The 50856-nt window shown below is 44.5% G+C and overlaps 1 long non-coding RNA gene and 1 pseudogene across 1 annotated transcript; one reads left to right on the plus strand and one right to left on the minus strand.

Moving 5' to 3' along the window:
- The first annotated feature begins 1113 nt into the window (after window positions 1-1113).
- On the plus strand, window positions 1114-26508 carry LOC108580798 (annotated as a pseudogene).
- A 3747-nt stretch (window positions 26509-30255) lies between these two features.
- Window positions 30256-34538, minus strand: LOC103887908. The gene is made up of 2 exons (XR_652171.4): window positions 34371-34538; window positions 30256-33838 (listed from the first exon to the last, which is right to left on the minus strand). It is a non-coding gene; the product is annotated as an uncharacterized LOC103887908 (long non-coding RNA).
- Between the last annotated feature and the right edge of the window lie 16318 nt (window positions 34539-50856).

Here is a 50856-nt window from a genome sequence, read left to right on the forward strand (position 1 = left end):
GGACTACAGGCGCCCGCCACCTCGCCCGGCTAGTTTTTTGTATTTTTAGTAGAGACGGGGTTTCACCGTGTTAGCCAGGATGGTCTCGATCTCCTGACCTCGTGATCCGCCCGTCTCGGCCTCCCAAAGTGCTGGGATTACAGGCTTGAGCCACCGCGCCCGGCCGCCCTGGATGTTTTTCATATGAATTTGTGCTTAGGTTAAGATTTATTCCCCAAAGAATTGCTTATGGAAAACCAGAGGATGTATATTAGAGTTCTGGGAGTCTAGTGTCTCTTTTCCTCATCCTCAGAGTATGTGACCTTGAGCCAAAACTTGACCTCCTCAGGCTCCAACTTCCCTAACTGCCACTTTTGCAAGCTGAGTTTATACACATGAGTTGAGATAATGCCTGTGGAATGTCTGGCACATAGTGGGTGCTTCATACCCATTATCAAGCTTCTGTTATCTTTTAATTGTATTAAAACAAATAACAGAGACCCAGGGTTTTATGTTCATGCCTGTTAAATTTCTTTCTTATTTCAGTTCATCTTTCATCTTTCATTTTCATTTTTTTTTTTTTTTTGAGTTGGGATCTTGCTCGGTCACCCAGGCTGGAGTGCAGTGGCATGATCTCGGCTCACTGCAGCCTCCGCCTCCCAGGTTCAAGTGATTCTCCCACCTCAGCCTCTCGAGTAGTTGGGATTACAGGGGCACACGACCACACCTGGCTAATTTTTGCGTTTTTAGTAGAGATGGGGTTTCACCATGTTGGTCAGGCTGGCCTCAAACTCCTGACCTCAGCTGACCCACCGACCTCCACCTCCCAAAGTGCTGGGATTACAGGTATGAACCACTGTGCCCGGCCTCAGTTCATCTTTCAATGGTAAAAATCCTTCTGAATCTTGATTTATTCTGTCAAAGGATGAGTGTTCCCTTCTAGCCCTGGGCTACCTCTAACTTGAATTTTCATTTTTCTGAGCCTTCATCCTAGTTCAACATTCACAGTCAAGTGGACCTCCGAGGTACAAAACCAGGCATTCTCCTTCCAGGTTGATAGCAACTGACACTTTTTGGGGGAAGCCTGCCATGAGTGATACCTTGGGGAAGCCAAGGTCAAGGGCAAAGAAGGCAATGACCATCACTGGGGATGCTCACCGGGTCCTGGGCCTGAAGTCCACTCTCCCCAGGTCCTCCTGCTTTCCTGTTGGATGCCAGTCACACCCTGGTCATTTGGTGGCCCCTGGTGTCTTCCCACTTTGCGAAGCCTTTGGTGGCTTGGTTCTGAGATGCATGTGTCCTCATTGCCTCAAATAGTGAAGAGGGACCCGTGTCGTCCATCTTTTGTCTGTGTCTGTTCTCCCCATTTCTCTGGGTGTACCATATCCAGCACTGAGGATTGGTTTTCTTCCTAACAGTCAAAACATTTGTCTCAGTCTGCCTTGGACAATCTGACTTCATAGTGCTCACAGAGCTTCATCATTTGCCTCACAGTAGATGGAGTTTTAAAGTCTTTTTTTTTTTTTTTACTTCTTTTTACCAAGTTACTGACAACAAATTCCCAGGGCCTGGCTCAGAGGGCATTTAAAGGGTGCCACCTAGGGCCACAACAGTTGCCATTTAAATCACAACCTAGATGCATGGTCAGTGCTGAGGAACATAGAACTTTCCGAGCTCAGGGGAAGTGGCTTGTCTTGTGAGTTTCACAGACAGGGGAAGAAGCTGGGGAATCTGGTCCCAAGGGTCTGTGAGTCTTCAATGTTCCTCTTACTATTTCTCCCAAGAGGCCTTGTGGGTCCTCAGGCAAACATAGCTATTGATGACCTGATCTGGCAGCTCATACCCTTGTGGAGCTGGGCTCCAAAAGAGATTCCCAATGCATCAATGCACGGTCCTTAATGTATTGCTGGGGGCAGCACAATACATTTTAGAAATACCTCTACCAATGAATTAATTTTCCCCTTAAACAGTTATTATTAAAGTGAAATTCACACAACAAAAAATAACCATTTTAAAGTGAACAATTCAGTGACATTTAGTACATGCGCAATGTTGTGCAAACACTGCTCTTTCTGGTTTCACATATTCATTACCCCCAAAGGAAACTCCAGACCAATAAAAAATTACCCCTCATTCCTCCTCCTTCCAGGTGGAAACTACTAATGTACATCCTGTCTCTATGGATTTATCCATTCTGAATATTTCATATAAATAAAATTGAACAACACGTGACATTTTGTGTCTGGCTTGTTCCACTTAGTTATAGCCTGTGTCAGTGGTTCATTCCTTTTTATGACTGATCACTATTCCATTGTATGCACATATCACAATTTATGGTCATCAGTTGATGGACATTTGGGTTGTTTGCACCTTTTGGCTATTGTGAATACTGTTGATATGAACATTCACATACAAGTTTTTGTTTGAATACCTGTTTTCAACCATTTTGGCTGTATACCTAAGACTGTAATTGCTGAGTCATATGACAACTCTATGTTTAACTTATTGAAGAAGGATTAATTTTTGTGCATTTTAAAATTGTTCGTATTTTTGTTGTTGAGTTGTAAGAGTACTTTATATATTCTGGATACTAGATCCTTATCAAATATATGACTTGAAAACATTTTTTTTCATGGATTGTCTCTTCACTGTTCTGACAATGTCATAATTACTTTTTTCCTTTTTTAAAAGTCAGGTTTGGCTGGGCACGGGGGCTCACGCCTGTAATCCCAGCACTTTGAGAGGCCGAGGTGGGCAGATCACAAGGTCAGGAGATTGAGACCATCCTGGCTAACACGGTGAAACCCTGTCTCTACTAAAAATACAAAAAATTAGCCGGGCATGGTGGAGGGCGCCTGTAGTCCCAGCTACTCGGGAGGCTGAGGCAGGAGAATGGCGTGAACCCGGGAGGCGGAGCTTGCAGTGAGCTGGGATGGCGCCACTACACTCCAGCCTGGGCAACAGAGCGAGACTCCGTCTCAAAAAAAAAAAAAAAAAAAAAGTTAGGTTTATTGAGGTATAATTTACATATAATAGCATTTACCCTTTCAGAGTATTCAGCTGCATGACTTTTGGCAAATGTATATAGACATGCAGCCGCCAGAGTCAAGATGTAACATTTGCACCATCACTAAAAGGTTCTCTTGAGCCCTTTTGAAGTTAATTCCCTCCCAGTGCTAATTACTTGTTTTGTTATTAAACTAAATTTTAATTTTCTGAAATAATTAACTACTGTGGAACACCTAACTAACAAATACTAGATCAATGATGCACCATTGTAGTATTTGTGCTGACCCTGTGCAACTTGCAGAGTATTGACATTTTATAGTTTGAATTTCCTCTTTCCTGGGACCCAGCTGCAAAGGTAACACTTGTTTCAGCTGTACAGGCTTGGAGTGCCAGCAGGAAGCACTGAAGACGCTCTTCTCTCCTGATGATTCTCCAAGAAGACTCACTCTGGTAGGAATGCAGAGGCAGATTCCACTGTAAAATACATTCCATCAAATTGTTCCACGTGCAGTCTTCATACATCTAGGGCATAGGCAGAACTATTTCTTTCACGCTGTTTTTTTCTAAAGATGAAACAGGACTAATGATTTTTCAGGTGTTTCAACAGACAAAGGAGGCTAGGTGTGGTGGCTCACACCTGTAATCCCAGCACTTTGGGAGGCTGAGGCAAGAGGATCACTTGAGCCCAGGATTTCAAGACCAGCCTGGGCCACATGGAGAGACCCCATCTCTACAAAAAATAAAAAATTAGCCGAGTGTGGTGGCTATGGTCCCAGATACTCGGGAGGCTGAGGTGGGAGGACGGCTTGAGCTCAGGAGGCAGATGCTACAGTGAGCCCCGATAGTGCCACTGCACTCCAGCCTGGGTGACAGAGTCAGACTCTGTCTCAAAACAAACAAACAACCAAAAAACCCAAAACAAACAAACAAACAAACAAAAGAGACAAAGGAAACTGAAATTTGACTTTGCTCTGCCTGCCTGCCCCTGCTTAATGAACATCTACTCTCCACTCCAAAGTTCCATGTTCTGCCATGGAGTTGCTAGTTTCTCGCTGAAACCAGATGTTCTTGTGCTGCCCCCATCCTGCAGAGGGGGTTTAGGCATTATTTGAACCCTTTATTTGAGCTAGGTTGAATTGGTCTAGATTTCTAAAACTCGGAAGAGCCTGATCCGTAGAACTGATACATGGAGGGAGGTTTCACACAATAGGCCTCAAGAAGAAATGTGGGATTCTTACAAGATTATCAGGACACAGTCAGTAGGTGACAGAGAGAATAGCCTCCAAATCTCACACTGAGACATTTGTGATCTGTGTTGGCAAAACAGTATATAGAAACAACACCTTGAAGCTCAAGTCAGGTGCTTTTAAGTCTTTCTGAGTGTACAGGATAAAAAAATTGGCAGCGTGCGATGCTTCCTCATGCAGATGGGTCTTGGTGTTCATGTCATTTACCACATCACATTGAAATGATCTGTTTACATGTCTGTCGTCCACACTAGATTGCCATCTCTTCAGGAGCTGGGCCAGTTTTATTTGACCTTGTTTTCACAGGGTCTCTGTCATGTCTCAACAGGGGGGACACTCAGCGCCTGTTTCCAAGGACCCAGGCTGCATCACCTTCTGCACTCAAAATGGTTCACAAACACTATATCCTCAGTTACCTTTTGTGGGCTGTTTCTGTCTCCCCCGCCTCTCCTTAGTATCTCTGCTACCTCTGAAGGTAATTTAAATTACATTCTTAGTATCTTTGAAGTAGGCAAGTAGATACTTAATGCTGAACTCCAATACATTCAGGTTAATAATGGAAAAGATAGCTATTGCTGAACAACTAAATGTAAGGCATGATATTAGATACCGATCCAGAAAAATAATTGCTATAAAGGACATTGTTGAGTCCACTGGTGAAGCTGGAATACGGAGCAACCCTACATGCATTATTCATCTGCCTTCCCATTCATTCTATTATTTTTTTCCTCCTGGTTCTAACTGTAGATAAGAGTTTTATGTCAAGGTAAAATTTCCTGAATTTGATAACGGTATTGTTATATTAGAAACCGTCCTTTTCCTTGGGAAATGCACACTGAGCTACTTAAGGATAAAGAGACATGATGTATGCAATTTAATCTCAGATGGCCCAGACAGAGAGAGAATTTATGATAAAGTGAATGTGGCAGAATGCTAGCCATCGGTGAATTTGGGTAAAGAGTTTTGGGAACCTTTTGCACTATTCTTGCAACTTTTATGTAAGCTAAACATTATTTCTAAATAAAGTGAATAAAAAGTTATTTCCAAGATTAAACCTTTTATTTGACATTGATACTCTGTGAATAAAGAGCACAAGCAACAGTTAGCCAGGATGGACAGGTGGAAGCAATACGTCCTTATTTATCCATTCCTCTAGTCCTCTTCATTTTTGCCCCTGATTCTAACTCCCTCCTCTTATTGTCTAAGTGTGGACATGCCCCAGGGCCCCTTTGCTTGCAGTCTTTCCCTCCACACTTCCTTGGTGCTCTTGATTCCGCTCGTGGCTGCTGTCACCCAAGTATATTGCACACTATTGTGTTCAGGGTGCTAGGGCAGGTTGCAGAGGTTTGATTTATGGTTGTGTAGATAAAGCAGGTGCACAGAGGTGCTTATGACCTGGATTTTCACGAAATCATGGACTTTAAATGAAATTGGAAATCTTCAAGTCCTCACTGCCTACTCATCATCCCTGCTCCTGTTTCAAGAGACTAAGGAGGCTGGGGATGGTGGCTCACACCTGTAATCCCAGTACTTTGGGAGGCTGAAGCAAGAGGACAGCAGTTCAAGACTAGCCTGGGCAACAAGGAGAGATCAGAGCAGACTGGTTTTGACTTTCATCACTATTCAAAGCAAACTACGCATGTGGTTGAGCTCTGGATATGTGGTTCCTTCAAATTGAGATGTGCTTTAAGAGTAAAGTATACACTGGTTTGAAGATTTAATACACAGAAAAAAAAATCCTGATAATTTGAAAATATTTTGGATATAGTAGGTTCAATAAGATGCATCATTAAAATTAATTTTGCATTTTATTTTTTACCTTTAAAAATACATTCGCTAACAAATTTAAAGTTACAAACGTAATTTCACGTTTTTAACATACATTTTTTACTTAATTTTATGTACTTACATTGAATTTCTATTGTTCCATGTTGGCCTAGGCACTAGAGAGTTAGCTTGAAGCCTAGAGCTTCCACTGGGAAAAAGCATTAGGCCCGGGGCCCTGCTCAGCTGCAGATGGGAGAAAATAGAGACAGCCTTGTAACAGGATCCCAAGGACCTGCACAATTGCCAGCACATTCACACACCTGACCCTCTAAGCCAGGGAATTGAGGGCCGCAGACGTGAAAGGTTGCCGTGGACTTTTCCATTTTCAGCATAATTGCTTCAAACTGTGGCTGAGCAGGCAGGCCCCATGCACCACCTGTCATCAAACACTCAGAGGGGTGAAGGGCCCTAGCATTGGCCACCTCCATGCTGGGAAAAGGCTTCAGCTGGCCTCACCGGAGGTCTCGCCCCTCACCCTGAGGCCCCGCCTCGTTACTCTCACTGCGCCTGCTCAGCTGTTGGTCCAAGTAGATTTTTTTTCTGGTCACTTTGCTGTTTCTGGGTTACTCGTAACGCTTCTGGGAACATTGATTTCTTAAGCTCTTCAAAACATACCTGATAACCTAATGGTTTATTCTCTTCTCCCTGGGCTGAGGGGTAGAGGAAAAGCGTAGAAACTCGCACATTTGCTGCAGTCTCTTCCTGAAGCATCTCCACCTGGCTGTGCCCTGTAAACTCGTAAGTCCAATCTCTCCAAAACTGTTCTCACGCCCAGTCCACATAATGTTTCTCTCTTGTGTGCTGGTCTCAGTAAATTCTCCACCACCCTGGGCCATACCCCAGACATCATCTCAACCTCTCCTTCTCCTTCAGTCTGCTGGCCAATCAATCACCAAGTTGTGTGGGTTGTGCCTTCTAAGTATAGCTGGAACCTTTCCTGTGGTCTGTCTCCCATCATGGTCTAGGCCATCACCGACTGTCACCTGCACGACAGCAGGGACTCAATTTCTGGCTTTCCTAATTTGCAATTTGACCTGCACACCCCCAACCAAACACCACGCACTAGTGCGTGTCTTCCTAAAGCTGCATCTGGTGGTATTCTGTGAATGCTGCTGTGAAGTCCAAGGTCCTACAGATGATTTCCCACCAGGCCTTTTATCAGGTCTTGATTCTTCAGCCTCTTTACTCACTCTTCTCCCCCTCTCACTTTACAGTCTAGTCATCTAAGTCTTCTTCCTTTGTGTGTGTGTGTGCCTGAAATCTATCAACCCAGCCCTCTCCTAATACCACCTCTGTGCCTCCTACTCCCATCCTCACCCCAAAATTTTGCCTGCCAAGTTTACTCTTCCTTAAGGTCTCAGTTAGCCACCTCTTACTCTGGGAAAGCATCCTCTTCCTTTCTACCTCACCCCCTAAGAGCACTTTGCATTCTGCTTTATAGACTGATTTAAGCATGGACTACTCCGGATTCCCATCTGTGGCTCAGCACTAGCAAAGTGCCAGGGCCACAGTAGTTGTCCAATAAACACTTGTTACATAAATGAAAGAATTCCCACAACTGACTGTTGCTAGAGGGCAACCTACCTCTGGGTCAAAAACACATTAAAGCCTAAACAGATACTGACAGTCAAGCCAGTATGATTTCCAACTTATAAAAAGCGAAACGTCCAGGATCAAAGGCAATACCTCTCTACAACCCAAACTTCCTCCTTCTTGACCAGCTGATGAAATGTTCACCTTTCCGGGGCCCACAGTCACTGCCTGCTCTCCTTTTCAGTTATTATTATTATTAATATTGTTTAAGGGTGACCAGTATAAGAGTGAGCCAGTGAAGGTGAGACTGGGGCAAAGTTGGGTAGAAATGATTTCTGTTAGCTTTGGAGAGTGAAGTAACTTTTCACAATTGCTAACTGCTTGGTACTTTTCTTTCTTTTTCTTATCTTTTTTATATTTTTTTTGAGATGAAGTCTCGTTCTGTCACCCAGGATGGAGTGCAATGGCACAATCTCTGCTCACTGCAACCTCCGCTTCCCAGGCTCAAGCTGTTCTCCTGCCTCAGCCTCCCAAATAGCTGGGATTATAGGCACACGTCACCATGCCCAGCCAATTTTTGTGTTTTTAGTAGAGACCGGGTTTCGCCATGTTGGCCAGGCTGGTCTTGAACTCCTGACCTCAGGTAATCCGCCTGCCTCAGCCTCCCAAAGTGCTGGGATTACAAGCATGGGCCATTGCGCCCGGCCCACTACTTGGTACTTTTCATCAGCTTACTCTTTTCAAGCATTATTCCCAGATTAAATTTGAGTCATTTTGGAAGCCCAAAATATCCTCTGAATTATTGGATGTGGCTGTAAAATGTGATCTCAAGGAGCCCCTTGTAAATTTCCATGAGCGGCTGTTATCCTAAGTCATATGAAGGCAGTAATCCATCAGAGTTACCCTATGTGCACAAGGAAGGACTGTCTAGAATCTAATTTTATCTCTAACTCTATAAACAGCCAAGTGGCACCATTTATTATTTTACATAAATCAGCCCTGAGACCAAATTCTCCTTTAAATGTGTCCTTTATTCTTTTCCAATACAGTACTGCTTAAAAATCCTCAGTAGCTTGAAACAGTTCTACGGCCTTTGCATTTGGGGAGGGGGAGAGGTTCCGGAGGAATGAGAGGATAGGAGAGAGCCCTGAGAGGGAAAAGGAAACTCCTGTTCAGCACATCAGTCCAATGAGGCTTTGGGCTTGCAAGCCAGAACATCTAGATGAAAAGCAAAGAAGCAAGTCAATGGAGGGTCTATTCTCAAGTTGGCTGGATGCCTTTTTCTATTCTCATTTAACATGTCTTTTGGAAAATAAGAAATTGTAGGTCTGCATTAGTCACTGTTAGGAAAACTTGTACAGGAATTTACTTTCTAGTGACTTGACTTGGAGAGCGGCTGGTATCCACGGGTCCTTAATAAAAGCTAGTGAAAGAACAGGATGCTGATGAAGACTGATGCTAAATGGACCGTGTGCTTCCTGTGGCTCTAATGGAAATCATGGCATGTTTAGCTTAATGGCAATATGGAAAATCCACTTCCTTCTCTCAGCCATTTTTTTAACTAATATAATATTATAATACGATTCTCTCTTGTTTATCCCCTTATTTTTTATAGTTAAAAGTTTAATTTGGAGTTTAAATGTAATTTGAATACTGCCTAGGGCTCTCCAGAGACAAGGTGTGATATCAATTCCACAAAATGAAATAATTCTAATTTTCACATGGTGTTGGATGGCAACTAGGGACTACCATGCCTCATGACTGGGTACCTCTAAGCTTCTACCACCAACCTCAGAAACACAATCACGAGCAAAACAGAAACTGATAAAAAATCAATGTTTCTCTCCTTCCAGAGTCAGTTACCAGAGTGGAAAATCAACTTGTTATCTCTCCTTGCCATACCTTATAGGATGAAAATCTGGTCTTTAAAAAATATTTAGGAGTAAATAGCCCAGTTTCTTCTTTCTATTCAGCTATGGGCTGAATTTCTGGGCAGGTAAGTCAACTGTAAAACGTAATCCTTTCCTGTGTGATTTTGGCTGCAGTGCGTGGGGACAGATTATATTCTTGTTGTTGTTTTTGCTTGTTTGTCATTCTCAGTCCAGTGACTTCTCCTCTCTAACTTCCATCCACGGTTAATTTACATTCCCAGTATTTGACGTCCTTGGATGAGATCAGAAATGGCAAACAACTTTGAAAACTTTGTGCTCATACGGCTATTAATGTTTGCCTGTTGGATGTTCTTGGTTTTGGTTCATTTATAAGCTGTATTGGCTTTTTAAAAATTTTTTTAAAGAAGTAGACTTTATTTTTTACAGCAGTTTCAGGTTTATAGCAAAATTGAGCAGAAAGTACAGAGACTTCCCATATACCTCTGGCTCCACACATGCACAGCTTCCCCCACTGTCAACATTCTCCAACAGAGTGATACATTAGTTACAATTGATGAAGCTACCTTGACACATCATTATCACCCAAGGTCCATGGTTTAAATTTGGGTCTATTCTTGGTGGACATCCTGTGGATTTGGACAAATTCATAGTGACATGTATCCACCATTACGGTATTATACAGAGTAGTTTCACTGTCCTAAAAGTCCTGTGCTCCACCTATTCCTCCCTCTCCCCCTGCTAATTCTTGGCAACCACTGATCTTTTTACTGTCTCCATAGTTTGCCTTTTCCAGAACGTTATATAGTTGGAATCATGCAGTATGTAGCCTTTCAGATTGGCTTCTTTCACTTAGCAATATACATTTAAGTTTCTTCCATGTCTTTTCACGGCTTGGTAGCTCGTTTCTTTCTAGCACTGAATAATATTTCATTGTCTGAATGTATCACAGTTTATCCATTCACCTACTGAAGGACATCTCGGTTACTTCCAAGTTTTTGCAATTAAGCTGCTGTAAACATCCGTGAGCAGGTTTTGTGTGGACATAGGTTTTCAACTCTTGGGTGAATACCAAGGAGCACAATTGCCGTATTGTATGGTAAGAGTATGTTTAGTTTTGTAAGAAACTGCCAAACTGTCTTCCAAAGTGCCTGTGCCGTTTTGCTTCCCACCAGGAGTGAATGAGAGTTTCTGTCTATATCCTCACCAGCATTTGGCATTGTCAGTGTTCTGGATTTTGGCCATTCTCAGAAGCGGGTAGTGGTATCTTATTACTGTTTTAATTTGTATTTCCCTAATGACATTTGGTGTGGATCATCCTTTCATGTGTTTATTTGTCATCTGTAGAACTTCAGTGAGGTATCTGATAAGGTCTTTAGCCTATTGTTTAATCAGGATGTTTGTTTTCTTACTGTTGAGTTTTTTTTTTGAGGAGTCTCGCTCCGTTGCCCGGGCTGGAGTGTAGTGGCGGGATCTTGGCTCGCTGCAACCTCCGCCTCCCAGGTTCAAGCAATTCTCCTGTTTTAGCCTCTGAGTAGCTGGAACTATAGGCGCCCGCCACCACACCCAGCTAATTTTTGTATTTTTAGTAGAGACAGGGTTTCACCTTGTTGGTAAGGCTGGTCTGGAACTCCTGACCTCAGGTGATCCACCCGCCTTGGCCTCCCAAAGTGTAAGATGACAGGCATGAGCCACTGTGCCCAGCCACTGTTGAGTTTTAAGAGTTCTCTGTTTATCTATATTTTTTCATTTTAAACTTTATTGACAAATGAAAAATTGTACAGATTTATGGCATACAATGTATTGTTTGATATATGTATGCATCATGCAATGATTAAATCAAGATAACACATTCATCACCTCACATGTTTGTCACTTTTTATGGTGAGAACATTTAAGACCTGCTCTCTCAGCAATTTTTGAATATATGTTGCATTACTATCGACTATCGTCATCATGCTGTACAACAGATCTCCAGAACTGATTCCTCCTGTCTTATAAAAAATTTGTACCCCTTGAGCAACATCTCCCTGTTTAACTTTTATTTTAATTTCAGGGGTACATGTGCAAGTTTGTTGTATAGGTGAACTTGTGTCATGGGGGTCTGTTGTACAGATTATTTCATCACCCAGGTATTAAGCCTAGTACTCACTATTTTTCCTGATCCTCTCCCTCCTTCCTCCACCTTCTGATGGACCCCAGTGTGTGTCTTTTTCCTCTGTGTGTCCATGTGTTCTCATCATTTGACTCCCACTTACAAGTGAGAACATGTGGTATTTGGTTTTCTGTTCTTGCATTAGTTTGCTAAGGATAATGGCTTTCAGCTGCATCCATGTCTCTGCGGAGGACACGATCTCCTTCTTTTCCATGGCTGCATAGTATTATATGGTGCATCTGTACATTTTCTTAATCCAGTCTATCATTGATGAGCATTTAGGTTGATTCCATATCTTTGCTGTTGTGAATAGTGTGCAATGAACATACACATGCATGTGTCTTTATAATAGAATGATTTTATATTCCTTTAGGGACATACCCAGTAACGGGATTGCTGGGTCGAATGGGTAGTTCTGCTTCTATGTCTTTGAGAAATCACCACACCGTTTTCCACAATGGTTGAACCTAATTTACACTCCCACCAACAGTGTTATAAGCATTTCTTTTTTCCCCACAACCTTGCCAGCATCTGTTTATTTTATTTTATTTTATTTTATTTTATTTTATTTTATTTTATTTTATTTTATTTTATTTTTTGAGACGGAGTTTTGCTGTTGCCCAGGCTGGAGTGCAGTGGCGTGATCTCGGCTCACTGCAACCTCTGCCTCCCAGGTTCAAGTGATTTTTGTGCCTCAGTCTCCTGAGTAGCTGGGCCTACAGGTGCACACCACTACGCCTGGCTAATTTTTGTATTCTTAGTAGACACGATGTTTCACCATGTTGGCCGGGCTGTCTCAAACTCCTGACCTCAGGTGGTCCACTTGCCTCAGCTTCCCAAAGTGCTGGAATTACAAGCGTGAGCCAGAGCGCCTGGCCCATCTGTTATTTTTTGACTTTTTGATAATTGGATGTTACTTTTAATGTGATTTTTTTTCTTGATTTATTTTTCAGATAGTTCGTTGTTGGTGTATAGATATGCCACTACTTTTTGCATGTTAATTTTGTATCCTGTAATTCTACTGAATTTCTTTATTATTTCTAACAGACTTTTTATGACATCTTTAGGATTTTCTATATATAAGATCATGTCATGTACAAAGAAAGACAGTTTAACTTCCTTTCCAATTTGGATGCTTTTGTGTATCTGTTATAGGTTTTTCCTTTATGGTTATCATGAGGCTATCTTGCTGATATCACTGTTTTTGTATATTTTGGATAAGAGACATTTATGAAGTATATTTTTCTGCAAGTATTTTCTCCTAGTCTGTGCCTCCATGTCTTTTCATTTTCTTGACAGTGTCTTTTGCAGAACAGAAAATTTAATTTTAATGGAGTCCAGCGAATCAGATTTTTTTGCCTGGCTTTGTGGGGAAAGACCCTACCTTTGTTTCTTTCATGAAAAGGGACTTTGGTATTGTATAAAAGTCATCTAGATTTTCTCCTATGTTATCTTCTAGGAGTTTTATAGTTTTGCATTTTACACTTATGTCTGTGATCCATTTTGAGTTAATTTTTGTGAAGGGCATAAGATCTGTGTCTGACATTAATTTAGGAAAATTCTCAGTCATTATTGCTTCCAATATTTCTTCTGCTCCTTTCTGTCATTATTCGTTTTCTGATGTTCCCATTATGTACACTTTATACCTTTTGTAGTTGTCCCACAGTTTTCAGATATTTTGTTGTGTTTATTTTCAGTCCTTTTTTTCTCTTTGCTTTTCAGTTTTTGCAGTTTCTATTGTAATACTCTCAAGCTCAGAGATTCTTTCCTCAGCTGTGTCCAGTTTACTGATAAGCCTATCTAAGGTATTCTTTCTTTCTATTACAGTGTTTTTTATCTTTCGCATTTGTTTTGATTATTTCATAGAATTTCCATCTCTCTGCTTACATTACACACTTGTTCTTGCAGGCTGTCTACTTCATCCATTAAAATTCTTAGCATATTAATCATAGTTGTTTTCCATTCCCAGTATAACTCTAAGATCCCTGACATATCCGAGTTTGCTTTTGATGCTTGCTCTGCCTCTTTACATTGTGTGTGTGTGGTTTTTTTTTTTTTTTTTGCCTTTTAGTATGCCTTGTAATTTTTCTTGATAGCTGGACGTGATGTACTGAGTAAAAGGCAGTGCTATAAATAGGCCTTAGTACTGTGGTGGTAAGCTACAGGGGAGGGGAAGCCTTCTATACTTTTCTGATTAGGCCATAGTCTTCTAGTGAGCCTGTGCCCCGGACTGTGAGCTTCTCAAGTGTTTCTTGTTTTTTTTTTTTTTGTCTCCCTTATATGGGACAGGATGGCTAGAATGTGCTGGAGTTGGGTATTTCCCTTTCTCCCTGTGGGGACTAGAGTCAGTTGGAGTTGGGTATTTCCCTTCTTCTCCCACATGGAAGGCTAGAGTTGGCTGGAGTTGGGTATATCCCTTCCCACAGGTCAGCTAGGCTGATAAAACCCTAGCTTGTTAGGCTCTGGTTAAATAGTTTCTCTTGAGGGCAGACCTTGTTAAGAAGAACATAATGCTCTAGAGTATTTTAAATGTTCACTTTTTTTCTTCCCCTGCTGGAAGCATAAGGGGATTTTTCTCCACTATTGACTGTGAGAACCGGGTCCAGCTATTAGAGGTAAAACTCATACAATTTGGGTCCTTCTGGAGTTTTTTTTTTTTTTTTTTTTTTTGAGACGGAGTCTCGCTCTGTCGCCCAGGCTGGAGTGCAGTGGCATGATCTCGGCTCACTGCAAGCTCTGCCTCCCGGGTTCACGCCATTCTCCTGCCTCAGCCTCCCGAGCAGCTGGGACTACAGGCACCCGCTACCACACCTGGCTAATTTTTTTTGTATTTTTAGTAGAGACGGAGTGTCACCCTGTTAGCCAGGATGGTCTCGATCTCCTGAGCTTGTGATCCGCTCGCCTCGGCCTCCCAAAGTGCCAGGATTACAGGCGTGAGCCACCGCGCCTGGCCCTTCTGGAGTTCTTTACTCTCAGACTTGTCGACACTGAGTCTTCAGCAATTCGTCAGTTACAGTTCAGGATTTCCTACATTAGTATTGGTTCCCAAGGTAGAGGTTTCTGCTTATAGGTATCTTCTCCAATAGGTTGACATTTCCGTATCTGCCTGTCTGACTCCCCACTTTGGAGGGCAGCACTTTGCTCTTTCACCTCACTTCTCTTATAGATCTAAGAGTTTGATTTTTCAGTTTGTCCAGCTTTGTATTTGTTGTTAGGTTGGAGTGACAACTTTCAAGCTCTTTACATCTTCTGCAATAAGGCTACACAGTGAAGTAACACAATGCTCCTTCCTGCTGGGAGTTTCCTGTTGTGTAAAGAACCCAAAGAAGTCAACCGTGATTACCCTGCAGTACAATATTGACCATGGCCAGTGTGTGGAAAACCAGTTGCCTCCGTTGGTACCAGAGCCTGATTCTGTAGGTTCAAATCCTTGTTGTACCACTTAATGTCTTTGTGGTCTTGGTCATGTGATTTAACCTGTCTGAGCTGTGGTTTCCTCCTCTGTAAAATGGGGATATTCATAGTTCCAATTTCCTTGTGGGGATTACATCAGTTATCAAATGTAATGTGCTTAGCTCAGTGCTTCATGAATCATCACTACTCGAAAAACCTTGATGGTGCTGTTGTTATCAGTATACTCACGGTGTTAGGGAGAAAGAGAAGGGTACACCTAACTCTGAAGTTTTATACAGGAGGTGATGTCTGAGAAGTGTTTTGAAGAATGAGTGGAATTTACCAGGAGGGTAAGGAAGAGAGTTTCTGGGCAGAGGAAATGTTCCTGTGATTGGCATACTCATGGAAAGCAGACTGTCATGTTTGGGAGCTATAGTCTAATAGGATTCAACATTGAATGAATATCACTTCTGTGCCAGGCATGCTTCTAGATACTCAGATACAGCGGGGGAAACAGGCCTGGTGTCTGCTGACACTGCACTTACATTTTAGTGAAGAGACAGTCAATGAACACAAGATACTTAGAATTTTAGGTAGTGATACATACTCTTTGCATATATTTCCTCCGGAAGCCCGTTTTAATAAAATAGGGAGGTGGAGAGCTTATCAAGTAAAATAACTCCCTAAATATTCTCTTGTCCAAAGGGAAGGGTGTGTGTGGTAGAGGATAGCAGTAGCAGTGAAGGAGCAGTGACGGGTGATGAAATCAGGGAGGAAGGAAGGCATCTCTCATAGGCATGAAGAACGTTTCATAGGCAAAGACGTTTTCACTCTTAACTGTAGGCCAATGATCCCCAAGTTTCTGTCTTTCATACATTTTTATCCATAGTTGCAGAAATTAAGAGCTTCCCATTCAATTATTTATTTAAAATTTCTATTTAAATTCACCTTTTAGCATTTAGAAAATAAATGCATTTATTTTCAGAAGGAAGTGTTGTAGTACAGCTGTGAATGGAAGACCAGGTTTACCTGCCATGAAAGTAGCAATTGGAAAATTTAAAATTAAAAATGTTTGTCTGTGCACCACCCAAAACCATCTTGAGTAGCACCTTTGGTGCACTCCTTGCATGCTTGGTCAATGATGAGGTGCTGGGGAGTCACAGAAAATGTTGAATAGAGAAGCAACATGACTTTTGTTAGCCAATGGAGTCAGGGTGGAGAGGAGTTAGCAAGACATCAGGGATGCTGTCGCAGGTGGTGCCCCCAACTAAGGAAGTGTCAGGAGACAAAGCAAGACAGACAGATACAAAACATGCCTTGAAGTAGAATGGGATGGGCTGGAGGGATGATGGAGAGGAACGAACCAAAGAAAATGTCTAGATTTTTGGCTTTGGTATTATGAAGAAGCAAGTGTTTTCACGTTTCTGTGTCATTTGAACTGTCTGAGGCAACATTCATCAGCCAACACCTGGGCTGATGAACAAACTTTGGAAGTTAAAGGGTGTTAGACCTGGAGCCGTGGGCTTCCATTCCAGGAGTGAGCCAAATATATTCATCCTGGGATAGGGCCCTCCCACTTCTCCTTCCTAAAGGAATTAGTTATGTTCCAAAGGGCTTAAGACATTGGGGAGCAAAGGGTTCTCTGTCTCTCTGTCTCTCAGGATGGGAGAGGTCCATAAAGCTGTCATGTATAAGCTTCTAGATTCATAATTTTGGGGTTCTTCTCCTGCTATACAGATCCTGTCCATGAAGGGTGACAGCTGGCTCAGTGGGTCCTTGTGGGACACAGGGCACGGGAAATCACGGTTACTGCTGTGAGTAATCACTTTGAGCTCTGCTTTAGGAACCCAAGTTTGCACTTAGGATAAAATGAGTAACTATAGATATTAAACACTTTTCAGGTAGCAAGTGACAACCTCTATGATACAGAACTTCAGAGGTTTAAAAGCGATTTCCCATGATGACCTCATTTGACCTCGAAAGTTCAGAGCCAGCTGGGCAGACATGGGGCTCTTTTCAGATGGGGAACTTGACGCTGAGAGGGGAAGGGATTTGCAAAAGGTTAGGCTGCTTGTACATAACAGAGCTGCCTTCTTCTAGGTCAGTGGTCCTCCACGGGGCTGATTCTGCCCTCCAGGGCACATCTGGCAATGTCTAGGGACATTTTTGGTTGTCACAGTTTTGGAGAGGATGTCACAGGCATTCAGGGAATGAAGGTCAGGGATGCTGCTGAACTCCCTGCAATGCACAGGATGGCCCCACAACAAATGTCTCACTTTGCCAAGGTCAAGAGACAGTTTCAGAGACTTCCCGCCCTAGTCTTGTGCCTTTCTGTTACAGGGCAGCAGCCTCCTCCTTTCTGCAGCATCCACTTGGTTTTGATGAAAAACGAAACCAACCTGCCAATCATGTCTTACCGAAGTTACCTGCGGTGGTGAATATAATAATTTTGAAGTTTTCTTTAGCATATAAATAATCCCTGCCTTATTATAATATTCTACAGGATAACGTCTAACTCAGTCCTAACCGAGAGCATTATATATGTATGTGTTTTCTTCAGGAGGCTATTATAATGAAATAAAAAGGCAGCGAAGCTCATTGGGAAAACAGCAGGCTGGGGCTGCCCTTGGGTTGGAAAGTGCTTAGGGGAGGGAAGGTTCATTCTTCTCTCACCAGCCTCCCGCTGCCCTTCCCAGGGGACTCTCTGATGTGGAAAGTCATAGAGTTCTCCAGCATTCTTCCCTGGGGCATCATGGCTCTGGCCATTCCTGTGACCCTGTCCTCCCATGCACAGCTCTTGGCAGCCCTCTTGACTTAGCCATGTGATCCCAACTGGGTGAAGATAGATGTCCTTTGGCCCACACTTGTGGCTGCCAGGCTATAGGTTTGGTGCAGAGACTTAATTTTTGGAGAGGTGAGAACTCAAAACTGGTGGATGGACATGGCTTCTTGGATGGCTGGCTGTTTATGATTTGTTAAGGGCTTTTACTCTCTTCTGGCCTCAGCTTCTCTCTGGGTCTTATCACAAACCCGTTACAGTTTCATTTGATTTGTTTCTTGGTTTATTTTTTTTTCCTCCCTTTTTGGTTATTGTTATTTTCCTGGGGTTTTGAGGATCAGATTGAGTGGGGTGAGGGAGCCAAGTTACCGCTTGTAAACCTCAGAGACAGCAAGATCAGATTTCAGGTCTAAGGTGAATTTTCTGTGGCCCAAAATATTCACTGTCTGTCTAGCAGCTCGTTCCCTCATTGCCCTAATTGCAGTGAGCTTCTTTTTATCTCCAGGTCAACAGGGATACCTCAGTGATACATTTAACTTCTTAGGAGGTAAGATCAGCAACCCCCCACCCCCATCCCTTATTCTGAAGAGGAGGATGTTTTCCTTAAGTTCAAACCCTAGAGCCACATTCTACATCATAATTCCTTCTACACCATAATTCAACTCAGTTCACAAAACATGGATCCAGCTTCTACTTTGAAAGTGCCCATGCTTACTATTAAGGTCAAAACCACAATGGGCAACTGTGGAATCTTGGTTCTGGATTCTCCCTGCCCTGGGGTGAAGAAAGGCATGGCGGTTGGCTGGGGTGCACTGAGCCTCCCAGTTGAAGAGATAGGGTCCCACCAGTGACTATCCCGCCCTCCCCTGTCTGATCCTTGCTGTCCTCTCTGGCTCTCGTCCCTCTTCAATATCTCTTTTCCATCCTGTGCCACAATCTGAACGCCTTGGCCGAATGCACCAGGCTACTCTCTGAATCTGGGACTCTGCACACGCAGCATCTTCTGCCCAAGACATGTTCTCTTCTCTGGTCTTTGACTTGACTCTTACTCATCTGTTGGCTGGGTGTCTATTAGGGATTCAGCTGATTGCATGTCACAGAAGATCCAAATGGGAGAAACTTCAGCAAGATAGGGGTTGACTTTTTTTGTCTTGCAACAAGAAGCCTGAGGGTAGACAGTTGAGGATGGTGTGTAGACACCTGGTCCAAGGGCTTTGCAACACTCCCGACCTTTCCCCGTTCTGTGTTGCAGGATGTCCACTGCGGCTCCAACCATCAAGTTTTGGACTCAGACAGGAAGAAGAGGAAAGGTAGGGGGCAAACCTGCAAGGACCACAAGCATCTTTTTTTTTTTTTTGAGACGGAGTCTCGCCCTGCCGCCCAGGCTGAAGTACAGTGGCGCAATCTCGGCTCACTGCAAGCTCCACCTCCCGGGTTCTTGTGATTCTCCTGCCTTAGCCTCCCGAGTAGCTGGGACTACAGGTGCCTGCCACCACGCCCGGCTAATTTGTTTTGTATTTTTTTTAGTAGAGATGGAGTTTCACTGTGTTAGCCAGGATGGTCTCGATCTCCTGACCTCATGATCCGCCCGCCTTGGCCTCCCAAAGTGCTGGGATTACAGGCGTGAGCCACCGCGCCCAGCCCACAGGCATCTTTTAAGGAGGTTACCTTGAGGTCCACCTGGCCACTGCTGCTTACCTCTCATCAGCCAGAACTGTGGCACAACTCTGCAGGGAGAGCTGGAAAATGTAGTTTTTCCTTTTTCAGCTGAGCGTATAGTCCTTTCTTCCTCCCACTGCTCTAAATATGGTTCTGCAAAGTATATTCAGAGAAGTGGAGCTTCTCATGTCCCATCCATGGCATTTTGTAAAATAGATTTTTATTACTTTATTACCTTTTAAAAAATAAATGGAGCATATCCTTTTCTCCATCTTGCTTGTCTTTGCCTAACAATATACCCAGAAGAGTTCTCCCAACATGGTTGTGTTATTTTACATCCCCACCAGCAACATCTGGGAGGTGCACTTGGCCCACATCTTAGCCAGTATTTACTGCTGTCAATTTTTTTTTTTTTTTGAGACAGAGTCTTGCTCTGTTGCCCAGACAGGAGTGCAGTGGCACAATCTTGGCTCACTACAACCTCTGCCTCCCAGGTTCAAGTGATTCTCCCGCTTTAGCCTCCTGAGTAGCTGCGATTTTAGGCGTGCGCCCCCATGCCTGGCTAATTTGTGTATTTTTAGTAGAGATGGGGTTTCATCATGTTGGTCAGGCTGGTCTCGAACTCATGACCTCACGCGATCCCCCTGACTTGGCCTCTCAAAGTACTGGGATTACAGGCATGAGCCACCATGCCTCGCCAGTGCTGTCAGTTTTTAAAATTGTATTCACTCTAGTGACTATAAAATTGTATAACACTGTGGTATTAAGTTTTATCTTCCTGTAACCCAATGATGTTGAGCACATTTTGATGTACTTTTTGACCATTCATATACTTCCTTTTGTGAAGGATCTGTTCAAGACATTCACCTATTTTTGTTGGGCTGTCTTTTTATTACAGATTCATAATAATCCCTTAGTTATTCCTGAATCAGTCAGGTGTAGTGTAGATATTTTCTATGAGTCTTTGACTTGCCTATTCATTTTCGTACTGATGTGTTTTGAAAGACTGATATTTTAAATTATGATTAAATGTATCAGTTTTTCTTTAAAAAAATGTGGTCTGTTAAAGAAGGAGCTGTATTCATTTCCCAGGGCATCCCTAACAAATGACCACAAACTGGGAGGCTTAGAACAACAGAAATGGATTCTCTTGCAGTTCTGCAGTATGGAAGTCTGAATTCAAGGTGTAGGCAGGGCTGTACTCCCTCTGAAGGCTGCGGAGAAGGGTCTGCTCCAGACCTGTCTCCCAGTTGCTGGAGGCTGCCAGCAACACCTGCTGCTCCTGGGCTTACGGCTGTGCCACTCCAGTCTCTGCCTCCATTGGCACCTGACCCTCTCCCCTGTGTGTCTTGTATCTTCTCTTCTGACAAGGACGCAAATCATATTAGATTAGGGCCTCCCCTACTTCTATGTAACCTTAACTAATTACATCTGCAGTAACCCTCTTTCCAAATAAGGTCACATTCTGAGGTTCCAGGAAGAACATGAATTTTGGAGGGGCATTACCCAACCAAACATAGATATCAAGGCGATTGGCTAGGAAATTAATTGTCTATAAGGTTTCAGCTTAGCTTGTGAGCACTGAAAGCATCCCCTCCTTCCCAGCATAGCAGCTAAATGGTAGTTGCCCACTTCCTCATCTGAATTCCTCATGTGTCAGAGGGCAGGGAACTCTATTTTGTTCCTCTCCCTGACCCCTGACTTTAAGTAACAGAAATCCTTAAATTGGCTAAAATTATAAGGGAATTTATTTTATTCGCCAACAGGAAGTCCACAGGTGGGTCAGCTCCAGGCTCCAGAGCTAGGGCTTTAGCTTTGCTCATGCCCTCCAGGATGTGTTAGCTTCAACTGCGGTCAAGAAGCAAGATGGTGGCTTCCATTTCAGATAAGCATTTGTAGAGGGGATATTTCCCAGACTTCCCCAGCCATGTCAGGCTAGGTCGTATGTCCTTTTGTCAACAAATTGCTGGTAAGGTCTGGCTTGGACTAATTACTTAGGGGCCACCTGATGTTGGGGATTCAATCAACAAGACCCTTTCCCTGTATGAATGAGTATATTCTTGTTGCACTGCTGAGCCTGGGACACTGCTGTGCCCATGGTGGCATCTGGATTGTGTGGTGACCTTGAAGGCTCCAAAGGCCCTGCTCAAAGCCCTAGAGGCATTTTGCAGGATCATGAGAACCAATGGAAACACGTTTTCCTTTGGCTTGGGCCAGCATCTCCTCATGACCACGGCTGCATGCCAGCACTCCTGGAGGTCAGTTGAGGGGACAACTTGATGTTCTTTCTTGGCAGGAACCAACCTTCTTTCTTGGAAAGTTACATGTTCCTGAGCTGGATCTTCACAGCTGCTCTGAGGTCAGGGTTGTGGGTGAACAGGCTCTGCTGGGCTCTGAGTGAGTGTGGCTTGGCCTGGAATTAAGTCAGGGACAGACAGCTGCCCCCATTAACCCAGGATTTTGGCTTTGACTGGTTAACCAAGGAAGGGGGGTGGAGGACTGGAGATGACCAGTGATTTTTGCAAGCCAAGAAACTGCAGGACAAGGTCAGTCTTTATTTAGACCTATTTCTGCAGGAATAAAGAAGGTGATGGTGGTGTTTCTACTTCTAAAATAAGAGCAGAATGAGTAATTTCTCTTTGGGGAACACTTATCCATTGACCTATTACTTCCCTACGTGAATCTTTTCAGCGAGCTGATGGGGGTGGGGTGTTGATCCCAATTGCATGTCAGGGGTGTCTGCCTTTCCCTTGCTTAGAACAGCCCCCTTATTCATCTGGGCCCTCCTCGTTTTGTGATGAAAGATTCAAAAATTAGAAAAAGAAATGATGCTGGAAATTATAGTTAAATTTACAAAGCACTTACTATGTGGTCAGGGCTGTATGTGGGATATCTCATTTAGTCTTGACAGAAAATACTACCACAAAGTAGCTAGTCCTATAATTCCCCATTTTACAGTTGCTGTACTTGAAGATGAGAAAGGTAAGGTCACCTGCTTCGAACCCTACAGCTGGGACATGGTGGGGTCAGGATTTGAACTCAGGTCTTACTGATTCTAAAGCCTGAGCTGTTGCCTCCCAAAAGCCAGCTGCCATTCTTTTATCACCTCTCTAATTTCTCCAAATAGTGGCATTTTCATGAGAATGAGAATAGTTCTTCCCAGTAGGCATCCTTTAGTTCAACCATAGCTAAGTAATAAAAATGTGCATTTTTCTCATATGACACAATGACTTTTAATGTATTATGTGTAAGAGAAAAAGGTAGGAAATGACCAAATGTCCACCAATAGTGGACAAGCTTAATAAACTATGGTAAATCCAAACAGTAGGGTACTATACAGTTGTAAAAAAAATGTGATGAATATCTTCATATATTTATATGGAGTGGCTTCCAGTATATATTGTTAAGTGGGAAAAAACCCTACAAGTGTAGAATAGCATTAATAGTAATCTCCTTTTGTGTAACAGAGGGGAGAACATATATATATTCTATTCTCTGTATAAGAATATGTTTTCTTATTTTAAGTATATATTAGAATACATTTTAAATACATATTTAATATATAAATACATAAGTTATAAATATTTAATATATTTAAATAAATAATATTTAAAACATCAAATTTAAATATATTTATGTAAACAAATATTTGTAGAAATATATTTACATAAATATACATATTTTAAATATATATTATATATTATAAATATATTCATATTTTAAAATATATATTATATATAATTAAATAAAGATTAAATAAATATATTCTATTATATATATTATATAATATATATTTTAAAATATGAATATATATAAAGAATTTTTATAAAAGAATAAAATAATGAAAAGATAAACCAAAAAATCACTTAATATGGATACCTAGATGGGGGCAGGAAATACGGTGAAGGAGGCAGACATGAAAGGGATTTCTGAGAATGCACCTCATTTTATACAATTCGCTTTGGAGCCCTGTACATATTTCACATAGTTAAACATGAAAATTTAAAAATAGCAACACTTAAAAATTGAAAACAAATTGTAATAAGTAAATCTAGGTGAATGTCAAAATGGTGCTCAATTACACACATACAGAATTATTTCAAATGACTTTTAAACCCAGTATTTAGACTGTTTATGCCTAGGAGAATCATATCCTTAAGACCAAAGGAACTGTAAAAAAAAAATCTTAACTTGTATTCAGAATATTATTTCAGTAATAATATTGGCATTGCTGTTTTGAAAGTATTAGCTGATAATGTAGGTTAAAGTAAATGGAAATTATGTTAATAACTTTAGGAACCAAATTTTCAGTATAAAAGTAAAGATGTGTACATACAAAACCCAAAGATGTTAAATAACTTTAAGATGCTAAAATCTTAAAACTTAAATAAAATATATCAGTATAAATTCATGAGTTACTTTTCCCTTTCTAAAACAACAACAGCAGAAACCCCTTACATATTTCTTTCTTTCTTTCTTTTTTTTAACTTGTCACTGATGAAGCTCAGACAATCCTTTACGTATTTCTTAACTCTGTCTATTGAAAAGTCCTGGAAATGACTAACCCAGTAGTGTTTAGCAATCACATGTCCAGATTATGGTCTCTAAATGTCATTTTCCACAAAACAAACCACAGTTCCTCAGAGAAATAGCCAGTTCCAGGTCTGGAGCAGGACCTGTGCAAGTTGGACATGTGAATTTTTGTTCTGCCAAAAAGCAAGAAAGGTATAATCTTTTATAGATTAATGGGATCATGTCAAAAGGAGGTAGGAGCTAACACTATGGACTTCCACTAGCGAAGAGGGGTCAACTTGAACAATAAGAAAGAATAATGACTGCAATTGATTGAAGCAAACCAATTATTGCCAAAGTGATACTGAGGAAACAACTCTTTGGTTGCTCCTGAACATTGATAAGGCACTAACTTATTCTGAAAATTGATAAGCAAAGAAATAAGCATTTATACTGCCTTATTGTGCCAAGTGTATTTCGTGGTAAAAAGGTCATGAGGGAAAGTTCTTTGTAAAATAAAGGGAGGAGGCTGGGTGTGGTGGCTCACAGCTGTAATCCCAGCCCTTTGGGAGGCTGAGGTGAGCTGATCACTTGAGTCCAGGAGTTCTAGACCAGTCTGGGCAATATGGCAAAACCCCATCTCTACAAAAAATACAAAAAGGAGCTGGGTGTGGTGGCATGCACCTGTAGTCTGAGCTACTCAGGAGGCTGACGTGGGAGGATCACCTGAGGCCAGGAGGTCGAGGCTGCAGTGGGCTGTGATTGCACCACTGCACTTCAGCCTGGTTTGGAGCGAGACCAGCCTGGCTGGAGTGAAACAGAGTGAGACCCTGTTTCAAAAATTAAGAAGAAGAAGAAGAAGGAATAATAGAATTATCACTATTTTGCTATCCCTAATGAAATAACACATCTAGGCAACAATCCTTGATGGTGCTAAAACCATTAGCTATAAAGCTGATAGGGAGAATGGGGAGATCTAAATGGGATGAACCAGGCTAACAGCACTTAAACCTATTGATCAATCTTAGCATCATTAGAAGTGAGGTATTCCAATATCATGCACCTCATGATGGGATACAATAGTAAGTACGCAGCACCACCTATATTCTTAAAAAAACTTGAACTTGAATCTAGCTTGAATTTCTCTAGTGCTTACTACCAGTCTTCAGAAATATGGGGAATAAGAGAACAAGTGAAATGGCACTGCAAGGAAGCAACCAGCCAAATTCAGAATGTGAAACTTTCTACAAGAGAGATGACCTAAGGTGGGGAAGGAGAATTCTCTAGATTAAAAAAAAAATGTAAGAGACATGTTCAGTCAACAGCAATATGTGGACCGTGTCTGTATCTTGATTTGAGGAAATTAACTGTAAAAAGAAACTTTTGAGACAATTAGAAAAATGTTTCTTTTCCTGGATGTTAGATGATAGTCTTGCTAATTTTGTTAGGTGTGATAGCAGCATTGTGGTTATGTAAAAAGTATCTTCAATTGATAGAGATGTAATCTAACAGTAATGATGGTTAAAATAATACACTGTCGCCGGGCGTGGTGGCTCACGCCTGTAATCCCAGCACTTTGGGAGGCCGAGACGGGCGGATCATGAGGTCAGGAGATCAAAACCATGCTGGCTAACACAGTGAAACCCCGACTCTACTAAAAAATGCAAAAAGTCAGCTGGGCATGGTGGTGGGCTCCTGTAGTCCCAGCTACTCGGGAGTCTGAGGCAGGAGAATGGCGTGAACCCAGGAGGCAGAGCTTGCAGTGAGCCGAGATTGTGCCACTGCACTCCAGCCTGGGCGACAGAGCAAGACTCCAAGACTCCGTCTCAAAAAGAAAGAAAAAAAAAACGCTGTCTGGTTGAAGCTTTCGGGCTTGGATGGCTGGGCAGTGCAGCCCAGTGTCCACCTGCAACAGCTGCCTTCTGTGTCAGTCCTCTGCCCCGCCAAGGCTGTAGAGCTTGTCCGTGCATGTAGCAGGATGCTCCGAGAAGCCGTGCACCGGCCACACCAGGGTCCACCTCACTACTCTCCTCTGCAAGCCCTGCGATGGGGCCACTTAACCATCTGCCTTGCCCTGGGTGTCCGCACCAACCAGCCCTTCTACCACATTGTGGCTGCTCACAAGTGTCCCAGGGATGGCCGTTTTGTAGAGCAGCTGGGCTCCTATGATCCATTGCCCAACAGTCCTAGAGAAAAACTTGCTGTCCTCAAACTGGACTGGATCTGTCATTGGATTGGCTGTTGGGAAAAGCTAGTGGGTCTTGATGGATTTTTCCCTCTGCATCCTATGATGATCACAAATGCTGTAAGACTATGAAGGAAACGGGCACGTGAAGTCCTCTAAGCTTCTCAGAAAACAGATGCAGAGGCTACAGATACAGAGGCTACAGATACACAAGTGAGCTGACTTCAGTGAGCATAGCAGTAGGAACAGTGTCAAGGTCCTCTTAAAATACTGTGCAGAGATCTTAATTTTGTTAGATTAGGAGGTCAATAAATGGAGTGTCCTGAGTCACCCTTGCTCTTCTGGCCTGGCCTGCACAGGGCCCAGGGAGAGATTTGTTCTTGTGTGATATAAGGCTGGGGTTAGGTATTAATTAGCTTTTTTGGACTTTGTCTTGGGAAAGACAGTGGCTGCGGGAGGACTGGACTTTCGAGTTGGGCTCTGGGTCTCTTGGACAGCTTTACAGTCTACTGACTTCCAAGACTTACTGCTTCAAAGCCCCCAGCCAGACTGTTCATGGCCCATCCATATCTTCATGTTCATCCCACAAGTGCAAGAACAGTTACCTTTCTTATTTTGTAATTGGAGATTTATATTGTCTTGTTTAACACATATGCTCAAATATACAAAAGGTAGATTTATTATGAAAATTGCTTTCTGGCTGTAATAACCTACCTTTTAAGAATGAGAAAGTGCTGGGCTTAAGGGAATTCAGAATGAATCAAGATTGAACCATTCAAATGTGGCTGCAGTTTCTGCATGTATCATAGATGGGATCCTTCTGAGAATACTGGAATAGGGAGTTATGATACCAAGCCAATTCAGCTGTGAACCTTATTCTTGTATTTTTCTTTCTTGCTGGTAATTTTATGGAGCAGGTTAAGAAAGCTGCTCTGTGTTAGGATAAACTGTATGCCACTAATTTTGAAGACCTATGATGAGTGATACATTTTACTTCTTGTATCTTTTCCTTCCTACCTTGATGCCAGTAATTTATAAGGGATCTATATAGTTCGAATGTATTTGAGTAACTTCAGTATACTTTAGCTCTACTTTTTGATTTGACTCAAAGAACCATCCATTGGTCTCAAGTATTCCATGTGTTTTAAAAGCCTGAAGTCAGTGAGATGAAATTCAACATCAAGAATTTGAAGTAAAGTAACTTGAAAGAATGTAAAGAAAACATTGGGACAGTGGCTTGTGCCTGTAATCTCAGCACTTTGGGAGGCTGAGGTAGAAGTATTGCTGGAAGCCAGAGTTTGAGACCAACCTGGGCAATCAGCAAGACCCCACTTCTACAAAATATTAAAAAAATTAGCTGGGCATCATGGTGCTTGCCTGTAGTTCCAGGTACTCGAGGGGCTGAGGCAGTAAGACCACTTGAGCCCAGGAGGCCTGGGTGACAGAGTAAGACCCTATGTCAAAAAAAAAAAAAAAAAAAAAAAAAAGAAGAAGAAAAAGAAAACATTAGGTAGTATTAGGTATTTTGGCTAGAGCATAATAATTAATTTGATTTTTTGGTTTTCAAAAATTTGAGCTGCAATGAAAGGATATTTCAATGTGTTAAAAAAATAATAATACACTATCTTGGATTTGCTATAAAACAATCCAGAAAAGAGTGGGTAGATAAATGAGGTGGCAAAATATTAAAACAATCACTGAAGCTGGGTGGTAGGTACATGGAGATTTATTCTATTGTTTTTTCAACTTTGGTGTATGTGTGATCATTTCCATAATAGGTTTTATTATTAAATTTTATTATTTTATTATTAAGATAAAATAAAACAAACTAAAATAGTGTTTTATAATTAGACAATTTGTGGCTCATTTTTACAGTTCCTTGATTGCAGGTTTTAATGCACAAAAATGTTTGGTTTACTTTGCTCTAAGACTTGGCCCTGATCTCACCACCTCCCTGAAATGAAGGGCCTTCCCCGACTGCCCTCCTCAGAAACAATCTCCCTGCTCTGAAGTTCCAGGAAGATCCTGGTCCTTGTGTCACTCTAGCATGTATCCAGTATAGCCTGGTACCATCAGCTGGCTTTTTGTGCCCTGAAGTCAGGACTTTCGAATCCAGCAGTCCTGGGTTTGGTGCCTGAGTCTGCTGCTTATTGCTTGTGTGATGTTAGAGATATTCTTTAGCCTTGGTTGTTTCTCTGCAAATGGACATGGGGTAATGGTTGTTGTCAAGGACAATAAATAGTAGGTGTCATCTCTTCCTCTAAAATGTCAGGGTTGGTGTTGCAGGTTGCATTGTGTCTCACAACTTCATATGTTCAAGCCCTAACCCCCAGTACCTTAGAATGTGCTCTTATTTGGAAATGAGACCACTGCACACGTGCTAAGTTGAGATTATCCTGGAGTAGGGTGGGCTCTGATCCATATGACTGGTGTCCATGTAAGGGGGGAAATTTGGACCCAGTTAGGTATACAGGGAAAATCCCATGTGAACAGGAAGGTGGCTGTCCATAAGCCATGGAGTGAGGCTTGGAATGAATCCTCCCCTCACAGTCCTCGGAAGGAACTGACTCTGCTGATGTCTTGATTTTGGAGGCCTTAGTCTGGAGGCCTATGATATGATGCGTTTCTACTGTTTCAGCTGCCCGGTTTATGGAACTTTGTTACGGCAGACCTAGAAAACTCTCAGAGATGGGGTCCCCATCTTTGTGTTCCCTTCAGCACCTGCTCAGTGCCTTCTTCTCATCCCAAAGGGAGGCCACAGCTGTTGTTCAGAATGTTGATGTCATTGCTGACAAGGAAAAGCTTCAGAACTGGGCTATAAGCCCCCATTGCTGCACTCCCATCTTGGGTTCTCAGCTTGGCCACTCGTTTGTCTGTCAGTATTACTCATGCATTAGGGTCAACTCCCTCTCACCCCTCCATGTGTTCACATACACACAGACACCATGCATGTACTCATACACATGTACACATACACACCACACATGTACTCTCACATATGTACACATATACACACCATGCATGTACTCACACACACACATGTACACAGTCTCACCATGCATGTACTCACACACATGTACAGTCTTCATCACACATGTACTCTCATGTACACATACACACCATACATGTACTCTCACACATACACATCATACATACATGCGCACACACAGGTACACATAAATGCCATGCATGTACTCACATACATGTACACACATACGTACCATACATGCACTCACATACACACATACATATGTACACACATACACATGATTTTGTTTCTACTACTTTAGAGCAACAATCTTGAACTATTTGCTAGAATGCTCCTGACCTAGTAAAATCTCAGGAAAGGACAACAAGTCCTTACAAGTTGTAGAGAAGTGATGTATTAACCAATTGGCCTAAACAAAATTCTGTGAGCCCAGTTGTACAAATGTCTGGAAGGTTAGGTCCACATGAGTTAATTCTGAGAAAAAAATGAACTCCTGGATTCTAGAAATTGAGGTTACAGAGCTTGGGTCTGGTTGGGAGTGGAAGACCCAGGAATGTAATCTTGGGGGCTCCAGATAGTTCCATTTCTCCAAGGGCCCTGACCCTGTGTCATTGCTGTGTCCAACCCCTAAGGGGTGACTTTGACTTGGCAGAGTTCTTTGTGGTGACTTTGGCCGCAGTGGTTCTAACAAATTCAGCCTGATGGTTTAAGGGAGCTCCAGTTCCTGGGTCCATTCTAACTTCCTGACTTTGCAAATCCCTGGAGTGGCCTAACTAACTAAAGGAGCCACTCCTAACTACGAATGTGACCTCAAGAACAGGAAGGGGTACAGAAACCCAGCGCCAGGGTAATGGTGAGCAGGTAGGCACAGGGGTCTTCAATGCCAGTGTATGTGGTTTTTGGCCAGTGGCGACAATCTCATCCTTGAAAGTTTTGGGAGACCAGTTTATGTTATCTTGAAGAACTAGGGATTTCTCGTAACTATGGAAACATAAATCTTGGCATTAAAGAGTCAGAGAGAAAACTGCTATTGTTGCCTTGACAACCCATACAACCCCAAGTCTTTGTGGTTAGGAGTAGAGATAATGTGCCTTCAATCTTTTAAGCTAATTTACTTGTGGGAAGGAGAAGTGGAAGTGGGCTTGGGCACCCTGTGGAAGCAGATGCTGCCCTGACTGGGTGTGTGTGTATGAGTCTTCCCAGGCCCACCCTGCCGAGTGGCAGGTGTCCAATTCTGCCTAATAAATGGCCGAGATGTCCTGGAGAGACTGTACCAAAGGACTGGCTCTCATGTTCCAAGGAGGCCCTTGTTTCTTGACTCTGTAGGCCCGTAAATGGAATGACTTCCACTCCTGTATTGCAGAAGTTAACTGTTTTGAGCTGTTTTTGGAGGGGATGTGGCTACCTGAAGGGAGCCGAAATCTTTTGTTACTGGGACAGATACTCAAAAGCCCTTTCCCTCTCCAAGTTCCTGCCCCTCACTTTTTGTAAGAAAGGCTGGGAGTTTAAGGTGCACAGCTTCAGATGAAATGAAGGGTTCTGAATGCATCACACAGCTTCTGCACCTGAGGCACTGTTGCCCTTGAACCTGCTGATAAATGCCCATAAGCACTCAGAGCTCGGGGCCACGTTTAGGTTTCATTTCTATGTTCCATCAAGAGATTATTTTTTCTTCCTTAATATCCTCAGCGGATATTGTGCCTCAACGTGGCACAAAAATTTCTGAGTTGATGTCCAGATGAAATCTGCATGGAGAGTGTCCTCATGGCAACTCTGGGGGACCGGCAAGAGGCTTCCTGTTCTAACTAGAGAACAATGACATCGCGTCTTCTTGAGGCTGAATTGCCAGCTCTCTTTGTTGGGGAAGATAGCAGCGATAGATGAAAGGAAAATTGGAGGAAAGGCTTTTTGAAAATCATTACATTGCCAAGTGTGGGATTTTGGATCCCTATTCAGTGGAGAGAACATTGAGTAAAATGAGAAAACAGCACACACAGAAATGCCTGTGGTGCGGCCGATGAGAGGGGCAGGTGGAGTGGTTCTACCCACCCTACCACGATCCTGGCCCTGTCTCCACAAGAGGTACCTTTCGACAGTTATCCGAATGTAAAATACATTCATATAGAGAGAATGGTGTGTTCAGAAACTTGGAGAAGGTAACCAAATGGCCACTCCACTTTGATGTGCTGAGGGTTTGTCTTCTAGCCCGACCCCAGCTTTCTCCCCATGATCTGAGAAAATGGCTTCCCCCTCCCGGGGATACTTCAGGAAAGCTCAGTGTGGAGAATTCGGGGTTACACAAATTTGTCAATCCAAGGACTCCTCAATAAAACGCCATAGGAGCCTTTTGGGGAGATTTCACTGATTCAGCAGTTATTGGCTGCAACCTGCTCTGTTGGAAACACAGTCCTGGGGATGTGGCCAGGGACAACGCAGGTCCCCACCCTGGGGGAGATTCAGCTTGGAAAGTAAATATCTTGACTGTGCTACAACTGTGATTTAATTCCCAAATGTGGACATTTCACAAATGTATTATAAGATGTGAAGTGTACCTTTATCACAGAACAAACAAGAAGAAGCCAACGAAGCCCGTGGGGCTACGGAGCTTTAAACTAGATTAAAAGCAATTATTTACTGAAATAGCCAATAACACACTCCCTGACCTACAAGGTGCCCGAGCCTCCTTTTCTTTTATCGATTCAATTTCTTCATATTAAATGTGGACAAACATGGAGCATTGTCATGGAAAACCAGCACACTGGTGAATTAGAAAATGATCTGAAAGCACTAAAAGTGCAGGTGATGAATCCGTTTTGACATGCTGCTTTCCTGTTGACTTTGCAGCCATTGAATTTGCTGCTGATCTGAAGTATATTTCATAAAAAACTGCTTCACTAATAAAGATCAGACAAGGATTTCTCTTATTAAGTCTTGGATAACAAGGGAAGATGTGTACGGGTTATTGTGGGTGATTTCTAACTGCTGTTTGTCACACATGAGTGAGATTACATACAGAAATTAATCATCACTGCCCCTGGATGCATTTTGCAAGTTACCTTAAAAACTCATTTAAAAAAAGCATGCAGAAAGTCTCATCCATCATCTCCATCTGTTGCTTTTTCCCTCCATGACCCGGCATGGCTTCACACCGTGATATTCTTTTTTGCTTTTGTTTAAAACAACCACCTTTAAAAAATAAGTTTTCAAACTAGGGATTAGGGAATTGATTACGTGGTGACGTGGTGCTCCTTACATTTCAAGAAGTGGGAGGAAAGCGGGAATTTTAAAGTGGGTGAATCACGGGGGGATTAGAGGGAGCCACAGCACCTGGAGATGGAAGCGTTCATAGTGGATTGCATGGCTTGTTCTGAAACACTTCTGCTTCTGCTCTTTGAAGGCCAAATGGTGGAGAATAACTTATTTAGCTGATGCACAGAGAGCAAAAAGAGGGATGACGGGTGACAGGGTGCGGATCGGTAAAGGAGCAGACGGATTCTCCTCTGAGAAGTGGGCTAACCTTCTCCTTGCTTCCGAGGGGAATGCTAGGGAGGAGATACCTCAGGCTCTGGCTCAGTCCTTCCTGGGTCTTTTCCTGCTGAAGCCAAGTGCATACAGATTGGTTTTCAAGTTCCCAGGTGGAAATGTCTTGTCCAAGAAGCTGTTATGCACAAGACATTTCTTTTTCACAGTCGGCCATTCTCTAGTTTGTTTTCCAAGAGCCCACTAGATCCTGGGTAAAATTGTAGATGCTGGGGGCTCTGTGAGGGGCCAAGACATCCTACAAATGAAGTGGTATTTGGAACAATATTGCTGCTGATCAGAGAGTCAGAGAGAGATATAGGTGCTGATGTCACTGAAATCCTGATCTGGCCAGGTTTGAACGAACCTATTTAAACCCAACCTCACTTCCTCAAGTTCTTAAATTCCTCTTGACAACAAGCCAGTCTGGGTTGAATTTCTGTCACTACCAAAAAGATCTTGGCTAACAGGAAGTGAACTCTGGTTAAGTGAGAGCAGCTCCTGGCATGTGGTTAGGACACATTTGAGGGTCATTGTGGTTTTTACTGTCACTGTGGTAATTCCCCAGGGGCTGTGACCCTCCAACTTTCACCATTCCGGAGCACAGCCTCCTTCACCAGCCTCAGGAAAGAAGCAGGCTCCTGCAGCAAAGTGGAAAGCTGCTCCTGCTTTCCTGGTCTAGGATCAGGACAGCTGAAAGTTCCAGGTTTTGTTTTTAAAAGTAGTTTCGATCAAATCCTGAAATTTTCCAGGGGTTCACAGTTGGAAGAGGTTTTACCTAATAAGAAATCACTCTATTCCTCATGCTAAAGAAGTGATTGTCGATGCACTGTGGATTTTTGCCTCTCGGCGAGTGGTAGCTGGGGGAGGACTGCAGAGTCATCTGTTGTTTTTGGATGTCTAGCGCTCAATGTCCCTTTTTCTGGTGACAGCATCTCTCTTTTCCCTTGGAGACCCGTGGTAGTCTCAATCTGTGAGGTTCAGGTGGACTGACCAACATGCATAGATGGAAGCCTTGCTACAGCTCACACCTGCATCATTCCGAGGAGGACGAACACTTTCTGGAGGGAGCAGGGACAGGTTTGAGAATTCTGAAGGTTCCATCTCATCTCTGCTAAGATTGCTTCTTGGCTGTTAAGGCTCCATTCACATGTATGTAGTGCCTGAATATATCCACAACAAATGGGGAAGGATGATGTGATAGATTGTTTGTAAAAATGGCCAAAATTCTCCATCCCTCCTCTCTCATTCTCTTTGCAATGTCATCTTTCAGCCATCCTCCCAACCCCCATCAAGAAGGGAGGTCCACATCTTTACCCCTTGAATCCAGCCTGGCTTAGAGCTTGCTTTGGCCATTGGAATATGGTGGAAGTGATGCTGAGCTTGTCCCAAGCCCAGGCCTCAAGCATCCTTGGGGCTTCTGTCTGCTCACACTCTCCCTCCCTTGTCCCTGCCTCAGCAACCTACTGCCTCTGTGTGGAAAAGCCTGGCATAGCTTAATGAAGAATGGGGACCACGTGGAGGAGAGCCTGATTGTCCTGGATGAGTCCCTCCTGATCCAGCCTACAGCCAGATGACCCCCAAACACGTGATGGAGCTCAGTCAGGTGAGCATGAGTGAGCCCAGCTGAAACCAGAAGAACCACCCAGCTGACCTCTACAGCAATGATAAATATTTACCAGATTAGCCACTTACTTCTAGGGTTATTTGTTACACAGCAAACGCTGACTGTTACAGACGTCATCAGTTAGGCTTATTAGGTACTAAATTGGTGGCGTGGTTAAAAGTTGTATAAACATAATTTAACTCCACACATCCCAGGAAGCTTTGGAAGGTCACTGACTTTGAAAGCGCAAGGTATTCTTGTTGCCATGGATACCTCCATTGAGACATTAGAGTGCAAAGAGAGAAACCTAGTGTTGCCTTGACAACAGGTTTGCAAATCCGAGTCTGGTAAGGCAAAAGACTACAAAGAATAGGAAGAATCAGGAGCGGGGGGTGCGGAAATTAGCCTAAAGAAGCTTCACTTCTCCCAGTAAAACAACAACTTGCCTCCATGCAGTTGAGGGTCTGTTAGAAGAAGCACTGCCTGAATGGGGAGCTACAAAGTGAACAACAGGAAGCTCTTCTCTTTTCATGGCCCATCTCCACAGCAGGAGAAAAGTCTCACAGCCAGGGAGCAGCATGAGGCACTGTCACTAAGTGCTTCCTTTAAGAGTTCACAGTTTGCTCTCAGCCAAGCTTCATTCCAAGAATTGGAGTTTTCTCAAGCTGGTAGGGGTCTGAACAGCATCGAGTCCCTTACTCATCCTCTCCATCAGCTGGAGGGAAGCTGAGGTCCTGAGAGGGAAGAGGGCTGCTCACAGTCAGACGTGCCATTAGGATTTTAGTCTAGTCTAGTGGGTAAGCACTCAGGGCCCGGAGTCAGACATACCTGGGTACAAGTCCTAGTGACACCATTTACTAGCTGTGTGACATTCTGCAAACCAGCTGACCTTGTACACTCTGTAAGATGAGGATATCACTAATGTCAGCCTCAGAGGGTGGTGAGAACTCAGCGAGCTAATGCGTGAGAAGCACTTAGCACAGTGTCTAACCTGCAATGAGCTTGCAATAAATTGCTTGTTATTCTTTTTACTATGATCACGTCACTCTGCCTCTACTCTTCAGACTCATCAAAGTAGTACCAAGGAGGCCCGACTGGATCCAGAGTCTCCCTCGAGAGGCTTGGTGGTCCATCTTCGATGCCCTGTGTCATTTTCTGTATCATACAATTGGATGTCACAGTTTCTAATTTTCAAAGCCATTGCATTTTCTATTTCCTCTTCCCAACAGCTTGGCTGGGCAGGCAGGAGGGGCAACAGTAGCTTCATTTTTTTTTTTTTTTTTTTTTTTTCGCTTTGTCAGGGAGGAAATTGAACCCCAGGGAGGTTTGACGATCTGCCCGAAGTCCCTGGGAAGTTTCCGGCCATTCTAGGGCTAAAGCTGAGCTCTCTCGACTGCATCTCCTTCCCACCCCCATGTGGCTGCCCCCAGAGAACGGCGCGTCCACGTAGATGGCCCAGATGTTGGGTTTAAGGGAGAGAGAGAGAGGAAGTTTGGGGCATCTGTTTATGAGAGAAAATCGTCAGCCGTGCATGGAAATCTTATGCATAGCAAATAAATGATGGGCAAATACCCACTTGCATATTCAGAGGCACATTTCAGATGTGAACATCCTGTCTCACCAAAGCAACCCCAGCTAAGAAGTTCTGTTGGGGGTGGAGGACTTTTTCCAAGCCTTTGTTTTGGTGGAGTCTCTGTGCATGGCCTGATGTGATGAGGTAGGGGTTGACCCAGAAGTCTAAGGAGGCCACCACCCCGTAGGAAAGAGGAGCCTGCAGACAGCAGCGCCGGGGGTTATTGGGGACCCCCAAATGGGGAAGGGTAGGGGTGTAGATAAAGTCAGAAGCCCTGTCTGTATTTGACAAGCAGGGCAAGGAGGACGAAAGCTCAAGGAGAGCGATGTGGAGGTGACTCGATGACAGGGTCAGTGCAGGTGAGGAGAGCGGGCTACCCGTTAATTCCCAGGAGCGTGGTGGTCTTCCCAGCCCCGCCACACAGCTGCTAAGGGATCTTGCTTTCTGATGAATGTCTCTAATCGGGGCATTTGCTTTATAGCAGCATTTCTGGGCTCCAATCAGGCATCTCGTCCACAGAACATAAACCAGATTAGGAAGCTCTGTGCAGCATATTTGAAGTCAGTGCCAGTTGAAAGGATATTAAAGTTCTGACTTCAAACTAGCTGAGCCAGGGCACACGGAGCAGGCAATACAGGTCTTCCTCCTGCCAGGAGAACCTTTTCCATTCCCCGTGACGGTCAGGGTTGTTGGTTCAGGTGTGGGGACAAGGTGGGGTGGCCTCCTATGCAAAATAATCTGTGTTGGTGGCAATGTCAGGTGATCCTCCAGCAGCTCAGGAAAAATAAACTCTTCCTATGGCTGTTTCTTTTCCCTCGGCTCTGAACGGGAGGAGGACACTGGGCTGCCTGTTTGTGTTCTATAACTCTAGCCTCCAGGGTCATTCCTCAGGCCCCATTGCCAAAGAAAAATCATGACAGTGTTGGTGGTCTCATCTGGCCTCCTGTTACCATAGGCTGGCTGGAAGCACAGCTGGGTACAGAGTCTGATTTTGAATAAAACTGTCACCTCTTTTGTCCCTTGGCAACATCCCTCAGTGCCACATAGGGCTTGTTTTTGTGTACCTGATTCACCATCTGTCTCAGGGTTAGCAATCCAAGTTCTGAAATCATTTGGGCTTCACAAGCATGATTAGCTGTTGATCTGGCTTCTGTTGACTCTAAACCCCGGGTTGGGGGATTACAGATGCACCTAAGCAGCCTGTGCAGTGGGGCCAGATGCCTCCACGGGTACAGCATGTCCAGGATTGTTGCTGTTTGTTGCTGGGCTCACCACCCCAACGAGGAGGAGGTCACGCAAGGGGACACAGAGCTTGTAGTCAGAAAACAGGTGTGCTTGTCAGGTTGCCTCTCTGAACCGCAGATCTCTCTCGTGTAAGGGGCTGGCCCCTTCGAGAGGCTCAGTGTAGAATAAAATGGCTCTTATTGCAGTGGGTGTGGCAGCCCGCCTCTCCTTGTCTTTGCTGGTAGAACCCCTAGTTGGTTTAAGTGTCCACCCTCCTCCACGCTGGGAGTGTGTTCAGGATGAGGATCCCGTCCCCGTGCAGGGGGTCAAGTCTGACTGGAGGCGATCATTTCTGGCTGTCACGTTCCTTAGACCAGGGCTCAGTCTGGAGTGAGCAAGCATTTTAGGCCTGGCCAATGAGGCAAAGATAATGATGTCTTCTGGGGCCTTCTGAAAAAAATTTCCTTAAAAAGAGGCTCAAAGAAGAGAGATGTCTCTTTTCTTTGGCTGGACATTATTAGGACTAGATGTGATGCCAGTGACTACATGAACCATCTTGTGACTGTGACAGCCTGGGGACAGAGCTTGCACACTAGGGATGCAAGATCAGGGAGGTATTAATAAAAGGGACCTGGGTCACTGCTAGGAGCTGTGGCTCCTGTGCACTTGCCATCCCTGGCCCCGCCCTGCTGTAGAACCTCTTGATATGTGAAATAATACGAAGTCCTTATTGTTTCAACCATTCGGAAGTGCTGGCTTCTGTGACTTGCAGATCAGTGCACCCTAAATGCTTTGCTCCTCCAAGTGGCCCCAGCATCATCACCATGGGGAGCTTGTGGGAAATGCAGACTCTGGGGCTCCCCCCACACCCCCGCAGCATCACCCTCTGTTCCTTAGTGAGATCCTCAGGCACTTTGTGTGCATACTGCAGTCTGAGAAGCTCCGCCGATGGGTTTACTTTTTGTCCAACATGTTCTGTTGAGGAGGACTTGGGTTTTAATAGTAATGGGTTCAATTTTTTCTCAAGACAGAGTAGGAGGTGTTAGCTATGCAGATTTTGAAATCTCAGCTATGTCAAGGAATTGGGGAAAAGCCCAGGAGGGAAGGTGGAGGGCCTAGCTCATCTCTTAAATAAAATTATGAGAGAGTTGTTTAGCAGTTCCTGCTCTACTCAACCATTTTTCATTGACTCGTGTTTGGGTACCACATTGATTTTAATCTAAAGCTGTGAGTGCAGTAAAATCTCATTAATTCAGGCCTCACCAATTTTGAAGTGATAATTTAAATGGAGGCTGGGCTGGCTGGCGTGAGAGCAGGATTGAGAGCAAACTGTTCTGAAGGACTTGGGCTCACCAGGTGGGTGCAACGAGATGCTTCCAATTATAAACGACCCTTGGTGTGTTTGAATTCAGCAGGAACCACACTTGGAAATCAATCTATCAACAAAGAGTTATTGAGTGTCCCTTATGCAAACGTACCCGGCTGGCAGAACACACTTGGTTAGAAGTTACTTTTAATCATTACCCATGCTGGAAGTAACAGATTTCTTTAGGAAATGCCGTTTCTTAAGCAGCCTGTGCTCCTATCCTAGGCCACCTTCCCCATGTGTGCCAGAGCACTTTGCTCTCGAACGGCCCCCTCTCTCTCCCCCGGTGTCAATTCCCCTTTACTCTCCAAGGTGTTTATAACTTGCTGTAGGAACTCTTGGATTGTAAAATAACATAAAGTCCCTATTGTTTCAGCCATTTGGAAGTGCTGGCTTCTGTGACTTGCAGATTAGTGCACCCTAAATGCCTTGCTCCTCCAAGTGGTCCCAGCAGCATCACCGTGGAGAGCTTGTGGGAAATGCAGACTCTGAGGCTCTGTTCCTAACAAGATACCCAGGTACTGCGTGTGCACACTGAAGTTTGTTTCTATGGTCTTAGAAACAGCTCTCCCATCTTGATTCCATACTCTCCTCCAGCCACGCCCTATTTTTCTACTTCGCTTTGTCTCCTCCAAGAGTTGCCTGCTCCCGACTCTAGCTTTCCTCCATTTTCATTCAAACGCACGGACATTCAGCTTCCATGGCCTCCCCCTTTTGATACAAATGCATGGCCTGAGGCCGCACATTCACGGTCTCTCTTCTCCGCTTGCTGTCCCACCTTGCACATGGTTGGTCACTCTCCTTTTCTGGAAAGACTTTCTTGCTTGTCCTCTAGGACAAACTCTTGATTATCTGTGAAGCGTGGGTCACTCTGGCTCCGTCTTCTTTGTGGCTTCTCCTCTTCTGAGCTCTGGGTGTTGGGTCGCAGGACCCGTTCCTCCCTCTTTCCTGGGTAAGCAGTGGAGAGTATGGCTTTGAGCCAGTGGGCTCCATGTTTATATTTCTGCCTGGGTTGCTGCCCCACCCAACTGGTCCCCTCACTGCCCCACTGCCCCTACCTACCTCATGACTCCTCATCTGAAGGGGTGCATCCCAGGAGGTTTACTTCTTGGGTAAATTTCAACTCTACTCTTCCTTGGGCTCCAGGCAAAACTCTCAGAGGATCCCTGATCCTTTCTCTGCCTCACACCTTACATCTAATCACCAGCAAGTGCCCTTGGGCCTGCCTTTGAAGTATAGTCAGCGTCTGGCCATTTGTCCCACCTCCATCAGTGTCTCTTGAGTCCACGCCACCATTCCATTTCCCCTGATCGTAGAACATCTACTTCTCATGACTCCCCGGCCTTGTCATCTCACCCTAGAGGCTTTTCTTTTCCAGGCAGTCCGTGGGATCCTGTGAAAACCTAAGTCAGGTCATGCTGCTCTCTGATCAGATCTTCCTGTGGCCTCCGTCTCACTTGGGGTAAAGTCCCACGTCCTTCCCGTGGCCTCGAGGCCCTGCACCTTCCTGCTGCCAGCCAGCCCCACAGGGCTCCCTGCTCTTCCTCCATCGCCACAAATGCGTGTTTCAGCCCAGATGGTTGACACGTGCTTTCCTCGATTTCCATAACTGTTCCCCTCTGACGGGCTCACTCCTACTTCATTTGAGCTCTACTCAGAGGTCTCCTACTTTATTTTCCAGCCTGGTGGTTTTGCCACCTTGCCTGTGAGATATGTGTGTGCTTCCTGCCTGTGATTCCCTCTGGAATAGAGGAGCTTCAAGGGCAGGGCATGGGTTGTTGTGGTTTCTGCAGCACTCTCCAGCCTCAGGAAGCATTCCTCAAATGAGCAAGTACTCCCGCCAGCGGAACTTTTCTGGCCTGGACAAAAGAGGAAGACTTTGGAGAGGATGCAGAGTGGAGTCTTCCACTCTTCCCTGGTGAGCTCACAGGGCAGTGCCCACATGGTGTGTCAAGCCTGGGAGACATTCCTTCGCCGTAGCCAGCCTGGCACTGGCTGGACGCTGGGCCACCTACCCTGGGGGCCATGGCCTTGGCCCAGTGTTAGGCGTTTGCAACGGTGCGTGTGCAGCACGATCCAGAAACAGACATTTATGTAAATTTTCATTTATGTAAGCACATAAACAAAAAGATGATCACAGATTATGACAAACGCCACAAAGAAAATAAACAGGGTAATGCAGTAGTCACAGTGAGGAGGGATACTAATTAGGTGTTTTTTAAAACATTAGGTATAATTACATATGGTAAAATGTACAGACCAAGTGTTTGCTTTGATGAGCAGTGACCAGGATGCATACTCCTGTCCCTGCCGGGGTATGGAACACTTCATCTTCCATCTGTCTTCCCTGCCGTCCCTCCCTAGTCATTCCTAGAAGGGCCCCCTAGATGACTGGCCAGGGAAGGCCTCTCTGAAGAGGTAGCATCTGAACTGAGCCCTGAAGGAGTGGGAGGAGGTGGCCACAGGAGACCTGGGGGACAGTGCCCTGATGCAGGATGGTCCAGGAGGCAGCGTGGCGGGGAGGAGTGGCTGAGACAGAACCGCAGTGTGAGCTGGCTGGTGGGCAGACCACATCGGCCCTTGCCAGCTAGGGGGATGCACCTGGCCTTTATTCTCCATGAGATGGTAGCCACTTGTCGGGGGGCTGGGGATGGCAGAGGCAGTGTGACCAGGTCAGAGGTGGTGGTGGCTCAGGCTGGGGAAGTGGTAAGAAATGGATGTACTTTAAAAAAACTTTTTATTTTGAAATTATTTATTTATTTTTTTGAGATGGAGTCTCGCTCTGTTCCCCAGGCTGGAGTGCAGTGGTGCAATCTTGGCTCACTGCAACCTCCGCCTCTGAGTTCAAGCTGTTCTCCTGCCTCAGCCTCCTGAGTAGCTGGGATTACAGGCACCTGCCACCACGCCCAGCTAATTTTTGTATTTTTGGTAGAGACAGGGTTTCACCATGTTGGCCAGGCTGGTCTCGAACTCCTGAACTCAGGTGATCCACCAGCCTTGGCCTCCCAAAGTGCTGGGATTAGAGACATGAGCCACTGTGCCTGGCCTATTTTGAAATAATTTTGGACTCACAAGAAGTTACAAAAATGGTGCAGAGTTTTACCATGGATCCTTCACCTTGCTTCTCCAGTGATAGCACCTTATGGAAGCACAGTGCCTTATTCAGCTATCATCAGTTTTTGCATGCATTCATGTGTGTGTATGTTGTGTGTATGTGTGTGCATGTGTGTGCTGTGTGTATATCTAGTTCTGTGCCATTTTATCACCTGTGTAGATGCATGGAACCCCCAACACTAACAAGACACACAACTGGACCTGGTGTGGTGGCTCATGCCTATAGTCCCAGCACTTTGGGAGGCTGAGGTGGGTGGATCACCTGAGGTCAGGAGTTTGAGACTAGCCTGGCCAACATAGGGAAACCCCGTCTCTACTGAAAATGTAAAAATTAGCAGGATGTGGTGGCAGGCACCTGTAATCCCAGCTCCTCAGGAGGCTGAGGCAGGAGAATTGTTTGAATCTGGGAGGCAGAGGTTGCAGTGAGCCAAGATTGCGCCACTGCACTCCAGCCTGGGTGACAGTGTGAGACTCTGGCTCAAACGAACAAACACACACACAAACAACACAGAACTGTGTAGCCCCATGAAGTTGCTGCCTATGCAGCCCCTTCACGGTCATAGCCCACCTCCCTAACCTCCGGCCAGCACTCATTGGTTCTCCGCTTCTGTAATTTCGTCATTTGGAGAATGCTATACATTGACTCACACGGTATGCAGGATTGGCCTTTTTCATTTCACTCAGCACAAAGTCCCTGAGATTCCTTTATGTTGTTGATGCATCCCATGCTCGTTCCTCTTTCCAGCTGACTAGGACTCCATGGGAGGCTTACCTATCCACCTGTCGAAGGACATTTATTCCATTTATCCTATTAACTAGACTCAGACCATATGCAGACTTCAGGATTCCTGACAGACGTTGAACCAGAGCCAGCAGCCCTTGAATTGGGTGTGGTCAGAGCAGAAATGAACTTCCTGGCCTTGGTTTCCTCATTTGTAAGATGGGCATAAGAACAGTACTTCCCACACAGTCTCGATGGTGAGATTCAGGGAGCTAGGAAGGGCCTGGCACCTGGTAAGAAGCTGACCGACATTTGCTGTTATTAAAGAGACAGGGCCATTAATTTGCTGGGAGGAGAGAAGGTTCTCTTGGGTGGGTGTCGTGAGAGGTGTGGCAGTTAAGCCGGGCCTGGAAGCACATTCCTGGCTTCAGCATCGTGTTCCTTCTCTCCCTGTGTTTTTCCAGCAGGATGTGAACCATTGTAGCCATTGGAAGGTGTGAGGGTTTGCAAAGTGTGAAAGGGCCCCTGAGTTTCCAGGGTGCACTGAACTGCTGGCATCCGGCCTGGCACTCTGAGCAAACAGACACCTGATGGTTCTCCCTTCACCCTACACATTGCTGGGGCGAGGCCCAGAAAAAGAAGTTTGAGGCATTTGTCTCCCCTCCCCTCCTAATGAGCAAGACAGGCTGTGTGAACATGCCCTATGGATGTGAGTGCACCTTGGGGCTTCTAAACGCCAAAGGCACTTTGGAAAGGCAAGGTGCTCTGTCTGGCGGAGCTTGATGGTGATGTTGGAAGCTGCTGGTAATGGGATTAATCTAAATTTGAGTACCAGGATGAAAAATGCCTCAAACTCACCCTGGGTATGGACACGTCTGTGCCTTTGGTGTTTAATGGATATTCTGAATGGTTCTTGGGTGGGAAGTCTGGGAATTGGGGGCAGTTTTCTAGCTTCTGCTTTCAGGACTCAGGAACCTAGTGTCTGGGTGGGGCTCTTGGCCCTGACATTTTCTGCCAGTGGGACTTTGACCATGGCTGAGCTCTATGAGCCCCCGTTTCCTCTTCTGAAAGGAGGTCTAGTAGATCTCTTATCACAGCTGGTTGTGAGGCCCGAGTAAATGGGCATGGAAACATGTGGTGCATGTTTCACACTCAGTAAACATAAGATGTGTCTGAATCCATCTCCCTTTGAGACACTCTTTTGTGGGCAAGGTTGAAGGAAATGCTAGACTCCCAGCTTTAACCTTCCAGCATCCACTTTGGGTCTTGGGGCTGCTTCTTGGTTTGGAGTTGGAAAAGGCGTCCTCTCTGCCCCTTCCTTTCATATGTTTGAAAACAGCTTTGTGGTCATCAATACCCAAGTCACCATTTCTGTACTTCACGTTCTTCCCCAGCTCACATTCTGATGTCCTCGGAGGACAGGAACCACACTCCTAATAAAGGCAATGATTCCTACTAATAGTTGGCTCCTGCACTAAAGCCAGGGTCCTGGTCCAGGTGCAATAGCCTTCATGTGCGTCAGCTCAGGGGGTCCTTGGGAGAGCTCCACATGGCAGGTGTCATCACCTCTCACTTGACAGAGAGGAAGTGGAGTTCCTTGCTTACTGATACATGCCAGTGTGTATGGCTCCAGAAGTCTTGGCCTCGAAGGATTTCTTGCTACCTACTCTGCCCTGCACCCCATGGTGGTCCTTGCCCGTTTATCCTCCACTCTATAGACCCCAGCCCCACACAGGTGTCCCTCTGAGCACCAGGATCCTTAAGGAAGGGCCTGGACTAGAACAAGGAGGCCTGCTTCTTGGCACATTTTTAGGGGAGTGAGGGATTGAGTGGGTGATGGGTACAGCCCTACGGAGGTGTGAAGCAGCACCTGCAGGCATGGCAGGGTCGGCCTTGCAGAGCCCTTGTCTCCAGGGCGTGAGACAGATTTATCTCTATCCATCCAGGCATGGCCAGGTCTTTAGAGTGCTGGCATTCTTTGTGCCTCATTAAATTGCTCTTTTCTTCGTAAAATGGAAACTGTTTTCATTGAACTTTTTTCGATTATAAAAATGGTACATGATCACTGTAAAGAATTCAAAGCACACAGGAAAGTACAAAGATAAAAATTAAAATTCCTCCAGTTCTCTCCACATAGGGGTAACATTCTGGACGCCTCTTCTCCGGTGTCTCACTGTGCACAGCACACATATACCCCATTGTATGAGAAATTTCACACAAGTGGGAACATTGTCCTGTGTTGTTCTGTAACTTGCTGTTTTTTTCTGCACGATAATATGATAGAGACATCTTTGTAAGTAAAAAAATAAAAACTGTAGCATTCTCTCAGCATTTTAAATGACTGCCTTGCATTTCAGCGATGTCCCATAATTTAGTTGCTCCAGCTTCTTCTTGTTGGAGGTTTAACTTTTTTTTTTTTTTTTTTGGCCACTGTCTGCCTTCGGTAAACTGTCTTGTATATACCTATTGTGAATGTGTCTGATTATGTTGTCAGGAAAAATTTTCTAGATGATTAATCGCTGTGCCCATATTGCCAAGCTGGTCTTCAGAAAGTTTACTATTTTACATGACCATCAACAGGGCCAGAGCAGGCCTGTTCCCTGCAGCCTTGCCAAGCCCAGCTTTGGCAATATCTCACCTCCTTGTCAGTCTGATAGATAAAAAATGACATCTCATTTTCACCTGCTTTTCTTTTGATGATCAGAGAGGTGAAGTATCTCTTCATAGGCTCCTTGGACATTGGCATGGCTTCTGGAAATGTCTTTGCCTATTTTTTTTTCAATTGGGCACATTATCTTTTTTATACTTTTTTGTAATCACCAGATTGCTACACTGGTGAATTAACTTGAATCCTCAGCAAACTTTCAACTTCATCTCAAGCACCCCTCAGCTGGAAGAAGGTGAGCCGGCCAGGGCTAAAGGCTGCTTCTCCAGCCTTGCTGGCCTGGTTGAGCTGTGCCAAGAGTCAGCTGGGCTGAGGCTCCGCTCTGCTGAGGCTCCCAAGGTCTGACAGTAGCCCCTTGCACTGCTGACCACAGCTGGAGGCTTCTCAACTAACTTGTTAGGGCCTATTCAACCTCTGGTCCTGCATGACTTCCATAGGATTACTTTGGGCAGTTGTTATGCTTGTTTTTCCAGTAGGAAAACACACCTCCCCTGTCAAGTTATTATCCAAAGTCAATGTTTATGATAATTTAAAGCAACGTATGCAAATGCACATCTGTCCATAGGCACCTCCATGCAGAACCAGATGGCCCTGCCCATGGGCAGAACAGGTGGTCCCATGTGTGCCTCGATTTGACAATTGCCAAGGAGGAAAAGGGAATAGAAAGCATGGATTTTGGGTTATGGGTGTAGGGCTGGGGACACAACAAGCAGCAGATAAAGGCTGGTTGACCAAGTGAGCAAGAAGCACATGCTAGAGTCCAGGGGTCAGAGACTCGAGAACTCATCTCCCTGCATTCTGTCATTTTCCAGCTTGGAAACAGACACTCAGAGAGGGGAGGCAGCTCAGCGGCAAGGACGAACCCTGGAGTGAGAGTGCGTGCCTACCCCTGGCTGTCTGCTCCTTTAGGCCCTGCTTGACTTCCATGCTGCTCACTCAGGTCTCAGAGAAGAGCGCATCATTGCCATCAAGTGTGGGTCACTGGTCAGCAGTGCCGTGGGCTGAGATGATGATGAGCACATGCCTTCTGGGCTTGGCCCTTAGCGGGGCTGCTGGTGTTTTGTGCCCTGATACGGGAACACCTTGCAGCTCAGATGCACTTCCTTGGTTCCCAGCAGATGTCTTGGGCATGTTTCTGGGTCAGCTCCCTGCTGGCTTCTCAATGGCATTGAGGACTGCCCCAGAACCCTCTAACATGGACTATCATGCCCAGAATCTTGCTGAATGGTGGACAGGGAGCAGTGGCTGTAGCACCCAGCAGATCCCCTGCTCCCCTCCTGCCCTCCCTCCATACCAAAGGGGACTTGAAGTAGCAGAACCCAGGCCCAGAGCAGTCTCTCTATCTGCGGTGATCTTATGTCCTTGTTCAGTTATTTTCTTGTCTCTTGTATTTCCTTATGGGTACTGTGCCATCCTGCTCACCACTGTCACCCAGCACCAAGGATAGTACCTGACATGTAGAAGGCCATTGATTGCTAAATAAATGAGGAACAAAGAGACAGAAGGGAAAACAGCTGCATGGGGCTTTGTTTATCTGCTTTTCTCTCTTTTGACCTTTAAGCAGATGGAAACTGTGGGGTTTCTCTTCAGTCTACTCTGAGAAGCTACAAGTGAGACACTGGACCTCTCAGAAACCTGAGACGGACAAGAGAAACCCAGTGGTCCCACCATGGGCCAAGCCAGAAGGCATGTGTTTATTGTTGTCTTGGCCCAAGACACTGTCCTCATGTGCTTGGCTCACCATAGACTGGCTGTGTGGCCCTTCTGTTCCCAACCTCGCTGTGCTCATCTGGGATGGGAGCATCTGCAGTCTTCCTCACAGAGCCCTGGAGCCACATGGGTTGGGGTGGAATCTCAACTTTGCTTCTTACTAACTGTACAACCTTGGGGGAAGTCATTCGATCTCTTCATGCCTCAGGTTCCTCTTATAAGGGAGGCTAATAAAAGTACCTGGCTTAGAGGGTTGTGGTGAGGATTGAGGAAGACCATGCATGACAAGTGTCCACCTCCACTAGCCCCTTTCCCTCCAAGATGGAGAAAAATAACCATCTGCATGGCAGCAGGAACATTGATTACTGGTTCCTCTACACCAGCTACCCCAGCGGTCCTCTTTCAGCCTCTCAGTAGCTCTAAGGAATAATGACTATTATTCTTCTTGTTGACCCATAAGGAAAATAAGCCACAGAGAAGGGACTCACACAAGATCACTGGGCTCATGTTCTACTGTTGCTGTAGAAAATTACTACGAATTTAGCAGCTTGAAGCAACACCCATTTATTATCTCACAATCTGTTTGTCAGAGGTCCAGGAATAGCATGTCTCAGCTGGTTCCCTGCTCTGAGTCTTACAAAGCTAAAATCAAGAAGTTGGCAGAGCTGGGTGCGGTGTCTCATGCCTGGAATCCCAGTGCTTTGGAGGTGAGATTGGGAGGATCACTTGAGCCCAGCAGTTTGAGACCAGACTGGCCAACATAGTGAGCCTCCATCTCTACACACACAAAAAAAATCAGGCATGATGGTGCATGCCTGTGATCCCAGTTATTAGGTTGGTGCAAAAGCAATCGCAGTTTTTGCCATGACTTTCAGTGGCAAAGCTGCAGTTACTTTTGCACCAACCCAATACTTGGGAGGCTGAGGTGGGAGGATTGCTTGAGCTCAGGAATTTGAGGCTGCAGTAATCCATGATGGCACCACTGCACTTCAGCTTGGGCAACAGAGCAAGACCCTGTCTCAAAAAAAAAGAAAAAAAAAAAGAAAAAAAAAAGTCAGTAGACTGTGTTCCTTACTGGAAGCCCTGGTGAAGCTTATTCAGGTTGTCATCAGAATTGAGTTCCGTGTGGTTGGGGGACTGAGGTCCCTGTTTTCTTACTAGTTGTGGGCTGAGGACATTGTCAGGGTCTAGAGGCTGCCTCATTCCTTGGCTCATGGCCCCCTTCAAGGCCAGCATGGGCTGTCAAGTCCTTCTCATGCTTTGAGTCTCTCTTCCTTCCCTTCCTGCCTCATCTCCTACCCTCCACTGCTGCTTCATTGCCCTGCCTTTCTCTTCTGCTTTTAAGGGTTCATGTGATTACTTCAGCCCCACCTTTATAATTGAGAGTATTTTTCCTATCTGAAAGTGAGCTAATTTGTAACCTTAATTCCATCTGCAAAGTCCTTTTGCAGCAGTACCTAGATTAAAGTTTGATTGAGTAACCAGGGGATGTAGTTAGAATTCTGCCTTCCACATTACCCAGAAAGTCAATGGTGGGACACGACACCAGCTCTGTCCTGAGATTCTGGAGCTCAAGATGCCCTCTGACACCCAACTGTTGCTGCACTTGCACGTTCATGTTTAAACCTGCCATGATCCTTTGCGGTAGATACTGTAGCTCCCTCTTGATTGCAGTCCAAAACCTCCCCCCCGCCCCCTCTGAGCTTTCATCCTGATATTTGGCTCATTCTAGGATAAAATGTTGGAATTTGGCCATATTCTTTTCTTCCTCACCAGAGTCTAGACTTCTGTAAGGCAACATATCAGAGGCTACCAGTTGTCCCCCAAAATCTTTTTTCCTTTCTGTCTCATAGCAACTGATCCCCCAGGTTTTACCTGGACACGTGGTCACCCGGAATAGAAATAAAACTTTCCACCTTCTCTTGCAGCTAGGGATGACCTGATGACTAAATTCCGATGAAAGAGCTGTGATCAGGAATAAGTTATGCAGTTTCATGTCCCACCCTTAAAGGGAAGGGGCGCACCCACCTTCCACCCCTTTGTTCCTCCTGGAATAAGCTGGTGAAGCACCTTGGGCTATGTGGGCACGGGCATTTGTTAGGGAGAAAGAGCAACCAGTTAGAATGAGCCTGGGTCTTTGACTTTGTGGATCTACCACCCACCTCTGCATTGTCTGTGTTGTGATTATTATACAGAAGACATTAATCTTGCTTAAGTCACTTTATTTGGGGTCTCTATTACAAAAGCCAAACTTTCATACCAAGACAGGCAAAATCCAGATTCTTTAGATGTTATGTGCACTAATATGCCTTTAATATGCTCCCAATACATCTTTTTTTTTTTTTTTTGAGTGCATCAATAAAGTGCTGTATACAAGATGAAAAATACCTTGCGTTTCTCACTACATTTTGTGTAATCAGTCTCTATTTCTGTTCACCAGTGATGTCAGGATGGAGAACAGGGAGTGCCAAGATATTACTTGACATCTCTAGGTCCTAAGAGGTTGTCAGCTTCAAACTCCGACCTTTTAAGTTCTCTTAGTGGCTCAAACTTTATAGGGTTGTCAAAGCTGGAATCTGTATCAGCTCTCTGCCCCTGGAAGAGTTTCCTTTAATTCCGTAGAAGTTGAGCTGACACAGGGTTAGGGACTCTTGTGTGTAATGGAAGTTGCAAAGCCGGAGTCAACCTGCCGTTTTTAACCTTTGGTTTATGGCAGTATCATGAACATGGCCACATCCTGGCAGAAGCTCCAGGCAGGTGGGAGTGGTGCCAGCAGATCATTTATAGCAATTCACACCAGTGAAGGGACCTGGCAGTGCCCATGTTTTCCCTGGGGCATAGCTGTGTTATTCTAAGATAGGCCTATTCTGACCCTGTGTCACATCCTAAGCCCTTCATTTCAATTCCTGTGTCATTTCTGCACCTACCCCCTAATTCCAAGACTGTGGCTCCTTCCTCTCTGGCTATCCCAGAGAAAATCGCTAAGGTCCTTTGGACTTAATGCATTGGTTACCTGCTTTCAGAAACACATTATTTTCAAAATCTCAAGCACCAGGTGTTAAATGTGTATCAATTACTTGACATATTTAATTGCAGGATTAATGCTGAGACACAGTAATGTATTTAAGGACACATTAGATGTATTATTTTAAAACTGTGATTAACACCGATTTTGAAGCATTTTGGAAGACTAATTAAATGATTGAAAACCACATTCTGGCATTGCAATGTTTGTTCAACAAAAGCATTTGTGGAAATTAGGTGTAATTCAACCACCTCATTATACAATTAGTTGTTTAATTCTGTCTGCAGGCATTTGAGGTCATAATCAGGATGAAGCTGTGGCTTCTGGGGCATGACCGGGCTTTAGGATGTGTCTCCCCGCTTTCCGTGGTGCTGACAGGCTCCTCACTTTCAGAGTGCTGACAGGCTCCCCATGTTTTACGGTGCTGTCTTCCCCTGCCGCTAGTCTCTGCATCTGCCATGCTTCAGTCTCGCTGGCCCCTGTCCCTTGATCACTGTGCTTGTTTGCACCTCACTGCACTCTGGCTTGCCCTCTGCTCTGTCTGTGAGGTCATCGTTACTGTTATTCAACAAATATTTTTGGTTTTTCTTACAAGCACATAATAGATTATGGTCCATTCCCACACCCCCTCGAAGTTGGGTCTCCCTAGTAACTAAGGCAATGTGGGCAGAGGGACACGTGCCATTTTTGGGTGGAAGCTTTAGAAGCCTGTGGAATTTACACCTTTTCTTTTCCTTTGCCATGGCAACTGGGGATTCTCCAGACAGCAGCTTCTCCATCAATCTGGGGTCTTGAAGTTACCTGTGTATGGACCTGAAGTATAAAGTAAAAACAAACCTTTATTGTTTTAGGTTTTAGGTCTTGAAGTTACCTGTGTATGGACCTAAGTATAAAGTAAAAACAAACCTTTATTGTTTTAGGCTACTGAGACTTGGAGAGACTTAGTTCTGCAGCATGATCTAACTGGCCTTGATGGACACAGCCAGGGGATGTTCCTTTGGATTTTTCCTTGATCTTTGCTCTCTTATTTTTCAGACTGCTCTCAAATCCCCTCCTCAGAAAGGTCCTCTCTGTCCATTTCCCCAGAGCCACTTTCAATTTTGTTTCCTGCTTTTTGTTGTTGTTGTTGTTTAAATAGTGGTTACTGCCTTCTGACATTATTTTATTTACATTTATA

Source organism: Papio anubis, chromosome 16 (genome assembly GCF_008728515.1).
Source record: "Papio anubis isolate 15944 chromosome 16, Panubis1.0, whole genome shotgun sequence".
Taxonomy (NCBI): domain Eukaryota; kingdom Metazoa; phylum Chordata; class Mammalia; order Primates; family Cercopithecidae; genus Papio; species Papio anubis.